This window comes from Xenopus laevis, chromosome 5L, assembly GCF_017654675.1.
Source record: "Xenopus laevis strain J_2021 chromosome 5L, Xenopus_laevis_v10.1, whole genome shotgun sequence".
Classification (NCBI taxonomy): Eukaryota; Metazoa; Chordata; class Amphibia; order Anura; family Pipidae; genus Xenopus; species Xenopus laevis.
The window spans coordinates 136,537,473-136,598,606 of NC_054379.1; the positions used below are offsets into that span (position 1 = coordinate 136,537,473).

Here is a 61,134-nt window from a genome sequence, read left to right on the forward strand (position 1 = left end):
TGTGTATTTTTCAGAGGTAAATTTTTTTATTAACTGCTAATTTAATACATTTTGCAATTTTAGTGCCAGAAGGAAAACAGAGAAGTGTTCTGATGTTGTTCTGTTTAGGAAAGAGACCAAAAGCCTCAGCAGAATTTCTACAACTGTGGAATAAATAATTTGAAGTGGCCCGTTTTGGGGTGTTAAAGCATTAAATACTGTATAAAATAAATAATATTTGTTTAACAGCATCCCATTGTTCTTAATTGGAATCAAACTCCTCAAATCAGGACAGATATAACTCTCTCACCAGAGTGATATTTTTTTAAACCTGAGTGAGGGAAAATGAATCACCCATCACCCAAGTCAAATCGAATTATTTTCAAGTTACAACGGCTGAAGTTTTCTTCTAGTACATTGCGCATATAAAAATGGATTCATTGTCAGCCTAATTAATTTCATTGTATCTGGCTTGATTCAGGATGACTGCAAGTCAATTAACTGAATCAATACAAGACGCCTAGTTCTTGCTACATAAATAACACCATGCTATGCGGTGCTTGTTATACTGTATATTCTTTACACTATCTGCCCAGTGAAGTGAAAGCTCCATCTGTTTCTCCCCTGAGGCCGTTAAATGAACCACCTTGTCTTGTACTAAAAGGGCATTCAGTTACCCATAGCTGCTGGAATAGCAGGATGTGATACAACCATTTACAAGGGTCATAAAATAGGACACATTTGCCATGATCCTTTGTTTCATGAACATTTGGCTCAGAAAAAGCCTTTGCTTTGATCACATACCCTGGACCATCTTTCAATATTATTGGCATCTTCATATGTGAAATGAACAGCACTAAATGTCATGCTCCACTGATATCACAAAGATCCTTAAACCTCTCCAGGACTATAGACGATACCTTTCTGCACAAGGAGCATGAGTGGATTACAAACCCTCCCGTCATGGAGATAAAATTATTTTTTATCCCTGCAGCCACTTGTTTCATTGTGGCTGTATTCGCTACTGCTGCTGTCTTGTTGACCATTTTATCCACTTTCAGCTTACGGAAAGAAACAAGGTTCATCCTCATGGGAAATGCGTTACTTTCCGACTTGTTATATCTTTTTGTAAACGCCACGGCTGGCATTTGCAATGTGTCCAATGTGAAGGTTTCTAAGGGAGCTTGTGCTATGATTCTCTTCTTTCTCTCTGTCACGTACAGTGGAGGAGTTCTCACCACCGCTCTGATGGTGGTCGACACCTATTTGGCTATTCTGTGGCCCTTGCGCTATTCATCGATATTGCCTCCTTCCAGAACTAAAAAATTAATTGTGTTTTTGTGGATCACATCTTTATTCTCCTCGGCTGTAATGTTTTTAGTCTTACACTTTACTCAGAAACCGGATACATGTCACCCTGATTCATGTTCATTGCCTTTAATATTTGTCATGACCCTACATGCAGAAGAAGCCATCCGTCTGTTCCATATTCTCTGCATTACTGCTTTTCTCTTGTGTTTCTCATTGATTATCTGCTGCTACGTGTTCCTCTGCTATAAAACCAGACAAAGTGGAGTATGGAAAAGCCTCTCTTCCAGAGCCAATATCACCTTCATGATGCATCATTTCATTTTGTTTTCTTACTACCTTCCACTTTTGCTTCTTCTGGCAGAATCTGTGCTCTATATTAATAAAATCATAGACTACAGAACAAGTTTGCTGGCAACATTTACAATCTGCGATGTTTTGATTGTCTTACCTAAATGCATCTCCCCATATCTCTATGGCTTTAGATACAGAGAAATATACAGATCGCTGCAATTGTTGCATACATTCAAGCTACACGTTCTAGTGCAGCCAAAGAATAGACTTGCTTTGAGCAGAGGCACATAACAGTAATGGAGGTTCTCCTTGATTGAGTATCATGGCATTACAGGCATCCAACATTACTGGGGAAAGAAATAAAACAATTCAAGATTCCTTTGCTGATGGATTGGTACTCCAAGTGGGCATATTACCGTAGCCCCACCATAAAGGGCACACTTAGCAGCTTCATGTTGTGTTCCCAACTATGAGAGAAGAGTTTGCTGCCCAAGGGAATATTATACCACTCGAGCCATTTGTCAGTTATCACTATATTTATCTGTGACACTGTTTTTACAAAAATGCGACAGTCCCTAGGAATTAGGGGTTCGTGGCCAATATGCAAACTGGTAGCACCTGAAAAATCGGATTTTTTTTTATCTTTTTAGATGGTCTAAAAATAAAATTGTATCAGAAGCAAAATTAAATAAAACAATATAATACTTGTGTTGATTTGGGTAGTGACATGGCAATCAACATGTAACTACAGAATCAAGATTTATAGGACTACAGTTAAAAAAAGTATCCCATGTGATTGTATAAACTTCTTTAAAAGTGTGAACATGTGTTTTTCTTAATTAAAAGTATGTTTGTTCTAGTTGTAATTTTTTTGTTAGCATGGGGCATTTCTACATATATACATAACCCAAATAGCCCTGACTGCTATTTAATTGCACTCCGTTTGTTTCCAGTCAGTGCCCCCTTCCTGAATTCAACTGATTTATTCAAGTAACTTTTAATTTGTGATTTTCATTTCAGAACTACGGAATCCTAAAAGTATTGATGGAATTCTAGCATGATATTACATTACATGATGTAACATATGGCTGGATGTAACATATGTGTTGTACATACTTTTTGCCTGTTTTAATAATAAACAAAAATCTATGGATTTTTCCAGTGAAACAACAGGCAAAAAAATATGTTCAGCACAAGCCCTATCCATTGCACCCATGTTGAATAAAGGGATATACTGTCTGTCCCTTTTCTTGTGTAAATGAAAATCTGACTGAAGTTTAACCTCACTTTTGCCAATTACCCCTTATATGAGGTATTATTGCAGCTGCATGAATGTCACTATTAAATAATTACAGGTATGGGGTCTGTTATCAGGAAACCCATTATCCAGACAGTTCTGAATTATTGGAAGGCTATCTCCTATAGACTCCACTCCACTCTCCTAATAAAGTCATTCAGTTTTTTAAAATATTTTTAAGGAAATAATTTATATTCTCTTTGTAATAAAACCAGTACCTTCTACTTGAATTCTTATTGGATGCAAAACAATCCTATTGTGTTTAATTCATGTTTAAATGATTCCTTAGTTGACTTAAAGTTTGGCAATCCAAATTATTGAAAGATGACCTATCTGGAAAACCCCAGGTCCCAGTAATTCTGTATAACAGGTCCCATTCTGTATATAAATTGCTGCTTATTTTGAGCAGAGTATCTGCATTTAAATGTGTTCTGAATATCTCTGGGTCAATTTTCCAAAATGTTTAGATAAAAACTAACTATTGAATATGAAAACTCATTATTACTGCCAATGAAATATGATTAAACTTTCCATTGTAGAGTTCTCACAATGTTTTGTGGCTCTACGTGCAAAAAGAATCTTTAGTTGTGTGTAAATGTATCATCGTGTGTACTAAATGTAACATTCCTAGTGCTCCCCATGCTGTGCTGTGTGTGCCATTTTGATGACGTGTCCCCAATTTTCCAGTTGATCTGGTCCGTTTAAAGTCATAAAAACAAATTCACTTTGGGGATGAGCTGCTTATGCTTTAAAAAACACTGTGTTAAGCACTTTATGCAGTTAAATAAGTATTTATTAAAACATGTTCCTCTAGAATTCATTAGTGTTCATTACAAATCACATGGATCTGGGGGTGGGGTGCACCAAGGTGGAAATGTTCCGCTGGTTGCAGAGCACAGTACCATGGGTGCCACAGATTTCTTGTCTGATGTCTGTTATTAGGTTCAAATTCAAATATTCAAATATATTTTATGTTCAAACTAATTTTAAAAGGCTTTTTTCCCCATGAAATGAAAAACGAATAAAAATGTTAACTGTTTATTAAAGAACAAGTTTTAGAGTTACACACAATGCTTTCCAATTTGTTTTCTCCAAGGGACTAATAGGGAATCTTTCTCATCCGCTGGTTGAAACCTCATACACAAATTTAAAACATGAAAAACTAGCGTACAGCTCAAGTGTGTTTTTCCCTTTGAAACAGACGTGGAAAGAATGACAGGAGGGGATTTCTTGTTTCTCAACAGAAATGTACAGCTCAAGTAAACATACATCGTTGGAGAGTTTATAGTGTGGTTAAAGGAGAAGGAAAGTCGTTTAGCACTTGGGGGGTGCCAAATGTTAGGCACCCCAAGTGATTGTATTTACTTACCTGAAACCCCAGGCCGGTGCTCCTATCAGCAGAAAACTGCACCGGCCCAGGGTTATTCCAGCGAGCACCACGGATCGATCCTCTTCTGGCTTCTTCTTTCTTCAAACGAAATAGCAGACTTTTTAGTTAAAGTTAATGCGCATGCACAGCCATGTGAAGACAGAAAATGCCGGTAGAGGATCGATCCGTGGTGCTCACTGGTATAACCCAGGGCCAGTGCCGTTTTCTGCTGATAAGAGCACCGGCCTGGGGTTTCAGGTAAGTAAATACATTCACTTGGGGGTGCCTAACATTTGGCACCCCTAAGTGCTAAACGACTTTCCTAATATCTGACACTGGTTTATGTGCTTAATACTTGAATTTTCTTTTACTGTGCAAAAAACAGCTTTTGGGTGAAGGATTACTTTAAAAGCTATGCTCTTACATCTGATGATATTAGATGAAGTTAGCCATTTATATTACAGAAAACAATTAGGGGTATATATTCAGGCATCTTTTACCTTCTACTACATCATCGAATAAATAATGAATGGATGATTCCCAGGGCTAATTGTTATTATATATATACATTCTTCTCCATCACTTTTTTTACTGAATTGTGGGGGGTCTCTCTTAAAGGAGAAGGAAAGGCTAAAATTAAGTAAGCTTTATCAGAAAGGCCTATATAAATACACCAGTAAACCCTCAAAGTAATGCTGCTCTGAGTCCTCTGTCAAAAGAAACACCACATTTCTTCGCTTTTATTGTGTACACATGCGCTTCTGTATCAGACTTCCTGTTTTCCGCTTAAACCTCCAGGGCACGGCCTTGAGCATGCTCAGTTTGCTCCTCTCCCCCTCCTCCCATCCCTGTTGTAATCTGAGCTCAGAGCTGTTAGTGAGCAGGGAGAGACTCAGGCAGAAAGTGATGTCACACCAAGCTTATATGGCAGCTTCTATCCTAAACAAACAGAGACAGTGTCTAGAGCTGTTTACTCAGGTATGGTAAAGCATTCTGCAGAATAAATATAGCGTTCTAGCTTGCACTATTGTGGCTATTTTATTTGCAATAAACTGTCTTGGAGCTTTCAGTTTTCTGAACTTCCCATAAAGAAAAAAAAGCATATTGTGTTTTATCAACTAGTAATACAGACACCCCCATCCAAAGTGCACTGGGGCACCTGCTGTAATGGTGAAACTGCCCACATTTAAGTTCCATTTGTTTCCAGGCTCAATGCTAGAACAGATGGCAGAGAATCGGTGAAGCATGGAGATTACAAACAGCTGTGGAAAGGGGGGTTTTTGTTTGTAGGTTTTTAAGTTTGCTGACAGTCATTAATATCGTGCTCAGGAAAACCTGCTTTGTGATATTTTTATGTTACTAAAACATCATATAAGACAAGGTGAAATTAAATAAGCTGCTTTACTTCACAGTATCAGAAAAAGTCTACTGGCATCTGCCAAGCTGCATGAACTACAACCAACAGAAGCAGCTTCATGGTAAAGATATGGGACCTGTTATCCAGATAAGGGATCTTTCCATCACACCTTAAGTCTGCTAAAAAATCATTTAAAATTTTAATAAACCCAATAGTATTGTGTTCCCACCAAAAAGGATTAATGATATCTTAGTTGGGATCAAGTACAGGGTACTGGTTTTTTTATAGAGCAAAAGAACATACGTTTAAAAATGTTCAATTATTTTATTAAAATGAAGTCAATGGCAGACAACCTTCCCGTAATTCAGAGCTCTCTGGATAACTGGTTTCTGAATAATGGATCCTATACCTGTATAAGATGTTATTCTTATTTATATGTGACTTGAACACATACACATGTAAGACCTTCTTCTTCTTCTTCAAGCTTTAGATGTTTAAATCTACATTTGCTGTATAGAAATAGGGTGACTCATTCTAAAAAGTGTACCCACAAGGCTACAGTTCACTATTGTTTATTGGGATTATAAATTGTAATATTTATTGTTTGATTGCTTCCTATAAAGATTGGTGCAAGTATTGCCTTATCCATGATGTCATGAGCCCTATCCCCCACAAGAAATGTTCGGCCAGGTGTTGTGTGACACATATAACCCAGGGTTTGGAACACTAGTATGCAAATCTGTAAACAACATCTCTTGTAAAATGACTGTCATGGTGGAAAGAAAATGTAATTTTAGTAAGTGTGGTCAGTACTGTGCATCAGTGCCTGGATTTCCCAGAAGTAAAAATCAAACTTGTTTAAGAAAAAAACAACTTCAAAAGACAATCATAAAATAATAGATGTTGTGTTCTGGTTACCTTATGTATCATTTATACCATCATTATTTACTGTGTTTAATATGTTTTGTGTTATAGGTTTAAAAGGAGGTTTTCTCTGTAACAGAAGGGTCTAAATGTGTCAAACTGTAGTCTTACAAGTCTGATTGCACCCTGGAGGCAATTCTTATTGCATGTCCATAAGCTGCTACAGGTATGGGACCTGTTATCAAGATTTGCCAGGACCTTGCCGGGAATCTTCATACCTGAAGTCTACTAGAAAATCATTTAAACATTAAATTAACCCCAAATGCTGGTTTTGCTTCCAATAAGGATTAATTATATCTTAGTTTGGATTAAGTAGAAGATATTGTTTTATTATTACAAAGAAAAAGGAAATCATTTTTAAAAATCTGGATTATTTTGTTAAATGGAGTTTATGTGAGACGGCCTTTACATATTCAGAACTTTCTGGATAACGGATCCCATACCTGGTAATTAGAGTGTTTGCTGCTGGTTTAAGCGTTTTATAAGACATTTGAGTTTTTTGTGTATAATGAGATAAAAACAGGTACTGTAAGTATATCTCCCTGCACATTGATTGCTCATAATTGCTCCAGAGTGTGTTACAGTGAGTCTGGCGACTGTCCTTATTGTCAGTAGGACATGTGGCCAGGGAATCGTAGGGACATTGGCATAAATGGCGACATGGTGCTCAAGAGATACTACCCCTGGTTGGTGCACTTTATTAGTGAATGGAAGCATAGGCCTAGGGTCAAAGGTAAGTTACTACATCCAATAACACATTGGCACGCCAAGTGAATTTGAGTTGTCTTATCCCTTAAGGAGTTTAAATACATGCCACTGATGGATTTGAATAGAAATAAAAAGGAAAATTAAAGCAGGACAGCAAAGATCACCCTAAACAAAAATCATATGTTAGAAACACAAGCAGTGAAGAATCTCTAAACATATGTCCAATGTGAAGCAACGGATTCAGTGGCATAACTATTCTGTGTCAGGGCCCCAGCAAAAAAATCCTCATAGCGGCCTGGAGGGATACTACCCAGCATCCCTTTAACCTGTTAGCCAGTCAACGACTAGAAAGGGGCCACATCGGACATAACTGTTTAGTTTGTTTGCTTTTGATCCTAACTGAACAGTTTTGTGCCATGTGGCCCCCCTTCACGTCGCTCACTGACTAACAGGTTAGAGAGATGTAAAGGAGGAAGTAGTGCTTTGGTTATCAGGGGTGATCCTGCCCAATTTGCCGCCCGAGGCAGCCTTTTTGAGCAATTGCACTCTCTGCACTAGAAGAGCCGAATTTCCGGGTTGAACACCGTTAATTCGGCTCTAAGTTACCAGGAGCGGTATTTTTGCCGCCTCTGGCAACCGGGGGGGCGCTGCCGCCTGAGCGAGTGCCTCAACTCGCCTGTTGGCTATTATGTTAGACTGGAACTATAATAGAAACATTTTTATTTTGCACAGCCTATCTATTTACCCAGTTTCATGGTTACACTAAATGACCCCTTTAAGGCTTTTATTATACATTTCATAACAAAAATTGGTACATGAACCCAGACAGCAGTAACTAAAGCAATTCCTGAGTTTATAAGTGTAGTAACCTGCTTGTGTTGACATTTTGGTTAAGGGCATTCCTGCTGTTTTGCCATTGCCTTATGATTCATATTCCTGTTCCCTTCTTCCTGTCTAGCTTCTGATGAAGTGGCGGGGAGCCACGGAACACGTTAAGCCGGCAGCCATGACCTGTAGTATGCTGCTGTAATGGTTTTTATATCTATTGAATAAATATTTAATATTTATCCTTTCACTGGTCTCCTTAGTGCTCCGCCATTTTTGCTTTTCACTTGGATGGAATTGACCGCATGGGATAGCGGTGAGACGTGCAGCACGCTGAGTCCAATGTTCGGTAAGTGCTCCCACTGAACCTTTTTTGCTGGACTTCTTCTTGTCTAAGCTGAGAGCAAATATGCGACAGGCCACACCTACCAGCCATGTTCTAATAAATGTACCAGAAGTTCCTGTGCTTGTCTGACTTTTTCACCTGAACTAACACAGCAGAATCATTTAACCCACTGCTATCCAATAAGTTTATTACAATAAGGCTCACCATGTAAGACATGTGGCCCTTATGCTTGAACCCCACACCTTCAGGAAAGGAAAACCAAAGTGTATAAAAACAGGGGAAGCCATTTGCAAGGATCCCATCAGGTCAATAAATACAGTTTAAAAAACAATGTATAAAACATCCTGTTTAATCATAGAGCTTTTTTAAGGGTGTTTTGTTAATTAAATATCATTTTGTTACTTTATTTATTGACCTGAGTATATTCTTGTCATTTACAAAACACTTTCCTGACTGTACATAGATGAAGGGGGTTATTTACTAAACCTCCAATTTTTCTGGTCGGGCTTTTTGGAGCAAAAACTCGAGATTTATTATACCCCGATGCTGCAAAAAGCCAGAATACGAAAATCCACCACTTCAGACCTGTCAAGGTCCTGTATAAGTCAATGGGAGAGGCATCTATCTCAATTTGAAGTTTTCGTGGTCTGTGCTGGGTAGGGTTGCCACCTGTCCTACAATCGGAATCCGGGCAGGGAGCGGTGCCCATGATGTCAGAGGCAGGTCTAGTGACGCGAAGGGCGGTTCAATGATGTAAAGGGGCGGGCCTGTGATGCGAAGGGGCAGGCCTGTGACGTGGCAGCCTGTGACTGGCCACCATGCCCGGGAAAGCAGGTAACAGGCTTGCCCAGTTTTCAGGTGTAGAAACCTGACTGTCCGGTTCAAAACCCTAGTGCTGGGTTTAGCCAGGAAATCTGACTTTTTTGGAGTTTTCAGGCAAAAACTTGAAAAAATTGAGCGATTCAGGAAAAAAACACCCAAAAAATGTAAGCGCTTTGGGTTTTCTCTCGATTTTACGTAGTTTTTCCCTGATCCACTAAAATAGAGTTTAAAATATCTTAAGCTAAAAAAGGGGACTTAACCTCCAAGACTTTATCCCTGAATAGCAAAATGTCATGAATAATCCAAACAATGTTTCTAAAAAGGCAATATTTATTCACAAACCATGCCCTGAGTATCAATTAAAAGCAAGTTTAAAAACAAAGATGCTGCGCATGGGAGGAGGGATCCCTCTCCTCAGATTAATGAACCACTCAGCCCGATTTAAATAAATCAGGTGGGAGGAACGTATGTAGTACGTACAAGAATGCAAATTATAAGGTGAAATTTATACTGCTATAAGTTACAAAACAGATCTGTCTATAAGGTGTATGACATGTCAACATTCAACTTATGCATGCATCTATACCACAGCACATATTATATCTGTGATTGATTAGCACACAGCTGGTTAAGCAGTATATAATGGTAATGGGTGGTAAAATAGGCAACAAAGCATAGATTATAAACACTGTCCAGAACTATATATGCATTAGAAATTGTCCCAATAATGCGGATGCCGGACCTCCTTCGGAGAGCAACGTCCCAAAGTGTCAGTCGGGGACACTATATGATAGTTATATGGTAAAAGTCAGCAGTGGGGTCTGTATATACATAGTAACAATCGATGGTATTAGGAATCCATATGTGAAAAGTCTAACGATATCCTTAGCGATTTAGCAATCGTAGTATTCCACAAAAGGTTTTTGTAGCAGTGATATGAATAACAGGCCTCATGGAATCTTACAATGGCACTGTCCTGCCCAATCCAAAATAGCTCATAAGTAAACATACAGACCATATTCCTGAAGTTTTGCCACTAAGCCGGCTTAGGGTAAATGAGTGAGTTCAATGTCCATGGTCCAGATGCTTTGTGACAACAAATCTTTGGAGAGTGGCCCCTTCTCCCAGAACGTTACATCAACCTCAACGACCGTTTCGCCGCCAAGCGCAGCTTTGTCCAGAGGCCGACTGTGAAGCAATGGACGAGTCTTAAGGGTGTCGCCCTGCGTGTGCATGTGACACCGCACGTCGTAAGCATAATATGCTCTGTTGAAATCCTTAAAGGGGTACAGGTCTTTTAATGTATGCACTTCTTTCATCAGCATCAAAATGCCTGTAATCAATCTGCAGGCCAAGTCCAATCTCAGCAATCGTCCGCACAATCAGACACAACTGTGTAAATACCAAATGCTAAACCCAATTAGCTATTGGATATCATAGTCACTACAAGATACAAAATATACAGTATGATCAAGGCATTCCTACGACATGTCTCACCCTTAGGGCATGGTTGAGAAATCTTTAGCAATAATTAGAGTATTAAGGTTAGTTTTAAACAAAATTATAATTGCTGCAATACCAGGACCAAACAGTCCTCAATAGAGTTTTTGCAGTTGGAATTCAGTAGTAAATATAAGGGCTAACAACAAATTATTACACATCAAACAGAATGGACCGAATTGCATTATTTACCCTATACCCAGAGTATAAAATTTTTTGCTCCCTGCACCGAGTATAACATAGAAAAAATGTTCAGTAGGAACGAAACATCAATCCCACTGAAACTAGTGTCCCAAGAGTCCCAATTCAGATTTGCTGCAAAAAGCCAGAATACGAAAATCCCCCACTTCAGACCTGTCAAGGTCCTGTATAAGTCAATGGGAGAGGCATCTATCTCAATTTGAAGTTTTCGTGGTCTGTGCTGGGTAGGGTTGCCACCTGTCCTACAATCAGAATCCGGGCAGGGAGCGGTACCCATGATGTCAGAGGCAGGGCTAGTGATGTAAAGGGGCAGGCCTGTGACGTGGCAGCCCTTGACTGGCCACCACGCCCGGGAAAGCAGGTAACAGGCTTGCCCAGTTTTCTGGTGTGGAAAACTTACTGTCCGGTTCAAAACCGGACAGGTTGCAACCCTAGTGCTGGGTTTAGTCCTAAAATCTGACTTTTTTGGGGTTTTCAGGCAAAAACTTGAAAAATTTGAGCGATTCGGGCAAAAAAAACACCCAAAAAATTTGAGCGATTTGGGGTTTCTCTCGATTTTTACGTAGTTTTTCCCTGATCCACTAAAATAGAGTTTATTATTAATAAATAAGCTAAAATCAAAGACATGGGAGTTTGGTCATTTTTTTAAAATAAAATACAAGATAAATTCGGATTTTAGTAAATAACCTCCGAAAACTGCTGAAAAATATACTTTTTTCATGTTTAAAAACTGAGCTCTGTGGTCCATCAGTTTGTTATATATATAGTGCAGTTAGTGACTTTTTGGCTGTACTTCGCCCATCTACACCAGGGCTGCAACAGAAGCCATTGTTGCATTCATTTCTGCCATGGGCCAAGATTGACTCAGCACTATATCAGTGGTGGCATACCAGGTAAGTGCTGAATTTCAATTTTTTGAACTGAAAATGTAAATCTGTATGGCCTTTTAGATACACAGTGAATATGACAGTGATTGGATCATTTAGTAGGTTGTCACTATATATATAGTGCTGGGCCTAACAGTGTGAGAGAGCCCAAAGCAAGCACCACCATGCCCCCACATAAACACTGCTCGTCACCTAAGCTCCCAGCACTCATCACCTTGACTCAGCACCCCAACCTCACTTGGCACTGCTGATAGAAAAAAATCCCTCTGTGATTTGCACACCAAGGGGCAGATTTATCAAGGGTCAAATTTCTAGGGTTAATAAACCCTCGAATTCGACCCTCAAAGTAAAATCCTTCGAATATCAAATTTGAAGGATTTAGCGCAAATGCTTTGATCGAACGATCGAATAAAATTGTTCGAATCAAACAATTTGAACGATTTTAAGCGATCGATCAAAGGATTTTTATTCAATCAAAAAAAGCTTAGAAAAGTGCTGGGGAAGGTCCCCATAGGCTAACATTGCAGCTCGGTAAGTTTAAAGTGGCGAAGTATGAAGTCAAAGTATTTTTTAAAGAGACAGTACTTTGACTATCGAATGGTCGAATAGTCGAACGATTTTTACTTCGAATCATTCGAATCATTCGATTCGATTGAATTCGATCGAATTTGACCCATTCGATGGTCGAAGTACCCAAAAAAATACTTTGAAATTCAAATTATTTTTCATTCGAATTCTTCACTCGAGCTTAGTAAATCTGCCCCTAAATGTTGCCAGATTGTGGTATGAGTTGCAGACATTTGAAGGGGATGGCAGGCAGAAGAGGCATGTGCCCATCTGGCTCCCTGCAGCCGCCCGTCCACTGCAAGTGCCCTGACTGTATACCCTGCAACAACAGTACTAGAACTGTTGCAGACAGATTTTTTCTTTTTGCAGAGTACAGAATTAATACACATGAATAATATATATGATACAGCAGATGAAACGTTGGCATTTCTTCCCATTATACTCTTGTTCAGCGCAATGCATCCTGGATTATTATTAACTACAATACTGGATGAAAAGATTTGATTATTTAGCCAGGTTAATAAATTTTTTGCTGCTTTGGGGCATAATAAATCTCTTAAAAAAATGTTTTCTCTAAAAATTATTTTTTTTAATGAAAATTTTTAGAGAAAACAAAACTCGACCTTTAATGAATAGACCTCTATATGTCACCAGCTTCCATAACCCATGGAGTAGCTCTGAATCTATGGACACTTAGGGGCAGATTTACTAAGGGTCGAATATCGAGGGTTAATTAACCCTCGATATTCGACTAGGAACTAAAATCGTTCGACTTCGAATATCGAAGTCGAACGATTTAGCGCTAATACTTCGATCGAACGATTCGAAGGATTTTAATACAACGATCGAACGAATATCGTTCGATCAAAAAAACATAGGCAAGCCTATGGGGACCTTCCCCATAGGCTAACATTGAGTTCGGTAGCTTTTAGCTGCCGAACTAGGGGGTCGAAGTTTTTCTTAAAGAGACAGTACTTCGATTATCGAACGATCGAATAGTCGAACGATTTTTAGTTCGAATCGTTCGATTCGTAGTCGAAGTCGTAGTCGAAGGTCGAACTAGCCCATTCGATGGTCGAAGTAGCCAAAAAAACACTTCGAAATTCGAAGTTTTTTTTATTCGAATCCTTCACTCGAGCTTTGTAAATGTGCCCCTTAAAGGGGTTGTTCACATTAAAATTCAATTTTAATATGATGTAGAGACTGATATTCTGAGACAATTTGCAACTGATTTTCATTTGATTTAATTATTTGTGGTTTTTGAGTTATTAAGCTTTTTATTCAGCAATTTGCAGTTTCAGCAGTCTGGTTGCTAGGGTCCAAATTACCCTAGCAACCATGCTTTTTTGTATAAGAGACTGGAATATGAATAGGAGAGGGCTTGAACAGAAAGATGAGTAATAAAAAATAGCAATAACAAAAAATTTGTAGCATTGCAGAGCATTTATTTTAGGGTTATTTCAAAGCTGGAAAGAAGAAGGCAAATAATTCAAAAACTATAAAAAAGTAAAAATGAAGGAGAATTGAAAAGTTGCTTAGAATTGGCATTTCTATAACATACTAAAAGTAAACTTGAAATCAGTATAAGCTTCCATACTGACCTCTTAAGGTGCATTATTTCAAGAGTAGAGCAGGGCAGAGAAAAGAAAGGGACATATAGACATTGCTTTTAATATCCATTATAGTGCTCAAGAATATATAACTAGAGCAAAGCAAAAAACAAATTAACTGGCATTTTATTTAAAAATGTCATATAATAAATGCAATTACCATTGCAAAGTACAGTGTTAAACTGCCCATTTAAGGCTCATCATCAGTTACATAACTCGGAGCTGTGGCAGCTAACCCTCTTCCTAGAAAACCAGTGTCTGAGTGTGGCCGATATATCTCTGTATCTGAGTCCATACAGAACAGGTGCCAAGGCTCTGGGCATCATCATGATCACTGCATTGTTGGCAGCAGACATCCACAGGCGAGCAGTAATGCCAAATTCACTGTCTTTAAAAACCATGATTTCGGCAGCAAGGATAAATGCAGGTACAATATACAAACCAAGCAAAATAGAATGCGTCAGCAATGTCACTCTGGCCCGGGAAAACCGCCTCACCCAAATTCCAGACTCTTTTGTCATTTTATATAACCTTATGTATAGATAGGTAATCATAACTGTACAGATTAGTAGAAAAAACAAGGCAAACGCACAAACGACAGTAACTAGGTTATTTCTCTTGACATTAGGACCATAATACAGCATAAGACACATGTTTTGTTTTTCCAGGGGGTGCATGTCAAATGCTTCAGTGGCCAAAAAAACACACAAAGGGTATAATATCGAAAAAATCCAAATGGCCAACAGCACTTTCCTTGTTCTTGGCAATGACAGCAGAGAGTAGTAACGAAGAGGAAAGCAAATGGCTATGTACGTGTCTATCACCATCACAGTGAAGGTTAGAACACAATTGCAATAGGCTGCAAATGTGAAGGCAATCATTGTGAAACAGATAATCTTATGGAGATACCAGCGAATGGCATTGCACGTGGATATGATTGTATTGAATAACAGAAAGATGAGGTCTGAGACCATCACGTTGGCAAGAAGAATGTATCTTGTCTCTTTCCTTAGTTTTTCCTTCTTTATAATGGCCACTAGAATTAGTGGGTTGGCCAACAAGGTGAAAACACTGAATATTGCAGATGGGATTAAGAATATCCAAAGTTCTGAGGAGGATGGGGGAACACACTGAAGCATTTCACCCATAAAATCATTGTCTGAGGTTTTGTTGAAAGGTGAACCTGGGAACCAACGGTGCCAATCTATTGAGCAATTCACATACCAATCAGGCATATTCATTTCACTTCTTCAACATTTCATTCCGAGGGAATGCTGAATATAGAAGACAAAATGGGTTCTTCGTCAGATCTTCAATCTGTACATGCTTCTGTGAAAAGCCTTAAATTGTGAAAGATAAAAAATGATACCACCATTAGCAGAAAGACAGAGAGAAAAGAAAAGAGTACATATTTTTATAATTAAATCAGAGGTCCCCAACCTTTTTTACCCATGGGCCAGATTCAAATGTAAAAAGAGTTGGAGAGCAACACAAGCATGAAAAAGTCCTTTGGGGTGCCAAATAAGGGCTGTGATTGGTTATTTGGTAGCCCCTATGTGGACTGGCAGCCTTAGGAGGTTCTACTTGGCACTATACTTAGTTTTTATGCAAATAAAATGTGCTTCCAAGCCTGGAATTCAAAAATAAGCACCTGATTTGAGGACACTGAGAGCAACAACCAAGGGGTTGGAGAGCAACATGTTGCACATGAGCTACTGGTTGGGGATCACTGCTCTAGATTGTAGGTCCCCAACCTTTTATACCCTTGAGCCACATTCAAATGTAAAAAGAGTTGGGGAGCATCACAGCATGTAAAATGTCCCTGGGTATGCCAAATAAGGACTGTGATTGGCTATTTGGTTGTCTTTATGTGGACTGTCAGCCTACAAGAGGTTCTGTTTGGCAGTACACCTGGGTTTGATACAACTAAAACTTGCCTCCAAGCCTGGAATTCGAAAATGAGCAGCTTCTTTGAGGCCACTGGAAGCAACATCCAATGGATTGGTGAGCAACATATTGCTAGCAAGCCACTGGTTGGGGATCACTGTCCTTGAAAGATGGCAAGCAGGGCTTACTTTGAGCACCAGAAGATTTTGGTGAGGTTTTAACGGAAAAAAGGTTTTTTTCCTCTTGATAATTTTTTGTCAATTGCAGTTTTATTATAAGGAATAAAAAAACAGTTTGATGCCTAAAATCTCACAAGCTTTTTATATTTTAAATAAAAACGTGGCCAACAGGAAATAAAATCATAGGGGAAAACTTTGCTGAGACAAAATATCAAAATGTAATCATAAATAGGTCCCCAAATGTCAGTGAGCGATAAATAGGCGTCATGAATAGCAGTATTAAAGCTACAGTATACAACACTGTATACTGTATATACAACAATGTATTATCCATTGACTCTTTCTTTTTCAAGAAATCAGTGGCAACACTTATCAAAATATATTGGTCCGCAAGCCTTAAATATTTCACCAGAGAAAATAAACAAGTTTAGAGTTCTGTTTGGTTAACCACTGGAGAACAACAATTATACTGTTAGCAGCATCTATCTACACAAATACTGTCTAATAAAAATGTTTGCTTGGGTACAGCACTAGGGACTAGGGTACAATTGGTGCTTTCTAACTGCTGAAAAATGTCCTTTTTTATATGCAACATAAACGACATACAAATATATATTCAGGAGGAGAAATAACTTGACCACACTTTCTGTAAAACTCCATTGCTTTTATAGAGGAGGAACCTTTATCTAGATAGCGTCTATTATAAAACAGTTCAGTTACAGTGAACACAACTTATATTTAATTAGTACTAGAAACATAATTTGGTCTTCTGAGCGGGAAGAAGGATTTTGCTATAGGATTAAGCCTAAGCTCTGATAAGAAACATACACAAAAAGCATAATCATTACACCGTATTGCTCCTTATTAATATAAGTGGTGGTGTAATACAGTGCTGAGCTTTGCTCCTTTTTATCTGAGATTCTTCTGTTGCTCACACAAAGGATTATCCTGACATATTCTTAAATAGCTGCTATGTTCAATAAGCATGAGCTCTACTGTCAGACTCAAGGGTGGCCGCAAAAATATAATTATTTTACAAAGATATAAACAAATGAAACAAAAATTCATTTTAGGATTTGGATCATCAATAAAATGCCTTTTATTCTTGTTTTAAAATTTCTTATAAAGTATATTTAACCTATAGGAAATTGATTTCTGTGCATGATGTGATAAAAATAGAAGCCACATTATTTTTAAAATGGAGTTTTATACTTACGACAACACTGTCCAAAGTATCAATTTCTCCAAACCATCCATAAAATAGGAATCAAGTCTTTGCCTTAATCCTTTGAAAAAGATATTCTTGCCATGGAGCATGGGACTTAATTGCAACCAGTGTCCCCCCCTTCTGTTTTTCAATATGTAATGAATTGGTTATCAGTAGATAATGCTTTGTTGACTCTTTCAGCTGACTAATACATTTATAGCCATCCATGCAGTACCAGAGGGACATTTTCCTTGGTTATTTCACTTGTGATTCACCATATCTTTCATCTGCTACTTGCACTGAGTGTTCTTAATTGTATGGTGTTTCATCTGAAAAATAATTAGCAATGCGTACGTGGGGAAAGGAGAGGCAACTGCCTTCTAGAAATGCTGGTCGCTACTTGGAATAAACTCATAAAGATAGTTAACAGTGTGATTGAATGGCCATGTTGCTTCCATTCAGTCGTCAAATTCCATGCCTTAGTTAGATGGAAGATGGCCATGGAGACAGGACTCCCCGCCTTGGTTTAATTCCATGTTGATGAATTTAAAGCTTCTGTGTGGGTTTGCAGCTTTGGCTTTCCATGTTTTACCTTCATGAACATCCATCTGCAGTTGATTCTGCTGCTGTGCTTCTGTCAATCTCAACAGTTGGATCTGCTGGATACCGTATGGAACAATATACACTAACCAGCAACTCTCAAGAGCAGGTGTGCCTGTCCACTTGCAAGTAATTGGTGTTGCTATAAGCTTTATGGACAAGGGGCCAGGCCAACATATGGTTATAGACTGGAACATCAATGTATATATATGTGTGTGTGTGTGTGTGTGTGTGTCATAACTATGAAAACATTTACATGATCTTGACTTCCTTGGTAGAACACTACTGATTACAATTAATATGGAAATGGTGTCAGCTTTATCTTAGCAAAACCCATAGTCAATAACTCTCCGTGAGTCATATCTATACATTGATAATGAAAACACAAAAGGTTACTGTATTCACTAACAGCAAATATGCAGATCTGTACAATATACATAAGAACACATTAAAGATATGGGATTGGTTATCCGGAAACCCGTTATCCAATTACGTGAAGGTCATCTCCTGTAGACTCCATTGTAATCAAATATTTCAGAATTTTAAATCATATTCCCTTTTTCTCTCTAATAACAAAAAGGTATTTTGTACTTGATCCTAATTAAGATATAATTAATCCTTATTGGAGGAAAAACAATTCTATTGGGTTTATTTAAGGTTTTAATGATTTTTAGTACACTTAGGGGCAGATTTATTAAAGGTCGAGTTGTATTTAATTGAGTTTTCAAGGGTATTTTTCAGTCCAAACTCGAATTTTTCTGGGTTAAAAAAAAAAACTTAAATTTTTCGAGTTTCTGTGAAAAACCATGATTTTTCAAGTTTTATTATACCGGAAGCTGGAAATAGCTTGAATCCAAAAATACTCCAGCTAAAACCTGTCGAGGTCATGTAGAAGTCAATGGCAGAGGTCCCTTGAACCATTGGATGATGTTAATAGCAATTTGAGTTCTTTCCCCAAGGAAAACTCAATCAATTCAAGTTTTTGGGTTGTTTACCTTGAATTCACTGATTCGAGATTTTTCAAAACAAGTTTTTTTATTAGATCAGAAAAAAATTGAGCTATGAGTTCATTCGAGGTATAAAAAAAATCACAAAGCTCTAAAATTTGACCTTAAATAAATAACCCCCTTAATGTATGGAGATCATAATGGAAAGACCCCGTAGCCGGAAAAGCCCAGGTCCCGAGCATTCTCGATAACTCCTGTTTATCCATTAAGTTCTGAAACTATTGCATTATGACTGTTTCTTGTAATCAGAGGTGGAATCTCTGCCCTTATGGTACCTTTAATGGCTACATAGTAGCTAAAGTTGGCCAAACATAACAGATAGTTTGGAGAGTTTACAAATCAATGGATCTTTACCAAAGTTATTAACCTATGTACTGGCCATATCAGGCTTATAGTTGCTTAGAATGTGTCATTCACAACAAACACAAATACTGTAGATATCACATATTATAAAAGAAATCAGAAATCACACACTTTATTGTACAAAACATAAATCCATTGATTTAAGAAAATGTACAGTAATTAAAAACACAGTCATCAGTTTGCTGCTAGACAAAAAAATGGATAAGCAGACTTTTTAAATTACAAAGATAATATTAAATAACAAATGCATAAGAATTAGCGATGAGCAAATCTGCTGAAAAAACTTGCAAAACCACAGCAACATTCGCAGTCAGTGGGCTTTTTTCATGCAAAATATGAACTGAAATGCAATTCCATGCCAGGCCTGTTCTTCCAGCATCAATGGTTTCTGTTAATCCACAGGACAGGTATAGCTGCACAAAATTAGGTCCATACAAAATTGTTTAGCAGAGAAAATACTTGACTAGACTGCACAGAACCCTGACATCAACCCAAATGAACATCCATTGGATGAGCTGGATTGCTGATGTGAGTCAGACCTGATTACCCAAACTCGTATATATATATATATATGAATAAAAGCATAAAAGCAAATCCCACAATGTCCAACCACTTAGTAGAAAGCCTTTCCAGAAGACTAGAGGGTAAAGGTTGTTTTAGCAGCATAAAGAGGACCAACTTCATTTTAATACTTTGGGTTTTGGAATGAGATGTTAGACAGGCAGTTGTTCACATACTTTGGGCATTCTTGAAGAAAAGGAAGAAATAGGATCAGATACATCTCTCATTTTGCAACTCACACAACAGAAAAGGGTTTAAATTAGCATGAAAGCCAAAATTGGATACTGTGTGGATCAGGCTGTGTATGGCCCTTACTGCAGACCTTTACTGATGTGGTCTGGCTCAGCTTACAGTCACAACCTTCCTTGTGACCTCCCACAGCAGTCAGCAGCCCTATTGTTCTATAAATATTTTGTAAGAGTTCAGTGGGGAGAATTACCTAAAGGCCGAGGAGGTGTTGTGCATCATTTTTTTGTGTGGTTGGTCGAATGGGTCTGCAACTGAAATACTCCCTATCAGGGACCATTCAGGTCAGACAGAAACAGCTCCTGGAATTACCCTACGAATATGAGTGTAAGACTTTCTTATTGTTACACTGCTATGGTGTGAGACACCTCTCGGAAGAACGCACTCTTCAGTCAGTTTTTCAGTCTCTGCATTCCAGCACAACACAGTTGCGATGACCTCGTTCTTTTCATCTCGACCCCCGGTAATGAATATTTTATTGCAGCATGCAGCTATCCCACAGCTTGCCCTTTCATGGGTAAACTTTGTTACTAAGCACCAGGTATCATCAAGAGGGCTATACGAGTACAACGCTTTCATGGCTCCACCTGAAAGACACAAAACAATTAAAGGCATTATCGGAACTGTTCCAAAACCCTGTTCAAAACTAGTATTCGGTTAAATTGCAATGTAGAAACAATACCATATAGATTTTGGCCACTGCTAAGCTTACATAACAATGCATATTGGCATGCTTTACAACGCATCGTTATAGTGAAAAAGCTCCTATACATTATGTTTAATTGCAATATGTTTTGAATAAAACATCTTTCACAAATGCCAGACAATTCAAGTGTAGTATGAAAATATTAGAACCCTCCTAGGGTTGAGTTTGTGACCTTTGCAGCAAAGGGCTCCCACAAGTCTACCATTACAATTTTGGAATTGGTGCATCATGGAGATCTAAACAGGAAACACCCTCTAGATGTAGCAGGTTTGTGGAGAGAATATAAAAATATTGCTTTTTTTTTAGGCAGATGAAAGAAGAGTATTTATTCTTAAGTATTTACATTTTTGGTAAAGGTCCTTTATCTAGTGTTATACTCCAAGGCAGGCATGTCCAAAGTAAGGCCCGGGGGCCAAATGCGGCCCGTTCTCAAATTTACACCGGCCCTCAGCCTCCATCATAAAATTAATAATAATGCGGCCCACCAGCACAGTGCAATCAGGAATCACCTAGCTGTAGCAGTTATATTTGGGCACATTAGTAAAATGATCTGCCACTTGGGGGCAAATTCACTAAGCGCCAAAGCGCCTAACGCTAGCGTCAATTCGCTAGCGTTGGTCATTTTCGTTACTTCGCAAATTCACTAACGAACGCTATCGTAAATTCGCTAGTGTTACTTCGCACCCTTACGCCTGGCGAATTTGCGCAACGGACGTAACTACGCAAATTCACTAACGCGTGCATTGTACTGAACGCTACCTTTTACGCTAGACTTCCTTCGCCACCTCAGACCAGGCGAAGCGCAATAGAGTAGATAGGGATTGCTTAAAAAAAGTTCACATTTTTTCTAAGTCCCAAAAAACGCTGGCGTTTTTTCTATATTATGGGTGATAGGCTGTAAAAGATCGAAAAAAATTTTGGGGCTCCCCTCCTTCCCCCCTACATTTCCTAACTCATGGCAACTTAACTATACAGTGGGCACATGTGTAGGGCAAAATAAAAATTTTATTTGATGTTTTGAAGGTTTCCCAGGCATTTGTAGTGATTGTACGTATTCCTCCATTGAAATTTGAATTTGGCGCCATATGCAAATTAACCTTCGCTAGCGTAACTTCGCTTCACTTAGCAAATCAATGCCAGCTCAACTTCGCAAACCTTACGCTACCCCTGAGCGCAACTTCGGATTTTAGTGAATTTGCGGAGCGCTGGCGAAACTACGCCTGGCGAAGTGTGGCGAAGTGCGGCGAAGTTACGCCTGGCGCAACTACGAATCTTAGTGAATTTGCCCCTTGGTCTATACTGCTGCCTGTGTGCTGAAGGTGTTAGCAATAGACACGTACTGCCACATACTGACGCGCCACTTCACATACTTCTTTAGGGCTGAAGGTGTCAATAGACGTACTGACGTGCCAGTACAGTAAACTAAAGAAGTATGTGAGAGCAGCACATCACTATATGCCAGTACGTGTCTATTACTAACACCTTCAGCACACAGGCAGCAGTATAGACCAAGTGGCAGATCATTTCACTAATGTGCCCAAATGTTACTGCTACGGTTCAAAGAATGTCAGGCTGAATGATCGGCCCCCACATTTTCACCTCACCAAATCTGGCCCTCGTTGCAAAAAGTTTGGACACCTCTGCTCCAAGGCATGTTTAGTGCAGTCATCCTCAAACACTGGCTCATAAGCAACATGTTGCTCACCAAACACTAAGATTTTGCTCCTAGTGGACTAAAAGCAGGTGCTTATTTTTAAATACCTGGGGGAGCAGGGAGGGGGGTCTATGTAGGGTAGGGGTTTTAATAATTCTCCTTTAAATAAATTTAACCAAAGGCAATGGAATTATATGGAGTGAACCAGTAAAGAACAATGCACATACCAACAACATAGATATGATCATGAAAGCTCACAGCGTTGATGCATTTGGCTTCTACAGGCATTGGTGATTTCAAGCACCATTTATTGGTCTCTGGATCATAGCACTGAGTTTTATCTGTAGCCAGCTTGCCATTTGGCCCACCACCAATAACATATAGCTTCTTCTTGTAGCATGCGGCTGCAAATGAACTTACACTGATGAGCAATGGAGCTACCTGCACAGAACAGAACATAAACACCATATTTCATTCTTATTTATCTTCCATCTTCTATTTACAGATCATCTTCAGAAGAACAGTGTATTACATCAACAGCTAAATTGCTACATATACTGTTTTACAACATACAGATTGTTAGGATCAGGAAGCAATGACACAGCTAGTTTAGACTTATCACTAATGGTCTTCGAGTATTTGTTATAAACTATATTTTTGGTAATATTTCTGGTGTAGGTGATACAGTATATTTCAGTGGACCAAATCAGTCCAGTGTCGGACTGGCCCACTGGGATACCAGGATAAGTCCCGGTGGGCCCAGGTGTCAGTGGGCCCTCATGCTGTTTAACATTTGGCCTATTTCATGGTCATTCCCTATTTCAATCAGAACAAAGTAGCGAAATAGATGGAATAATAGATTATAGTATGAAAAGAAAAGAGACTAGGAGAATAGAGGTTGAGTGAGATGAGGAAGAATAATAGCTGTGAGAGTGGGCCCCTGGTCTAAGATTACTTGGTGGGCCCCTGGTCAAAGGTTTTTGGGTGGGCCTCTGGTGTCCCAGTCCAACACTGCATGGTTCACAAAACCTAACAGACCTATAAATTCTTCTCCATTTTATCGATCCCAGTTGGACTGGGATGCTAGGGGCCCAAGAGAAATCCTTAGACCACAAACCCACTCTCCAAACTTCTTTCCCTCCTCTTTTCACTGACTTTCTTTGTTCTCTAAATAACTTCTCCTTACATACTATCATTTATCCTTCCCTCCATTTCTTCTCATACAGAAGTGGGGAATGGTCATGGTCTAGGCAAACAAGACAAATTGTTGTGTGAGTCGTGCGCCTACTGATAACTGGGTCCCCCAGAATATTCCTAGTTTCTTGGTAGGTCACTCTGACACTGAATTTAACCACCAGCTTGTTCAGTAATAATACTCAGCTCAAACTAGAAAATACACTTTATGCTAAGGTTTGTATTTTCATTGTGTCCCTACTGTATTTATCCAGCCACACACTATTAAACCAATGAAAACATGGCTTTCTTGTAGTTCATGTCTAAATGGAACCTACCAAATGGCTGGATAGAGCAGCATATTGGCTCTCCATGACATTGCCATATTGAAATGTTAATGACTTTTTTACATCAGGGCAACACAAGGGAATATTACAGTTTGTTTGCAGTATCCCAGCAATGAGATGAACAGGTAGAGATACTGAGGCCCTCAGAAGACAGCAATATATCTAAACCACTCAGGTAGAAAAAACAAACACCACTATTGATAATGAAAAGCCTTTAAATGTTCAGATATACCAATAACATTTTAATCATTTTTTTTTATACTCATGATGTCCTGTATCCAACATACAAGAAAGGTGGGCAATGCCATGAATAATACCCACACTTCAAATCACAGTGGGAACAATATCCACTAAGTTTTCTTAAAAGGGATATGTTTATCTGATAGTTAACCGGTTCTAATAATCTCCTTTTGTGCAACTGTATTTGTTTAAAAGCAGCTTTTAATGGAGACTTCTTGTGAATGAAAACATTAGTGAGGTTTTATTATTTCTGCTTTGGGATAAATGGAAAAACTAATAACTATTTGTTTAAGTCAAAAGTAGAAGGCTACCACATTTATCATTCAGGATATAAATAGTTATATAAATATAATATATATATATTATATAAATAATATCTATAAATAAAAGTGTCTATATTTAAATCACATACACCATGAATAACCTGAAATACACATTGTTATAATAGTTTCTATATATTTACCTCTGTCCATCCATTATGAAATGGGTCATAAACTTCAACGCTGTAAATTCTCTGACTGCCATCAAATCCTCCGATGGCATATACTTTTCCACAAAGTGCAGACATCTTATGCCTCCATCTGCCCACATTTAAATATTCTATTTGTATCCATTTGTTAATGGAAGAATTATATTTCCAGACTTCCTGCTGGGTATCTTTACCTCCTGAAATGAATAAACATTACATTACAAGTTCTATTTTTACAAAAAGATGCATTTTCTTCTTTGCCTGTGCTTTGTCAAAATGTCAAGCTTAAAGCCATTCTTAAGAGTAACACTGACAAAGTCTAATGTTAAGGGCCGATTTACCAACAATCAAATCTCTAAACAATTTGTGGTTTTCCTATTTTTTTAAAAAAAAAACAAAAAACTCTAACATTGGGGTATAATAAATATCGAAAAAAAAAATTTCCTCTAAAAATTCAGTTTTCTAGTGAAAAAAAACTTGAGTATTTAGAGGTATTAGTATTTTTTTTAAATTGCTTACCCTTTGTACTTTTTTTAATTCAGATCCTTAATAAATATCATGACATTCATGGTTTTAGAGAAAGTGGGGCTCATTTATCAACAATGAGCAAATTTGCCCATGGGCAGTATCCCATAGGAACCAATTAGGGATTGGCTTTTTCAAGACAGCTGGAGATAGAACAAAGAATGTAACAATTTGATTGGTTGTCATGAATTACTGCTCATGGGCAAATTTGCTCAGAGATGATAAAAGACCCAGTGAGTTTGGTGAGTTTAGAGAGTTTTAAAAACCTCTAAAACCACTAAAATTCGACCTTTGATAAATAGACCTCCACCACTGCAAAAATGCACGGTAAACTCCATTTACGAAATTATTTTTGTGCTAAGTAGTGATGGGCGAATTTATTCGGCAGGCGCGATTCGTCGCCAGTGAATAAATTCGCTAACGGACGTGAAAATTCACTGGCGTCAAGAATGACGCAGTTTCGCGAGTTTTTCACCGTTTCTTGAATTACGCAGGAAATTCGCAAATTTTTCGCCCATCACTAGTGCTAAGTAAGCACTAAAGGATTTTTTTGTTAGAAGAGCTGTAAATAATAAGTTGTAGAAGAGTGGTAAATAATGAGTGGTTGCTGCTAGGAGAATGTGAATATATACATACCTGATATATATACCTCATTTTTAAAGGTGATGCATGCAAATTCAACCCATTTTTTATTCTCACTTTCATTTTCATGGTCAGAAACCGGTAACTTAGCAACTTCAAGGCGACTTCTTCTCAGAGGATCGAGACAGGTCACCTCGGTGACAAATTTCTCATCTTTTGTGCATCCCCCGATGATCATGAAAACTTCTGATTGGAACTCGTGGATGCGCGGTTTTGTCCTTTCGTTAATGACCTAAATGATAATATTTTGTGACCGTCAGCTTATTGTATGCACAGCTACTGCCTGACGTTTCAAAACAAAATGTATTTAAAAGGATTGTTCACTTTTAAATTAACTACTTTTATTATGATGTAGAGAGTGATATTCTGAGACAATTTGCAATTGGTTTAAAAAAAAAATATTTTTGGTTTTTGAGTTATTTAGCTTTTTACTCAGCAGCTCTGCAGATTGCTATTTCAGCAATCTGGTTGCTAGGGTTCAAATTACCCTAGCAATCATGCATTGATATGAATAAGAGACTGGGATATGAATAGGAGAGGGCGGGAATAGAAAGATGAATAATAAAAAGTAGCAATAACGATACATTACAAAACATACGCTTTTTAGATGGGGTCAGTAACCCCCATTTGAAAACAGGAAAAAGTCCAAAAAAGAAGGCAAATAATTAAAAAACTAGAATTAGCCATTCTATAACATACTAAAAGTTAACTTAAAGGTGAATCATCCCTTTAATAACTTTTTTTTTAATGGAAATTCAGCTCTGCTAGTGCAGCTAGCGCAATAATGCTCACTGCACTAGCGATGCGGCCCCCTTGACCCACTCCAACGCTAGAAGTTAGAAGTGCGGAGCGGGAGGGGGCGGCATCGAGCTGCTGCATCGGGCTGTTGCCTCAGGCGGCAGCAGCCCCTCCCTGAAATAGTTGGATTTTTGGGCTAATTTCAATGCAGACCACAGAAACTTCTAAATAAAATAGGGACCTCTCCCATTGACATACATATACAACCTCGGCAGGTCTGAGAGGGCAGATTTTTGGATTTGGACTTTTTGCAGCATCAGACTTTGATAAATGCAGAAAAATGTGATCTTAAAAAAAAAGAAAAGAAATTTTGAGTCTAAAAAGCCAGACTGGACTTTAGTAAATAACCCCCTATACTGTATGTATAGATATAGATATAAATTGTAGACGAGTTGTGTGGTCTGTAACAGGTTTCAGTAATCACTTAATTTAGTTTTTCCTATATTAGGGAGAGATGGCAACCCACAGATCTCCTTAACTTGTGATCAGTCCTGGAAAACAAGCACAGCCTCACAACCCACCCCTCATTCAAAACCACAAAGACGTTGTTACTAACCACTAGGAACATGTGTTCCAACAGAAAATTAAAGTAAAGGCAAGAAAAACAAAAGAGTGTGAACATTATAATTATGCTATAGAGCCCCAACCTTTTTTACCCACGAGCCACATTCAAATATAAAAAGAGTTGGGGAGTAACACTAACATGAAAAAAGTCCCTGGGGTACCAAATAAGGGCTGTGATTAGCTATTTGGTAGCCGCTATGTGGATTGGCAGCCTACAGGAGGCTCTGATTGGCAGCTCACCTGGTTTTAATGCAACCAAAACCATTCTCCAAACCAGGAATTCAAAAATAAGCACCTGCTTTGAGCAGTTGATGAGCAACATGTTGGTTGAGAGTCACTGGTTGTTGATCACTGCTAAAGAGTTTTCCCAGCTGATTAATATAAGGGTTCTGGTTTTTTTTGGGTGAAGCTTCATTAAAACGTTATTGCAGATGTAAGGGCCAATGGCAGTCATCCCTATCTGGGCTCAAGGCCAATGTCCTTTTTGCATTTTTGGAAAGTGGGACTCATTGTAAGTGCAATTAACAACTTTCAACATGCAGATGACAGCAAAGCATATAATGCCTGTGTTTGCACTAGTTCTAGTGACCCACATTCAGCTGTTTACTTTGGTGACCAGTAAATGCTGCATGATGATTGTTTGCTGCAACTTACTACTCCTGGTGCAAACTTTGCAACTTTTATTATATGTATTACAGCATATTTGATCCATTAAAAACAACAGTATTTATACTTGGCCTGTAAGGAGCACAGACAGTGGGATGTATAAAAAAAAAATAATAAATCTTGTGACTTTATCTGATCAAATTTTACATTACATTACATTAGTGTCCCACAAAATCACATGATGTTGCCTGATAAGATACTTTGGGTCAGATACAGTCTGCCCCACAAAGTCTAACACAAATTTTCCATGTAGTTCAGCCCTAAATTGCTTGCATGTTAGCATATTGGCAGGCATTAGTATACATGGGCGTGGGATCAGTTTTAATAGGAAAATGATTTACCCTGCGGTTTTGCAGCATTTATACATTAACTTCATACATTTATTTGTGAGCACATATACAAGCCAGCAGATGTACAGATTCAGTTATCTGAAAGAGGAAGATACGGCAGTCTAGACATCTGAAGATCATTCATATGCCCAGTGCTCAGTTACAAATGAGGAAGTCTGGTTTGTGCCAAGGAATCCGGAAGCAGCACCACTTGCTGCAAAAGAAGTGGTTTACAATGTGCTGCACAGCAATTCAAGTACAGTTAGTTCTTTGCTGATAGCTGGCTGCCATCAACAAAAGGGCTCATGTATGTCCACAGGAGAAAAAACTTTCATTAATGGTTCTATAAAAAAAAGTGCATCTAGCTCTTCTGTATTGGTGCTGTGCCACATCATCCTGGGGAACCCTGGAGTTAACTGCACCTTCTAAACAGCCAGTAGCTCCAGGGTACCCTTCATGTTCAGTGAACCCTTCATGTTCAGTGTACCCTTCATACAGACATCATTTGCATGCACCAAGCGGACATCTACACCATTGTGCCCAATTTGCTACAAAATGCATGCAAACTTGTGTTAAATTTGCTGAATCAGACAAAATAGTGGTAGTCGCAGTGCAATTGCACCATTCGCATCGTCCCCTTGCGACTGAAACGACACTGGAACGCTGCATTGTGGAAAATAATTGCACTTTGCTCACTGCACTTGCAGACATAAATGAGCCCCATGTGTTATTGAGACTGATATTACCTCCTACTCGAAATATGTAAATAGAACTGCTATTTGCTTCTAAATGTTCTAAACCCTTAAAACACCTGCATATAACAGAAGCATGTAATGGTAATGCAGTCTGCAGGGCTAAGGAAACTAAATGAAAAGAGCAAGCTTCAGTTCATCAGCTGAATTAAAGGCTAACCTTTGTACAAAATGTGGCTCACTTGCCAGTGCAAGTCCAGGTTCAAAGCACAAAATACGACTAAAGATGGTCATGCACGATAAACTCTTAACCCGATAAACCCACCAAAGGCAGGGTGATATCGGGTTAATCTGATCATTCGGATTACAACTAAATGGGCGCAAACAGGATGCAGACCACATTAACTAGCCAATGCGGTCCTCGATGGCCAAAAATATCTAACTGCGGATTGATCTTTGGTCTGATATAAGACCCGTTAGAATGCTCCCTACATGAGCAGATAAGCCAGCTTTAATATGCCCATGTATGGCCACCCTTACAAAAGGTACTTGTTCCCCATACAGGTCCAATTTTAGCACCAATCTATGGCAACACTAAGCAGCCCCTCTGGCATGTGCTGCAGTATCCTGATTGCTATTCCAGGCCTGTTTGGTTTTAATTTTTTTTGGTTTTAAAATTCTGAATTCTTCATTTACTTATCAACATTATCTATAAGTAATATGACTAATTGGACTAGGAATAAATATCTGTAATTTTAGGGGCATATTTATCATAGGCCAAGTTGTGTTTTCTCAAAAAATTCAAGTTATTCAAGAGTAGTTTCAGTAAAAACTCAAATTTTTCAGGTTAAGAACTTTATTATGCCCAGAAGCTACAAATAGCTTGAATCCAAAAATACTCTAACTAAAACCTATCAAGGTCATATAGAAGTCAATGGCAGAGGTCTCTTCAACCATTTGAAGATGTCTTTAGCCTTCATCATTTTAGGGTTTTTCTCTGTGGTTTGAGCTATTCTAATTTTTTTCACCGATAACTCGAACAAATTGAGTATTCAAGTTTCCCCCTATTGCATTGATTCGATTTTTACATTCTAGTATTTTCATTAATAAGCAAATATTTGAGTTTTTTTCGAGGTTGAAAAAAACTCACAAACCTCACAAACTCGACCTTTGATAAATAATGTAATAATGTGTGTAAGGCCGTTCCATCATCTTGATCCTTGACATTAGATGCCAATATATTCACAGATTTACCTGCCAGCCAGGCATGTTTGGCCATTCTTCCCATTCCTCTGTTCCTGTATGGGCATTTTAGAATGCATTTTAGCTAAACATCTGCCTAAACTTGTACTCACCTCATTGCCAGCTATGTAATAAATCCGTGCTTCCTGCATTAAAGGAAATACATCAGGGCACTGTCTAATGAGTTCATTGGCTTCAACATTACCAACAAGATACCAAGGATCCAGCAAGGGTAGACGGACACATTCCAATATTCTTGGCAACAGTTCAAGTCTCTCTGACTTCTTATATTCTACCCAGTTTATAACAGTTTCAAACACTTGGGATTCTTCTGTAACAAATAGATCATCACTCTTCAGCATATGAGAAAGTATTTCAAAAGGAAGTTCCAAAAAATCCTCTTGGTTCAATACTTGGGAGAAATTTTGAATAATGTAGTTCTGAACCTGCACCTTTAGAGATTCCAGTGAGTGAGTGTCTGCAAGTCTCAAAATTCCAACACAGTTTTTAGGATGGAGGGCTTCAGTAAGGAAACTGGAACAGGCGTCCACCATACGCAGAAACTAAAAGAGAGAAAGATATTGTTACAGAGGTACCTGACCCTTGCTGTTCCCTTTACTTATGGTCCTGCATTAATGTATCACTGGAACTATGTAGCCTCCCTCCTTCCAAACATTTGCAATGCACCTTCTATAATGTTAATCAAATATATTCAAGGAACTAAAGGAATTGATTCTTGATAGAGGAGAGCTGACCCATCACCTCATTAGAGTGGTACATACAGTCAGAACAATCAGTGATGTCAGTTCCAAATTTTTAAAAATGTTTAAACTTATGTGGAAGTTGCCTAGAAAAACATTTGATTTTGCATTATGAGAACTGTACAAGTTGGGTTTACTACCCTCTTACACTTATAGTAAACATAAAACATGTAATATTTATTTCAGTATGTTGATCGCTTGTGCAACCCAATTGCTATTTTTTTAGAAGCAGGTCAGATTTGTTGTCAAAGCTGTATTTTTTGCCTTTGGAGGAGCTACAGCTGTTCCCACCCACACCCACCTCCCCTGCTAAATGCTTGTGCCGGAAGACTTTTTAATGGGTAGTGGGCCTGGCAGGATCTTGTTAAGTCACCATTACAAACCAAGTCCAAGCCCTTTATGTCCTCACACTTTTTAACAGTGGATAACTGAAAACAATCTAAATGAATTGAAAATGAAATGCATCAGAATTAACTCCCAATACAGGGTTAACAGTAAACCACTTAACAGTTTTGTCTGGGGCTTTTGTCTAGTTTCTGTATTGTGGAGCACCATGTTAAAATCTCTTTTTTATTCCTAGCATGACAAACATTCTGATATTATTGTTTGTTTCACGATCTAAAACTAACCATTCAATCATAACTTGTAGGGAAAATAAAACATGTGGGGGAATGTAATTAAAGTCGCAAAGAGAAAAACAATTTGCACCAATAAGAATAAAAATCCACATCTCGCAATGTAATATTGCTCCTTAAACTGTTATTGCATTGGGAATTTTAATTGCACACTCTTGAAGTGCTTGAAGGTGTCGTAATCTTTTGGAGCAAACATAACGACTGCGCATTGGCGCAAACTGTAAAATTCGCAAGCGGTGTTCCACTGTCGGAAGTGGACGCTAAACAGTTTCCGGGTTCGCAAAAGCTATATTAAATTCTCGCAAAGCAACATTTGTTTATGCAAAGGCATAACTTTTCGCATTGCGACTTTTATTACATTTTCCCGATGATGTTCAGGCCATTAATTGGCAGACTGCAATTGTACAAAAGTTATGTCCCGAAAATAGTAGTGATAGTCACCCACAGCAATACATGCAACGATATAAGCGTTAACCTACAGAAATTTTCCAACTCATCTGATTGACTAAACAACCGATCCCATGGAACGAAAATTGTTTTCCCTGGTCACTATGGCAGCACTCACACCTCTGGGTTATTCCCCGCCCTCGCTCTCAATAGGACAGAAACAATTAAGTTAATTAACCATGATTATATCTACACCCCCTTACCCTCAATCAGTGTCTTTTTTCTGTCCTCGCTTTTTAGAGAAGCCCTTTTTGTGGGTTGTATTTTTCTTTTGTGGCTCACGAGGACCCAGATTTGGGACCATATCCTGGGAAGTTTGCCTCTCTTCCTGGTTGGGCTATGCAGAGTGTTTCCTCCCAGAGGAGACCGGCTAGCCGATACCCCGTTATTAGGCAGCCCGGGGTTCATTAGGAGGTTCTTATACCTGTGTCTGAAGACCAGGTCTTTGGGGCGGCACTGTATTGAAGGAGGATTTCTTTCGGTAGTTACAGCGTGGCGCAGGTTAAACGTCCTGCGTTCCACTTTGGACTCATGTGCGCAGGTTCGCATGTGAGGGGCGGAACAGGAAGCGATCGCATCGCAGGAGTTTGCGTTCCACTGAGGACGCATGTGCGCATGTGCGCATGTGCGCGAAGCAGGAAGTTAGGCGTATTGGTGGATTTGCGTTCCACAGCTAATAAGAAGCAGCCGGTGACGTCACTGGCGGAGAGTGTTTGGCGAAAACGCTAATTCAGGCAGAAGGATTCTAACTTTACAGCTTCGGTTCAGACTGCAGCTTTGTGAGAGAGCGAATTTTTTTCAGGTAATGCTGTTCTTTGTTTGGGCAGTGTTTATTTGGCGTTACTGTGTAGTAAATGAATATCTTTGTTCTTAGAGATGACATCTCTACGTGATGTGCCTAGTAGCCCAGAAAATGCTGCCAATGATAATAGGAGGTGAGCCACTATTAGGTAAGTTTTGTCGGTTCTAAAAGAGTGCATATTTTCTAACTTTGGGATTACATGTTATTTTCAGTGTGCCAATCCCAAGGAAAGCGGTCTCTAAAGAGAAGCACAGGATATGTGTGGCATGTGATAATCAAGCCCTTAAGCATTCAAAGTTATGTGACAGATGCACCAGAAGATTGGCAGGCGACGCTGCTGCAGATACAGCAGAAGTGATGAAGTGGATCAGAGAGGCCGTAACGGAAGGAGTAAACTTAGCCACTAGAAAGGTCAGAGAGGAGATGGTTTATTCATCACATGGGCCGTCCACAAGTTATTCCCATAGTGGATGTCAATCACCTGTGGATTCTGAGGAGGAAGATGTTATAGAGGAAATAGAAGGTTCATCTTTTCAGTTCACGTTAGTGGAACCGTTAATAAGGGCAGTGAGAGAACAGTTGGAGCTTCCAGAGAAACCAGAACAACAAGTATCATCCTCAAACCCTTTTAAATTCTTGAAGAGAGAGAAATCAACTTTTCCCTTGCATAAGGTAATAAAGGAGATTGTGGTTAAGGAGTGGAGTAAGACCGATACAAAGTTTCCTATCCCTCCAAAGCTCCAGAAGCTTTATCCTTTCTCGGCAGAGGAAGAAGTAATCTGGGATAAACCACCTAAGGTGGATGCGGCAGTTTCAAGGTTATCGAGAAAGACCCTATTACCTGTAGAGGATGTGATATCTTTTCTAAATCCCATGGATAGAAAGATGGAAGCATCTTTAAAGAAGACATATTTGGCTTTAGGAGCTACTTGTAGACCAGCTATAGCTTTGACGTCGGTATCAAGAGCAATGCAGATGTGGATACAGAATTTGGAGACAGCTTTAAAGGAAGGAGTGGATAGAAGAGATATTATTGAAGCTCTAGCGGAATTGAAATTATCAACTGATTTCATATCTGAGGCTTCAGTGGACCTGGTCAGATCCTCCTCTAGGGCAATGGCCTTATCAGTGGCGGCAAGAAGAGCTTTGTGGTTAAGAGCTTGGAGTGCAGACAAAGCTTCAAAGATGAATCTATGTAATTTGCCCTTTGAAGGTGAGATGTTATTTGGGGCAAAACTAGATGAGATAATTAAAAAGGTTACTGGCGGAAAGAGTGTCTTTTTGCCACAAGAAAAGAAGCCTTTTAGATCATCAGGCTTTGGATTTGGGAGATCTTCCTTTCGAGACAAGGACACTAAGATGGAACAGAGGCAGACGAAACCATCTAGAGGAGGAGGACAATCATCCTATTGGAGAGGAGGACAATACTCTCTCTTTAAAAATCAGAGAGGTAGAGGGATGGAACCAAAGGCATCTAGAAAATTTTGAAGGTTTGGCAGTCCAAACTTCAAAGATACCCAGAAGATTGATACATTTTGCAGAAGTTTGGGCAAGGTCTATAACAGATCAATGGGTATTACAGACCATCAGTCGGGGATACTACCTGGAGTTCAGTACTACTCCGATTCACAATCAATTTATAATGTCAAAGATTCCCAAGATGAGGGAACAAAGGGAAATATTAAGCAGGTATGTGCAGCAGTTGTTGCAAGACGGAGCTATCCAGCCAGTTCCTCGGCAGTTTCAAGGACAAGGGATTTATTCAGCACTATTCATGCTACGCAAGAAGACAGGAGACTTTCGACCAGTGTTGGATCTAAGACCAATAAATGGATTCTTGAAGGTGGAGAGATTCAAGATGGAGTAAATTTTTTCGATCATAAAGGAGATCCGAAGAGGGGATTGGCTCCTATCTTTAGATTTGAAAGATGCCTATTTCCATATTCCGATAGCTGCTTCTCATCACAGGTTCCTAAGATTTGCGATAGATCAGGACAGGCATTACCAATTTGTGTGCCTCCCATTTGGACTGGCAACATCGCCTCGAGTCTTTTCGAAGATCCTTCAGTCTCTTATAGCGGAAATCAGAAGGAAGGGAATTCACATATTTCATTATCTAGACGATATTCTAATGAAATCACAGGATCCCGACAGTCTACTGCGAGAAAGAGACTATGTTATTCATTTTCTGCAGGATCATGGTTGGGTTTTCAATGTGCAGAAAAGTCAACTAGTTCCCACGCAGGATCTAGTGTATCTCGGTGCCAGGTTTCGTACAAGGCAAGGGGTTGTAGTCTTGCCAGAAGAAAAGAAGGAAAAGATAGAGCGTACACTAAAAGATCTAATAAAAAGAAAGTCGTGTTCAGCCAGAGAGATAAGCAGTGCATTGGGCCTTTTAATCTCAACATTTCCGATGCTGAAATGGGCGAGGTGGCATGTAAGGCCCCTACAAAGGATGTTTTTAAGTCAATGGGATCCAAGATTTCAAGATTGGAATCAGAGAATATGGATTCACGCTCAAGTAATGAAAGAGATGAAGTGGTGGTTAAGAAGAGAAAATTTGGCAAGAGGGCAAGTGTTGACGGAAATCACTTGGAAAGTTCTGACCACAGATTCCAGCCCTTTTGGGTGGGGAGCACACATAGACAATGTGTATTTCCAAGGTCGATGGTCAGAGGAGGAACAGATACTGCCAGCAAACATATTGGAGTTGAGGGCTGTGTGGAAAGCAATTCAGAAGTGCGAATGCTTAGTAAGAGGAACGTCATTGATGATAAGGATGGACAATGTGGCGGCAGTTGCTTATATAAGGAGACAAGGAGGTACTCGGAGCCACAGCCTCATGACAGAGCTGTACCCCATCATGTGTTGGGCGGAAGAGAATTTGAAGGAGATTTCAGCTCTACATCTACCAGGGAAGATGAATGTGGTAGCGGATTTCCTCAGCCGTTCAGTAGTAGACAAACACGAGTGGGGACTACATCCGGAGATATTTACTCAGATCGTGAGGAGATGGGGAAGGCCAAAGGTAGATTTAATGGCCAGCCCAGCCAATCAGAAGGTAGACAAATTCTTCTCGAGGTACCGGTGTCCTCAAGCAGTAGCAGTGGATGCTTTCCATCAGTCCTGGAGCAGAGGTCTCCTATACATCTTTCCTCCCATACCTCTAATTCCTCGAATACTGAGGAAGATCAGAACGGACAAGGCGGATGTGATAGCCATCATTCCGGACTGGCCGAGAAGGCCATGGTACCCATTATTGAGGTCACTGATGATAGAGGAACCTCTTCAACTTCCTCAGAGAGAAGACTTATTGGTGCAGGGACCGGTCAAACATCCATGTCCACAAAGGTTATGCCTGAGGGCTTGGAGATTGAAAGGAGTAGATTGAGTAGGGAAGGATTTCCAGACTCAGTAGTGGAGACTATGATGTCAGCTAGAAAATTGTCAACAAACAGAACTTATAACAGAGTTTGGCAGATATTTTCACTTTGGCTTTCCTCAAGAGAAGTAAATGTGGAACAAGTTACGATTGCTCAGATCTTAGAATTTCTTCAATTAGGGTTTGAGAAGGGACTAAGTCTCAGAACACTAAAGTTACAAGTTTCCGCTATATCAGCACTAACAGGAAGGCAATGGGCTAAGGAGGAGAACATAATAAAATTTATGTCAGGAGTTATGCATTTAAGGCCTCCAAAGAGGGTCTTTTCTGCTACATGGGATTTACCGTTAGTGTTGCAGGCTCTTACTAGAAGGCCTTTTGAACCCATACAGGAGATATCGGATATCAATCTTACGGTAAAGACTCTTTTTCTTACAGCAATAACGTCCTCAAAAAGAGTAAGTGATTTGCAGGCCTTTTCAACTGAACCTCCATTTACAGTCATTCAGCCACATCAGGTGATTTTGAGGCCGGTTCCGGAATATCTACCTAAGGTAGTATCTACTTTTCATATAAATCAGGAATCAATATTACCTGCATTTTTTCCAGAGCCTACTTCAGAACAGGAAAGAGTGTGGAACACTCTGGATCTGGTGAGGTGCATATCAGAGTATCTGAAGAGGTCAAAGAGATGGAGAAAAACTAAGAGACTATTTGTAGTCCCTGAAGGTAACAGAAGGGGACAGGCAGCTTCGGTGGTTACACTGAGCAGATGGATAGTAAAATGCATTCACATGGCTTACCAATCGACGGGGTGTCAGATTCCAAAAGGGATAAAGGCACACTCCACTAGAGCGCTGAGTGCTTCTTGGGCGTTGCAGGCAGAAGCAACATTGGAGCAGATTTGCAAATCTGCATCTTGGTCTTCAGCGAAGACTTTTTTGAGACATTATCATGTTAATTTGTTTTCCTCAAGTGAGGCTTTAGTTGGCAAGAAAGTGTTGGAAGCAGTAAAGACTGCAAAATAAATACTGCCTGTCTAGAGGTTGTGTAGTTTGTCTTTATTTCCCACCCTGTCTTATTGCTTGGGTACAGACCCAGAGGTGTGAGTGCTGCCATAGTGACCAGGGAAAACAAAAAATTTATTCCATACTTACCGTAATTTTTGTTTCCTGGTTACTATGGGCAGCACTCACACCAAACCCTCCCAAAGGTTAAGAGCTCGGACTTACAAGACACTGATTGAGGGTAAGGGGGTGTAGATATAATCATGGTTAATTAACTTAATTGTTTCTGTCCTATTGAGAGCGAGGGCGGGGAATAACCCAGAGGTGTGAGTGCTGCCCATAGTAACCAGGAAACAAAAATTACGGTAAGTATGGAATAAATTTTTTGTTGTTCCAACAATCTGTGGGTGTTCAGACCAGAGATGGTCTGAAAACCGTACAAAACTTTATTTCGTATGATTATATCTGTCAGTCTGTGGTTTGCTTTAAACTTTAATTCAGCCCAATAAAATAGTTTATCCACTGACTACCCAGGTAGTGAGCCATTCTGCGCATTTGGCATATGGACCAATTTAAGGTTTAGTAAACATATACATGTAAAACCACAATCAGTTATTTTCTGCTGCTTTTCCGGAGTGTTATGTGTTAGATACGATCTTTCACAAAGCCAGAGTACTACCGTGCCCTTTTTCTAAACCAACTTTGTTTCCTCATCATAACAGGCAGGCCCTGTTCCCACAAGACAGATGAAAGAAAAAATACTTTGCATAACAGAGAAACTAGAGGTCATTTGTAATAACTTCCATAGAATGGCACAATTCTAACTGCTCTGCTTCTGGTGCTCTTAGCAGTACTAATCCACTCAGTGTGTGCACCCTTTCTTTATCCAATGGCTTTTAGCTAGGGGGCCTCAAGGTTTTCATACAAAAGATACAACTTCAGAGATACAAATCCTCAGTGGAAGATCTTCAGCCTTTTACTTTCCAGTTCATGGCTGCAACTTCCATCAAGATTGCTCAGCAACAGCGGTGAATTTGGTGACCATCGCTCATATTAGAGGAGACCAAAGCAAAATCCATGTTACAGAGTAGCAGTTCATTATAGTGTGTGTGTTTTTTATAGGTTTCCTACATAACAACTGAAGAATGCCCATCATACTGAAGAATTATAAATGGAATATTCCTGTCCTACCAAATCTGCAACATTTGGGAAAGCACTCTTTTCTTCATTCAAATGTATATGGGGGTTATTATTTCCTAATCTGCCCACACTACATATTTTACCATATGTATGTCCATAAATACAAATTCCACTGGTTGGAAAGCTTGAAACGATAAAAACAACTTTATAGAATACATAATACCATTTTAAGTTACTTTAAATGTATTTAAAAACAAATGGCATTAGGGGCTTATGTTAAGAAATAATTATATATCAGATTTCAATTCACTATGGATATAGTGAATTGAAATATCACAGTTGGATATTTATCTAACAAGTCACTAATCAGAATTATGGAATCCTTCCATTGTTTTTTATACATCATAGTCAGATACTTTGCTTCCATAATGAATCAGTGAAAATGTAGTTTTGTGATCTACTCTAGACCTCAAACCTTGTCAAATAAGAGACTATTTTCTAGCTGAGTGATTTTTTCCATAATTTGGATCACTATTATGGATTTATACAGTTTTGTTTTTATTATGTTCAAGGTACTATTTTATTATTACAGAAAAATTTAAATCATCAAAAAGGAAGAATAATGTGCTTAAAATGAGCTCTATGGGAGCTTTCTGCATATTGGGTTTCTGGACAATGAATTCTATACTTTATATAGTATAATCAAGTAGTTAGTTTCCATAGCAATGAAGTTAAAGTGGCGGTTTACCTTTAAGTTAATGTTTAGTATGTTATAGAATGGAGAGTTCTAAGCAACTTATAACAAATATATAATTATATATATTTATTTTTTAATGTATTTATATGTTTAGGATCCATTATCTGGAATCCCATTATCCAGAAAGATCCGAATTACGAAAAGGCCGTCTCCCATAGACTCCATTTTATCCAAATAATCCAAATATTTAAAAATGATTTCCTTTTTCTCTGTAATAATAAAACAGTAGCTTGTACTTGATCCCAACTAAGATATTATTAATCCTTATTGGAGGCAAAACCAGCCTATTGGGTTTATTTAAGGTTTACACGATTTTCTAGTAGACCTCAGTTATGAAGATCCAAATTATGGAAAAATATATTATCTGGAAAACCCAAGGTCCCAAGCATTCTGGATAACCATACCAGTATTATATATATTTATAGGTTTTTAATTATTTGCCATCTTTTTCTGATTCTTTCCAGCTTTCAAATGGGGGGCTTAAAAAACAAATGCTCTGTAAGACAAAAAAATGTATTGTAATTGCTACTTTTTATTACTAATTTCTATTCAGTCCTTCTCCTAATTATATCCCAGTCTCCTATTCAAATAAATGCATGGTTGCTATGGTAATTTGGACCTTAGCAACCAAATTGCTGAAATTGCAAACTGAAGAGCAGTAAATAACTCAAAAAGCACAAATAATAAAAAATGTAAACCAATTGCAAATTGTCTCAGAATATCACTCGCTACATCACAATATGGGGGTTATTTATCAAAGGTCGAGTTTTTTTATCCCGAAAAATGTGAGTTTTTATTGAAACTACCCTTGAAAAACTAAAATTTTTCAGGTGGACAACCCCTTTAATAGCCTCCAGAGAGATACAGTATATACAATTTACATGCAGTTACGTAGCTGTATATACAGTACAACTTCTGTCAGGCTGGTGAACATGTGAACTGTGAGATAAATTTCCATAGTTGGAAATCAGCAGGTAAACATTACTAGTAGACCAGCACATGGGCCTGATCGTTCTGGCAATAGCTGCAATAACTTTCATAATACAAAATCCACCAACAAATTGCGTTTTTATTACAAACCTGGAAAAGGCTGGCAGCTTCTAAGATTTTCTGCACGTTAAATTTTGTAATCACCACTTTGCTTGTGTATGTGTAATCCAAGATAATCTGCATGGTCTCTGGATCAACTCCTTGAATTATAATTTTCTCTTCATATTTTTCTTTTAGGTCATTACAGAACATGGCCCTGGGAGACATGCATTATGAATGAATAAATAATTTATTGTGCATCACAAGCTATAAAATTGATCCATTATAAAGCAACTAGCAATTTTAGGTGCCATGTTTAAGGGGGTTATTTATCAAAGTCAGAATTTATCTCAATATTTTCTACTACAAACTCCGATCAAATCCGCTCTGGGTTTTTCCGCTTATTTATTAATACATTTTCCAGAAATGTTTGCGGTAAAAAATACGATTACGAATACGATTGAGAATACGATTTTCACAATTTGTTTCGGATTTTTTCATCCAATTTTCATGAATTTCAAGATTTTTTCGGAATTTTCACCCGAACACTCCGAAAACTTTGGGGTATTGCATGAAACCCAGCGCACATCAACAAATCATTGGGAGTTCTCCTTCTCCCATTGATTTATATGCAACCTCGACAGGTCTGAGATGCCAGATTTTCAGATTCTGACTTTTCCATCCACAGGGTTTGATAAATTCCGAAAAAATTTGTGATTTTTTAAAAGAATGATTTAGTAAAAAAAAATTTCATGATTTTTGCATTCGGATTTTAGTAAATAACCCTCCTAAGTGTCTATATTTTTATGTATATAGAACTAGTAAAGGATTGTTTTGCCACCAACGTGGATTCATGCAGCTTGGGATCAAGTACAAGGTACAGGTATGGGATCTGTTATCCAGAATGCTCAGGACCAGGAGTTTTCCAGATCATGGACCTTTTTGTAAACTGGATCACCATACCGTCTACTAAACCGTAAAATTAAAAATTAATTAAACCCAATAGGGTTGTTTTGCCTGTAATAAATATTAGTTATATTTTAGGATCAAGTACAAGGTACTGTTTCATTATTACAAAGAAAAAGAAAATGAGTTTTTAAAATTTGAATTATTTGATTAAAATGAAGTCTATGGGAGATGACTTTCCTGTAATTTGGAGCTTTCTGGATAATGGATAAGCAATCCCATACTGCTTGTATATACAATGCTGTACATTTCATATGAACAATGTATATTAATACTGTATATATATATTTATAGAGAGAGAGAGAGGGAGAGAGAGAGAGAGAGAGAGAGAGAAAGAGAGAGAGAATTTTAACAAATTCTTAAAAGCAATAATTCCTTTTTATAAGTAGTGTATATCTTCTTTGTTCTGTACCAAAAATGAAAAAATAAAAGGAAGATAAACCCTACCAAAATACTGTATTTTTAACCATTAATTTGTGCAGGCAATTAACCTTGTGTGTAACAATAGATATACTTGTATATATTTTATTTTTCATAGCGTATGTATCAATTAAAAGAGGTATAAGAGTATAATTTGCTTCTGTTGGCCGGAAGTCTTCCCACTTGCTAGCGCTAGCAGTTACTGACCCTCCTTGAGTTTATCTCAACAAAACAAGGCTGGGGAAGCAAAGCAGTTGAAGCTTCTATCACTCATATAGGGTTATCAGTCCCCTTGTATTGTGTGGTTCCGCCCTGCTTTACCTGCCTATCTCCACAGATCAAATAGCAGCTGCATTAGAAAGGAAGTGTTCCTATGCTTTGTATAAATGAACTAGAAGATAAAACCTTATTCGCCTTTCAGAGTTCTTTAGAGCAAAAGCAATGTTTAGTGAAAGGTGCAACAATTGTAAAATGTATCCTAGTAACACTGAATTAATATTTTGTAACAGCACTTTCTAGATACTGGGTGCAAAGGTAAACACGTTTACTGAGAAAATATACCACAAGAAGAGGTCGTTGTTGACCTTTAACAGACAGACCTGTTATCCAGAATGCTTGGGACCTGGGGTGGATAAGGGATGGATAAGGGGTTTTCTTGTCATTTGGACCTTTAGGCAGTAAATCTTTTAAAAATCATTGAAACATTAAATAAACCCAATGGGATTGTGTTACCTCCAATAAGTATTAATTATAACTTAGTTGGGATGATGTATAATGCCTTATATATACAATGTCTCATTTGTATAGAGAAAAGTAAATCATTTTTTAAAAATGTGAATTATTAGGTTAAAATGGAGTCTATGGGATATGGCTTTCCCATAGTTCGTAGCTTTTTGGATAACGAGTTTCCGAACAACGGGTCCAGATGCTCAGAAAATGTAGCATATTTATATTTAGACATTTAATAAGCGCCTGCCTTATCGTTTGCTTTAGAAAATTACGGCAAAAATATAAATATAAATATATATATATATTTATATGGCTGCATAAATTTGGTAAATATTGTCTATTTATAAAAGTTATATTTTGAAAATAGAAAGTTTCTGATTTTACCCTGATACGTTGCCATACTCAGTGACCATGGAATCATTTACCTACGTATAAAAGAATTTATTTTAGAACACATAATAGATAAGAAATTATGTCGACTTAGGCTAGGCAAAAATCCATCATCTTCAGTGGGAGATGAATATGCTCCAGTGACCCCCTCCCCCTAACCTCAGAACCCTTTTCTACTCCCCACAACACATTTCTGCAATACAATGGGTCATGGGGCTGTTTGTCCTAATCTTTTCCTGTCTTTCAGACGTTTGCAAGGAAAAGTCAATATTAGAGAATGCTTGGTGGTTATGGTACACATAGGGGATAATTAATGGCATCATTTGAGGCATAAATCCTCTGCATGTGCTACAACTTTCTCTCCTGTTTACAAAGTTGGCATTTGCCTATGCAATGAATCAGGGTGCTTTATTAATACATAGGAATTCACAAGGCAAATTATGACAAACTGTAATGCAATTTTGCAGCCTTTAGTTCCATGGTGGTTTTTGAATACAGTCTTGACTGAGACAAATATGTAGATATGTAGCCAAATTGGTACAGTGTGTTAGATAACCAGAATATTAACTACTGGTGAACAGCCAGCTATTGTGCCTATTAAACTTGTGATAAAATACTGGATAAGCCTGAAACGTGTTAGGTTATAGATATGGGGTCAGTATAGATTTTAATATGTCTGTAATAAAGATTTTTTTTTCTTAGACTTTGCGTAGTGCAAGAGTATTTTTGATGTAATTAGTTCCTATTTTTGGTCACTAGGATAACTCATTGCACAAATGAAGTTAATATTTTTTGACAGAGTGGGTGTCTATGCAGTTAGTATTTATTGGTAAATAGAACTTGTGACAGCATAGTTTGGGCTCCCATTCTGCTGTGTAAAAAAACTATAACACTCCACTCTATTTTTGAAAATATTGGACTGGAAATTACACAAGTATCCAACTGAGACATAATTTAGCCACTTTGGCTACAATAGTTGCACTATTAGATGTTGCCTAGGGCTGTTTTCTGCAGTCCGACTAAATAATTGTAGACTCACACAGCGGTCATATACTGTTTTCTTCCTTCAAAATTTGGCAGTAAAAATGGCAGTAAAATATCAGCCTCTGTAGAGACTGGAGAGGTTTTTCAGGTTCAGTTAGCTGTCTCAGTCTGATCTTCATCTTAACTGCAGCTCCACAGTCGCCAGGATAATCCAGGCTCAGTAGTATGTAGTGTGGTCTGTACTACAGGCTATATAATAATTTTAATTGCAGAAATGTAGCTGTGAGTTTTCATTAAGAATGACCAATTTGCATATTTGAGGGAAATAGTGTGTTTGCTAGCAGATATACCGCAATTCCAATGTACATATTAATTATATCTGCAATTCATTATCTCGAAACACTTTATCCAGAAAACTCCAAATAGCCACCATTTTAAACAAATAATTCAGATTTTTAAAACTGACTTTCTTTTTCTCTGTAATAATAAAACAGTACCTTGTACTTGATCCCAACTAAGATATAATTTGTTCTTACTGGTGGTAAAACAATCCTATTTGGCTTATTTAGGGGCAGATTTATCAAGGGTCGAATTGAAAAATCAAAATTTTAAATTTGAATTTCGAGGCAATTTTAGTGTACTTCAAATAGGGAATAGTCCAAATTCAATTCAAATTTTAAAAAAATTCAAATATCGAAATGTATCATGTACTGTCTCTTTAAAAAATCGACTCAGACTATTCGCCATCTAACACCTGCCGAATTGCTGTTATAGCCTATGGGGGTCGTCCTAGAACCCATTTGGAGTCATCTGATGGACTTTGAAAAATCAAAGTTTTTTTAAAAAAATACTTTGAATTGAATTAGATCGAATACAATCCAAATTCGATTTGAACGATCAGATACAGCCTAGTCACTTGAAGTTAAATTTTTTTAATTTTTTTAATAAGTTTCGGTTGGTCTTTTTTTATTTGAATTTCGAGTTTAAAAAAACTCCCATCACCTCGAAATTCGACCCTTGCTAAATCTGCCACCTTAATGTTTAAATGTTTTTTTTAGTAGAATTAAGGTAAAGTGATCCAAATTACAGAAAGATCCCCAAGCATTCCAGGTGATAGATCCTATACCTGCACCAAAGTTTTTCCATATAACTATAACTACCTATTCATAGCAAACATGTAGACATGCACTAATCAGCAGCAATAGAAATGTTGTGTCCTGCTATGATTCATACCAAATCACGGTTTGTACAGATAAAATCTCTCCTCTCCATCTGCTGCCATATTGGCAAAATGGGTGCCAATAAAATTTGGGCCTGTAAATCTTTTTCAATAATCCCAACAGCTGCAGTGATCTTAGAATATAACCTAAGATATAACCCATGATTAGTTTATAGTGTGAGATGAATGATTTTAAGGCCCACCCAAAGACCTTAGACCAGGGGTCTACTCTCAGTACTTTTATTCTTCCTCTCCTCATTCAACCTCTATTTTCTTTACATACTATAATCTATTATTCTATCTATTTAGCTTCTTTGTTCTCATAGAAATAGGGAATGGCCATGAAATAGGCCAAATATTTAGCAGCATGAGGACCCACTGACAACTGGGTCCACCGGGAGTTTTCCTGGTATCCCAGTGGGCAGTCACTGGGTGGGATATACAGGTACAGGACCTATTACAGGTCCTGTGGTTTTCTGGATAAGGGGTCTTTCCATAAATTTGATCTCCATGCATTATATCTCATAAAAATCATTTAAATGTTAATTAAACCCAATATGATTGTTTTTCCAATAAAAAAGGAAATCAATGTTAAATATTTTAATTGTTTGGTGAAAATGGAGCTCCATAATTCGGAGCTTTCTGGATAACAGGTTTTCTAATAACCAATCCCATATCTGTATTTAGAGAACACTGTCCTTTTAAATTTCTCACAAATCTCACAGCAGCATTTTTTTGTCCAGTAGTCATTTTTAGAAACCTGTTCTGTAATAACAATGCATTGTTTGAAAGTGTGGGCCCAGCCGTCTCTTACCTGAAATAATTGCTTGCCGCCGCCAGAACCACCCTGTGACATGGGAACACCTTGTCACCAACGCACAGGGCAACATCTGTCAGGGAGTTTTCAAGCCTTAGGTTTTCTAGCCCACTCTGTAGAGCCAAAGTAAATCCGGGGTCATCAAATTTTCTGTTTTCGCCACTGGAGTTCTCAACGAGCTGGCCCAGTTCTTTGGGGCACTCGCTGTTCAATGAAATAATAAAGTCGTCTGAGCTTTTCTCCACCGACTCTCCCATGGCTCCTAGTTGTAAGCAGTGTTGTGTTGTAATGATGATTCTAACTCTGCTCTTCAGATGCCGTTAGGTCACACTTAACAAGTAAGGCGGATTTCCTGTCCAAGGCTGAAAAAGTTATCTGCAACTATCACACTCAAAACAGGAAACCTTGCACTTTCTTAGTCGACAGACTACAGTTTTCAGTTCCATTTGTAACCTGAATGAGCACCAGGGGTTCCTTATCTTGCAGAATTCAATATTATTATTTGTTGCACACTTAATTTATTTATTTGCACGACACCTGTAAAGTGCAAAGTGCTTCCAAGAAACAATAAGCAGAATTTGGAACCACATAAACCTAACGCAATGTTTGATTTAGAGAATTATAAGAATAGTACATGTGAGTGCAATTGAAGTGGATTCATTAAAGAGAGAATGGCTTCCCTGATCTTACAACCTTAGTGGAGTCTGGAAAAACTACATTGGGGGGCAGATTTATCAAGCGTCGAATAGTAAATGAATCCCCCTATTCTAATGTAAATTCGAATGTAAGATTTATCACATCTTGACTATGGAAACAGTCCTAATTCGAATATTTGCCACCTAAAACCTGTCAAGTTCATGTACAGTCAATGAATGTTGAGCCATTTGGAGATGTTAATAGCCTTCCAGACATTCAAGTTTTTTTTTTGTGAGAAAAGCTTGATTCGTATGAATCGAATACAAATCGAATACGATTCGAATTTTCGGGTCGGAACCATTTGATCGAATATTAGACATTCAAATTTTAACCTCCTAGTCGAATTGTGAGAATATTCAAATTGAAAATAAAATCACATAGATTCAAAATTCAACCTTTCATAAATGGGCCTCCCCAACTAGTTTATCAAAAGTGAACTATAGAGTTCTCCACAATATACTGTAAGTATCTCTCCACAATTTACCATAAGTAACCCTTTCATAAATAAGCCCCTAAAATCTTGTAAAAGTGAACAGAGAGTTGAGAACTTTCCCTCTGATGAACAGTGGCGTGCTCCATTTCCACCCTTTGATAAATATGTTTGTACAGGTTAGACAGTAAGAAGTTAATTAAAAATGTAAAAGTCATGAAAGGCATTGAAGTCAATGCGCGTTTTTTTTGTGGTGACTCTTTCCATTTTGCTGCAAGTTTTTTCAGCTCACAATACATTGGAGACTATGGCTGTTTTTGTCGCAGCCCTATTAGACCTTAATTTACTGCTTGCTCATGGACAACTATGCTACCAGCAACTAAATGTGTTTTTTTTATTTTAATTTTGAAATCTGACATAGGGCTAGGCCAGTTTCCCAGGTGCCCCTAGTCATGAGACTTGTAATAAACTTCAGTCACACTTTACTGCTGCACTGCAAGTTGCATACCTGTCCAGTTTTTCGCGGGACAGTCATGGATTGTTACTGAAATGCCCTGAGTTTCTCTTTGATCTCCTGCACTAAACAGCCAAAAAAAATACGGTGTTTCTAAAACTTAATTAAAGAAGAGGCTTTTGGCAGAGAGCCCAGAATATGTGGCAGCTGCACTTATATACACTTGTGATAATTTAAAGATACAATTTAAACTATTTAAGATCAGCAGGTCTCTTGGGAGAACTGTGATTTGCAGCTTAAAGGGCAATTGACCTTCATTATCAAAACTGTAATAACGCATAAAACCTGACCCTAAAACCCCCAAAAATGTTTTCAAACTTTCCATAGCCTGCAAAATTTTGTAAAATGAAAGTGGTATTTAGGTGGTGTTGCCATAAAATAGGCATGGTCAAAACATTTTCTTTTTCAAATCTTTTTGTTTCTTTTTCTATTTTCCAAATGTTGGGAGATATGAAGTTGTAATGATATTACCCTGGACTGTATTTAGGTCCAACGCTGCCCTAGGCACCGGATCTAAACAGGCCCCTAAGTGATGTCAATCAACCTGCACGTGTGATGTCACTTCCGCGAACCAGCCCGGCCTCATACCCCTCACACTCCAGCTCTTTCACCAGATTTCCTATGGAAATCCGTGGAAGAGGCTGGGTGATTTTTTTTATCTAAAAAATAAACTTTTAGGCCCCCAAAACTTGCCACCCTAGGCACAGGCCCTCAGGTGCCTTAATATAAATATGCCCCTGATATTACCCCTCCAGCAGCCTATCAACAAAACAATGGGAAGGTAACAATATAACAGCTCCCTGACACAAGATAACAGCTCCCTGGCACCTGCATTACTAGGTGTAGATATGTGAATAGTACGTAATAGTAAAAATCCAAGTCCCACTGCTACTCCTCCAGTTACACTGTGTAGGAGAAACAATAGCTGAATGGAGTTCTATTGTGAATTGCTGGCAGTGGCGTAACTAGATATTACTGGGCCCCACAGCAAATTATTTTTCAGGCCCCCAAATGTCTAGAGGTTGACCTGTTTTACCAATATTTATTGAAATTGTATATGAATTAGGGCCTCATGGGGCCTCTATACCTTCTGGGCCCACCTGCAGCCGCAGGGTCTGCTTCCTCTGTAGTTACGCCCCTGATTGCTGGCTCTTTCTGAAAGCACAGGACCTGGCTCAATAACCTGAGATGGCTGCCTACACACCAATATTACAGCTAATAAAAAATACACTTGTCGGTCCAGTAATAAAATTCTATATTGTAGAGTAAATTACTTGTAATGTAAACAGTGTGATTTAGAAATAAAAACTACACCATAAAAAATATGTCAATCAAAGCTGCAGACGGAAGCGGATCTGCTTCTTTCAGCCTGCAAAAAAAATGCAGACAGAAAGCAGCAGCCTAAGGGATGAAAAACATTTAAACTATATTCTATATCTCACTATACAATCCTCACTTTTAATGAAGTGCCACTAAGGTGCCAGGGTTTACGTTTTTTTAGCCATACGTTTTATTTAGGTCTAGTTACAATTCTATGACTGTCTTTGTTTATAAAATGTTTCATATTTTCATTACAAGCAACGTAACATTAGAATATTGTTTCAATCTGCGTCAGCATTTTCTCTGTAATGTTCTTTAAACTCGCGGGTTAACTGTCTTCCAGTCTTTGTACAAGGAAATTAGCTATTTAAGTGCCCCATTGTTCTTGGTCTATTTCTGGCAACTATTATTTTTTCTCATGAATGTTAGACTCCAGGCCGTTGTTAAATTCAAACATAAAACTTTTTAATAGTATGTTTCTGAAAGTTAATATGTTATATACAAAATCCATCTTTGCTGCAAAGTGAGATACGTGTGAGCAGCAGATTATATCCAAAGGGCATTTTAATAGGGAGGATTTTATAGGATTTTATAAAGATTTTATTGGTGCATACCCAAAATGCCACTGATCTCCTAGATTAATTGAACCCCTGCTATACTGATGTTACTACCGGGCAGTCCAATAGAATACTCTAATATAAAAGGGGCTTTTAGGTTGATGCTACATCATTTAAACCACTGCCTGGTTGTTATGGTAATTTGGGCCCTATCAACTAGATGACTGTTGAAATTCCCTTTAAGAACATTTCCTAAATGATTAAAATAATTGGTTTCATGCCACAGACACAGATAGAAGGGCCCCTTGCACCATGCTGCCACTACCACAAAGACACACGTGATAATCTGAGGAAGTCAGACTATTACATGTTATTTCCAGATTTTCATTGTTCACAATCATTAACAGAGGATAGCATTATGAAGGAGATCTAGGCTGTGGAGTGAGGGAAGAGGATGGTCCTTAATCCTTTTTGCTTGAACAGTTGGTGAGGGAAAAGGTGCAGAAGTGTCAATATACTCTCAGCTTTGTCTCAAAGATACCTTGTTTTAAAAGAGAACTAAAGTTTAACTAAAGAAGTAGGCTAAAAATATTGTATATTATGTGTTGGGTTTCTTTACCAGCCCAAGGCAACCACAGCCCTTTAGAAGTAAAGATCTGTGTCTCCAAAGATGCCCCAGTAGCTCCCCATCTTCTTTTCTGCTGATTCACCCACATGCTCTGTGCTGCTGTCACTTACTGAGCTTAGGGACCCACTCACAATATACAGTACACATAGAATATAAGTGTCACAATATCATTCTGATTAGTAATTAATACAGATAATTATTACATGGCAGCCCAAAAAAACAGTACAATTAGCATCGGAATTTAATAATCAGCCCTGTAGCATCATCTTATATTACAGACCAACCTCATTTTCTGCTGGATAATTTGTGACAACCCCTAAGCTTAGCTTCCCAACAGCTGCTCAGAGCCCACTGAGCATGTGAGTGTCACAGACACTTTCCAAGATGGTGACCCCCTGTGACAAGTTTGAAGTGCTGGATCATTGCTGCTATTGACAAGCTGAAACTTTAGGCTGGTGCAATAAGTTCAGTATATAAAATATTGCATTTTTACCCACATTCATTTTTAGGGTTTAGTTCTCCTTTAAAATTAGTAAAACAGTAACGGGCGGTCTTGGACTACCACTGCCCTAAAGATCTTGCCCAAAAAATTGTGCATAGGTAGAAGATGTAGCACCTGATAACAGGGAGCGGATCAAAGATTCCATATCTGCAGCATTTCTACAGTCTATGTGCAACAGTGAAGAACAACTGAGATAACCAATGAGTTCCAGAGCTTCATGAACACCAGAGAATGCTGTACTGAACTGCAGAACTATTTACTGATAGATAAATAAGTATTACATGAAGATTTACACAGTGAAATGATTATTGGGGCAGCACTATACCCCAGGGACTATAAGAAGTGCCTGGTTCTGCTGAGTGTTTTGAGGGCAAATCCACAGCAAATTTGGACATTTGGACATGCATTTTACTGTTCCCTCATTGCTGGACCTAGTATTACACACAAGTGCTAAGGGTTCAGGGATTAGGATTGGCGGCTTTAGGATTAATGGTTTTTTTTGTGGCACTGGGTTGGTTGTGCCAGTTAACAGGCAGTGCACCAAAAGTTTGACCCATCTGCTAAACTAGCGACAATATGCCTTTTTAAAAATGGGTTAAACTAGCATAAATGTATTAGGAGTGCTATTTTAGAAACAGTTATGGCTTCAATAAATCTTTAAATTCATTTATTAACTGTAATGATGTGGCTCATTTCCTAAAGCTTATTCATTGTGACGCATATTGTGCTGATAAGGCTGCAGCAAATCTTTTTTTTCCTCAAGTCTTCTCATCTTGGGCTAATAATAGCCCAATACTGGTGACATCAGAGTGGCTCTATTACCATGGTACAGGATCCGTTATCCGGAAACCAGGTATCCAGAAGGCTATGAATTATGAGAAGGCCATCTCCCACAGACTCCATTTTAAGTCACATTTTTAAAAATGGCTTTCTTTCTCTTTCCTCTGTAATAATAAAACAGTACCTTGTACTTGATCCTAACTAAGATATAAATAAAGGGATTGTTCTCCTTGAAATAAATTTTTAGTATGATATAGAGAGTGATATTATGAGACAATTTGCAGTTGGTTTTCATTTTTTAGTATTTGTGGTTTTTGTGGTTATTTAGCTTTTTATTCAGCAGCTCTCCAGTTTGCAACTTTAGCAAATGTTCTAAATTCCCCTAGCAACCATGCATTGACTTAAATGAGATACTGGAATAGGAGAGGCCTGGTGAGAAAGCTGAGTAATAAATAGTAGCAATAACAATAAATGTGTCGCCTTACAGAGCATTTGTTTTAAGATAGGGTCAGTGACCCCCATTTGAAAGCTGGAAAGTCAGAAGAAACTATAAAAAATAAAGACCAATTGAAAAGTTGCTGGGAATTAGCCATTCTATAGCATACTAAAAGTTGACTTAAAGGTGAACCACCCCCTTTCAATGTTATTGGAGGCATCACAATCCTTTTGGGTTTATTTAATGTTTTAAAAGATATTTTGGTATATTTAGGGGCAAATTTACTTAAGGTCGAATATCGAGGGTTAATTAACCCTCGATATTCGACTGTCGAAGTTAAATCCTTCGACTTCAAATATCGAAGTCGAAGGATTTAGCGCTATTCGTTCGATCGAATGGTCGAATAGTCGAACGTTTTATAGTTCGAATCGTTCGACTATTCGACCATTCGATAGTCAAAGTACTGTCTCTTTAAGAAAAAACTTTGACCCCCTAGTTCGCCACCTAAAAGCTACCGAACTCAATGTTAGCCTATGGGAAAGGTCCCCATAGGCTTTCTAAGCTTTTTTGGGTCGAACAAAAATTGTTCGATCGATGGATTAAAATCCTTCGAATCAAACGAATCGAATTTTTCGTTCGATCATTCAATCGAGGGAATAGCGCTAAATCCTTCGGCTTCGATATTCGAAGTCGAAGGATTTAACTTCGACAGTCGAATATCGAGGGTTAATTAACCCTCGATATTCGACCTTAAGTACGTTTGATTCAAAGTTTTTTCCCCTCTATTCCTTCACTCGAGCTAAGTAAATGGGCCCCTTAAAGTACAGATATCCAAATTACAGAAAACTCCTTACCCGGGAAACCCCAGGTTTTGAGCTTTCTGGATAACAGGTCCCATATCTGCACCTGCAATTGAGTACAGTGCATCTTGTAACTTGAGAGGCCTCTATTTCCAGAAATGTAAATTTATTTTGTTCCTTTATGACTCCCTGCCCTCCTATCCAGCCGATTATACCCCTGGCCCACCTGGTTAATCCCCTGATCCCCTGGAGCTTCATGCAGTACTATCCCTGGTCCTTTGTCACAGCTTTAGGGAAAAAAGCCTTCTGTTTCACTAACCCATCTAACTAGGAAATGTAATAAAAGTTGCTAAAGAAATAATGCACACAATGCAAACATTTTTCTATGTGTAATTTTAATCTAGCTTTGGGGCCCCGTCCACTATCAGCACTAGCATACTTGAGTATATTAGAGCTTACACTAATGTACAGTGTACTGCATGTAATGAAATATCCTACAGAAAAAGTGGCTATTTTATTTGCAATTAAAATTCACAATGTGATGTCTGACTAATGAAGAATGTTACACTGCAAAATGCTAATTGCTATTTCTTATTTCTGCAATTTTTTTTCCTTTTTTACTACATTAAAGCTTTATTGTACTGCTCACACATGTATTGTAAATGCTCTTGCTAGGTTATAGATCAGGTTTTTTCATTAGCTAAAAAAATGTCAAACAAAAGTGTAGATAATTTCAGTGTGTGTTTCACCCTCTAGTGGCAGAAGGAGCAAGCTGCAGGATGAATTCCATTGAAACAACCCTTCAATTAGAACCTCTCTGAGGCCTATTTTAAATATATACTCTATACTATTATACCAGTTATTTTTATCATTGCAGCTAATGAACAGCTTCATTGCCCTCATAGCAAAGTGTCCCTTTGCCTTCTCTGGATTCTCTGAAAACTAGCTAGCTCATTTACCAACAATTTGCACATGGGCAGTAAATCATAACAGCCAATCGGGGATTCTTTTTTGACTGATTGACATGGGTTATTGGCCAGATGCAAATTTACTCAGCATTGATAAATAAACTGTGTGTTGATAGGTTGAGCTCTTCTGTGCCCATGCTAATTGCTGACTGCAAAGATTGTAACTGCAGATTAAGTTGCTTTACTCATTATCTGGTGGTTGAAAGATAAAGGGACATATTTATAAAGCTGTGAAAAATACTTTTAAAATAGCATAATTACTGGCGGATTGGAGGTCAAACTTACTGCATTTTCCTTCCTCGTTGCTGACATCATTGACCATTCCTGCCCCCTCTGATATTGTATATAACATGTTCCCTATAAAATATAATATGTGTTTGAGTTTAGTTGGATGAGGGTTGGGAGGAGAGAGGTAGGTCAGGAATTTCTTGACCCACAAATCACTAACACAAACATAAGCGTAAGGCATATCCCCAACAAACGAATTATCAGCGTATCCCCAATCCTTGCAATAGTAGGCACTCCTTCCAAAGGTCACACCTTATAGACCTCAAATAACATCAAACGAAGAATAGTGAAAGGAAGCCATAGACTGCAGAGCTCTGCTGCGTTAGTGCTTTATTGTACACACAACATGTTTCGAGTCACACGGACTTGAGAAAGGGTCCGTGTGACTCGAAACATGTTGTGTGTACAATAAAGCACTAACGCAGCAGAGCTCTGCAGTCTATGGCTTCATTTCACTATTCTTCTTTTAAGTGTAAGGCATATGTTTGTCTGAACGTAGGGGGTTATTTACTAAAATTCAATTTATCTCATAATTAAAATAAAGAAAGCAGTATAATAATCTATAATAAATCTCGAAAATTTCGTAGTTTTTTTTCATGAAAAATTTGAGTTTTTGCCCCAAATAGCCCAACCAGATAAATTTGTGGTTTAGTAAATAACCCCCTAGGTGAGAGACCTGAGGGCAGATTCACGAAAGTGCGAAGTGGCCAACGCTAGCGACAATTTGCCAGAAATCTCATCCGCAGGGACATCTCCAATTAACTAACAGGAGTAGAGGACAATTCACTAGCGAACGAGACTGTCACTAGCGTTTGTTCGCCCCCATCACCAGGCAACTTTTTGCTCTGGCGAACAGTCGTTACTCCGTAAATTTTGCTGAATGTTACCTCTTTCGCCAGAGTTTACTTCGCCACCTCAGACCAGGCGAACTGATAAAACAAAGCTACATCTTCCTCAATCTTATGTCAGTGACATCATATACTGTATGCCGGAAGGAAATGCATTAAAGTTGTAAAAAAACGCTGGCGACTTTTCTCTTTTTAAAGCAGGATTGCCTTCAAAAGTCCAAACTATTAAAGATTTATGTGTGAACAATTTTTTAAAACTAATTTGAGGGGCATGCCACATTTGTTTAAGGGTGGGCTCATGTGTAGGGCATTAGAGGATCTCTTTTGTCTTTATTTTGGCTCATTGAACATGTGTTTGAAAAAGTGGCCACTTCAAGCATTTGCACCAACGTCACTATTAAAGACGTCTATATGAGTTTTAGGTACCTGCCCTATTTAGGGTTGTCGCCCAGCCGGTATTTAACTGGCCCAGCCGGAAAAAAGGGTCTCAAGGCCGGTGCCAGTAATAAAAAAATATCGTCAATTGCCGATAAAATTCTGAGGGGAGGAATCGCCACTTAGTTTTTTTTTTGTTTTTTTTTATTTTTTATTAACAGATTTTAACAGTACAGTTATCACAGTGCCAAAAACAGCTTTAGACGGATCGCAACATTATGGGCAAGTCTAGGAGGCTTATCCTTCCAAATAAATGTTGAACATATTTTTTGCAGAGACTTAAGGAAGCCCTTGGGAGGATCAACCGGCAAAATTTGGAACAAATACACAGCAAGGGGCAAAATCAGCATTTTAACTGCATGAACCCGGCCTAACAATGAAATAGGAATGTTTTTCCATTTTTGCAATAATGATTTAACTCTAGAAATCAAAGGTAAATAGTTAGCATCTGCAACTTGATGGTATTGAGACATAGATTTAATCCCTAAGTAATCTAAATGCGGTTGGGCCCAGATAAAGTCGAAGTTAATTTGTAGTAGCTTGAGTAGCGGTGGGGGGAGATTAATATTAAGTGCTTTAGATTTGGCAGAATTGACCTGTAAGCCCGAAATTTTGCCAAACTTCCCAAGTAGATTATATAAATTTGGTAAGGACGTCATAGGTCTTGTTAAGGTGAGTATCAGATCATCCGCAAACAAAGTACATTTATATTCTTGGGTCCCAATAGTAATGCCGGATATATCCAAAGAGGCCATAATTAAAGCCGCAAGTGGTTCTATAGCCAATAAAAACAGGGTAGGGGACAGCGGACACCCTTGACGTGTGCCCCTGTGAATACGGAATGGATGTGAGAGAAGGCCCAAGGTTCGAATTTGAGCAGTTGGAGTGTTATAGAGAGCAAAAATATAATTCTAAAAGGTATCTGGGAAACCCATATAACGCAAAATATAAAACAAATAATCCCAATCAACCGAATCAAACGCCTTTTCAAGGTCCAAAGATAGGACCATTGAGGAGGCGCCTGATTGGGAAGCAGACCAGATAACATTAAACAACTTTCGGACATTGTCGTATGTATGTTTACCCGGAACAAAGCCAGACTGATCAATGTCAATCAGTGATGAAATAAACTTGTTTAAACGTAAAACTAAAATCTTCGCCAAGATTTTCACATCTAAATTAAGTATGGTGATTGGTCGGAAATTGCTACACTGAGTGGTATCCTTACCCGGCTTAGGCAGTAAGGCTATATAAGCTGATAAAGCTTCAGGTGAAAGCTGTTGCCCATTAGCAAGGTTGACAAATGATGCAAGTAATTGAGGAGCTAATATAGACTTGAATTTCTTGTAATATGCCCCCGTGAGTCCATCAGGACCAGGAGCTTTGGCTGGCTTCAAAACTTTAATAGCATCAAGAACTTCTTGAAGGGTTATAGGGTCAGATAACGTTTTTTGTTGGTCAGATGTTAATTTAGGAAGCGCTATAGAGGCCAGCAAAGAGTCCGCCTGGCGAGAAGAAAATTGGGTCTTTTTAGAGTATAACTCCCGATAAAATTTAGTAAACTCAGATAGAATAGTGCAAGGGTTGGCAGTAAGTATATTATTAGCAACCCTAAGTTTGGTGTAGGGATTTTTCAAAAATGTATTATTCAGTTTCCGTGCCAATAAGGCATCAGCCTTGTTCCCTTTGTGGTAATACATTTGACCTGACCATCTAAGTGACCACTCTGCTCTCTGTTGAACTAAAGCGTGCAAAGATTCTCTCAGTTTAGTGATCTCAGCATAGTTAATAAGTGTCGGATTAGTTTTGTGGATGATTTCCGCAGATTCCAGTTGTTTGGTCAGGGTATCAAGAGCTTTCAATCTGGCTTTTTTTTTCCTGGATGCAGCCTGAATAAGAAGCCCTCAAACATAAGCCTTATGGGCATCCCAGGTAACCTGCGCAGTAACATCAGGTGTGCAATTCAGTGAAAAGTATTCAGTGAGATGAAAGGAGATCTGATCAGACAGCTGGGAATCAAGCAACAGAGAATTATTCAGTTTCCATTGAAATTGTCTTAAGCTATGAAAAGGGAGTTGGAGCCGAGTGATCACCATAGAGTGGTCTGACCAAACAGAAGAGTGAATAGTTTTTACCCACATTACCCTCTCTCCAGGCATCTATCAATGAGTGGTCCAGTGCATATTGTGATAACTTACGGGAGCAGCCTCTAGACACAGACTGAGCGGACCTATGGGAGAACATTCTATCCCAGTATGCATTAATAACCACATTAAAATCCCCTCCAATAATTACCAAACCCTTACGATGCATGTCCAAAGTCTGAAAAAAAGATTGAAAAAACAAATCATGTCTTTCATTGGGGGCATATAGTGAAGCGAGAGTTATTTCCTGATCCTGAAGAAGTCCCGTAACAATGATGTAACGACCCTCTGCATCTCTCACTTCAGATAGCAAATTAAAGTTGAGATTCTTATGCAAACATATCGCAACTCCACATGTTTTAGTGTCAGCATTACTCAAAAAAACAGTAGGATAAAGGTAATGTAAATGCTTAGGCAGTGAAGTATGGGAAAAATGAGTCTCCTGCAAAAACAGAATATCTGCATGTTTAGACTTATAATCTCGAAATGCTATGGAACGCTTAGTAGGGATGTTAAAACCTTTCACATTGTGAGTGAGAAGTGTCAATGTCATGGTAGAGATAACAAAGGTAAATGCAAATATACGCTTATCCACATGTGTATTGCAGGTAGGACAACAGGATATAACCAAATACCCCTAAATCCATAGGTAGTCAGCCAAAGGGCGAGGGATCGGCATGGCAAGATGGAGAAAGGAGAAACAAAAAATATACTCAAATCCAAAAAAGAAAAAAGAAAAGGGAAAAAAAAAAAGAAAAACAGCAAACAGTAACATCAGAGAAAAATAAACCTGTTGGTTGAGATAGGTCAGAACTTGGGTGGTTGTAAGACCATGGACCAAAAAGGACATCCAATGGAAACCTTGTGGGGGGAGATTCCACCAGCTGAACCATAGGTAAAGAGAATGGTATTCACGGCCTTCACGGGATCCTAGGCGATGCTTGTCTAGCGGATGTCTGCCAGATCGGAGACGGTGGCAAATGATGTCGAGAAGGAGAAGCGGTGCTATTAGCAGAAAGTGGTCGAGGCAACATCATATCAGCAATCTGAAGTCGTGTCAATAACTCTCGACCATCCTCAAGGGATGAGCATGAGTATGGTTTTCCTTTCCAGGAAAATAGAAGCTTAAATGGAAAGGCCCAACAATAGCGAACATTGCGGGCAACCAGTTCCGTTGTAACCGGCTTCAGCTGACGTCTCCGTTGAATAGTAGATGGAGAGAGATCGGTATAAAGTTGGTAGCCAAAGCCTTTGTAAGAAAGCACATTGGCCCCTCTAGCTGCCGCCATGATGGCCTCCTTAGTAGAGAAGTAGTGGAGCCGTGCTATGATATCTTTGGGCGGGCTCCCCTCAGCTCGTTGGCCCAGGGCCCTATGGACCCTGTCCAGCTCCAATCTCTCAAGCGGAATATTGGGGACCAAGAGCGAAAAGAGAGCAGGGATATCCACATGAAGATCCTTGATATCGTCAGGGAGTCAGCGAATCCGAATGTTATTTCGGCGGGAACGATTTTCCACGTCTTCAACCTTATCCTGCAAATCTGTAAGTTGTGCGGTTAGTGAGGAGATTAGGTTATGGTGAGAAGTGGAAGTACCAATCAAGTCATCCACCTTAGATTCCAGCAAATCTGTGCGCTGACCCAACTCCTGTATCTCAGCGGAAAGGTGGGAAGTAATTTTGTGCGCAGTTAAGTTCCCGTTGAAGCAATTCTTTAAATTTTCCAATCAATATAGTGTCCCCAGAGTATTTAGGCAAAGATGGCATTTGTCGGAGAGTACCTGGTTGTGAGGCGTCTTGGGAGTCCTCAGAAGGCGAGTCCAGGCTGTTGTGAGGAGACTGCGACAGTTGGGATGGTGGTGAAGCAGTAGGCCCCGCCGCCATCTTGGACTCCGCGTCCGAAACTTCAGCGTTAGCGAAATAGTCTGTAACGGCGCTTTGCGTAGATTTCTTCTTCGCTTTACCGGATCTCGTCATCTTCCCCAGCAATATCGTGAAGTTTAGGAGTAGTGAAGGCAGTAAAAGCTTGCTTAAGGAAAGCTTTTAGGTTCAGCAGGGCCGGAGCCAACAAGAAACACGTCTGCTCAGGTCAGCATCGTGCCACCCCCCACCCGTGAACTCCGCCACTTAGTTTTGAGCAGCTTCCTCCTCCCTCCCTGCTCTTACATGACGTGGAAGGTGTTGTAGCAATTCTGGATAGCGAGCTGTGGGCTGTGTTTAGGGTTGTCACTGCCGGCTCTGCCCCTTTTTGCATCACGGTCCGCCCCTTTAGTACCCACCCCCACCACTGGTCGGTAATTTTTTTAAAAGGTGGCAACCCTAGCCCTATTCAAACCCGCTAACTCTGTGCTGAAGTGCCAGTGGGGAATTAATATTATAAGGGCAAAACACAGCAAAAGCACTGAGAAACCTGGCACAATGGGGAGAGCAGAATACTGAATCTGCATTCTTCGGGTTTATTGAATGTATGATTATCTGGTATGACAACTTGAAAACAATAATATGATAGCCTATTTATAAACATATCCAAGTTGAACTAGGCCAGCGGAACACTAGGATGAAAAAAACCTGGTGGGCCACCTGGCCCTTGTGGACCTCGCCCCACTTTTGCGGTTGCCCCCCGACATTCCTCCTGGCCTCTGGTTGCGGCCGCGAGCAGGAAAAAAGGTAGGTGGGGGGGGGGGGAAGGCGGTTGTTGATGGGACAGGGGGGCCTAAGGTGTCTAACGTGTCTTCGCTGCTGGGCGAAGTCTGACCCTGACGATGGTTCAGGGTTTGGCACCAAACCCAAGTTTCTACTGGCGAGCTTATACATACTGTATGTTTTGGGGGTCTTTTGTTTATATTATGCAGCATAATACACTGCAAGTCTCCTGAATGGACCCATGTTTGCTTTGTTTATATATACTCCCAAAATGCCCCAAGGAACAGGTAGTCACTATTATTAAACTCAATTATAATGGGTCCTTTACTATGACCCCAGATGGAAGTGCAGGGCAGAGCAGCACCAGGTAGCCCTGTCTTTACCCCTGCCTGTCGCAATAATGATCAATTTAATAAGCAGTTAGTAGGCAGGATGGGGGTCTCCCATATGTCTCCCCACCTGCCCATCATGAATACAGTGCTGACAAATGTATTTTGTAGAGCAGAGATCCACGGAAATCCACAGGGTAGGAGACAAAAGAAATCAAAAAAAATCAAGAAAGGAATAAAACTGGGTTCTACTTTATTTTTTTATTGTTTCCTGTAAACAATAGTTGTTGCTCCACAAATTTTGGAATTCAGTTTAATGATCACCTGCCAAGGTTATTAATCAGTTCCTCAGTAACCTCCAATGGCATTGCCAAGAAATAACACCTTAAGGCTTGGTTATATATAAATATATTTAGAATACATGGTGGGCCCCTTTGACCCAAACACCTCAGATTTAACCCAGCAGCCATGATTTTTTATATTCCTATGATGAACCTGCCCCTGGTGATGTCATGGATCACATGGGTGGGTTGGGCTCTGCTTTATAAGAGATTACACTAATTCACGCTGGGTCGGAAAAAGGTGGGTCAAATACCGGTGGTCAGTCAGTTGGCCGGCAGCAGCAGTCTTGATGGATCCTAAGAACCAAGACCAATATCGCGTCCACAGTAACATAGTTCTTGTACAAGAAAAGCAAATACTGGATGTCAGAAAATACTAATTTTAAGTCTGTGAGACATGGTTTAATCATAAGTGCCAGAACATAGGTTACAGGTTTATGAGCTGTTAGCAGCAGATGTTTTGCAGAAGATCCCTTGACAGATTGATTCCTAGCCACAGAAACTCTTACCCCATCATCAAACCATTTTGATTTATTTATGAATATTTTTCAAAACAACTTTTCTTGTATCTCTACTTCCTTGGCCAAAATCCTCTGAAAAATGTTATACTTAGGGACTTCTTTATAAGATTTTGTTTTATGCAAATATCTCCAGACCTAAAGTGTTTACACACTCCACAGGCAATAATAAATACTTTAGTGATATTGTTGATATATTCATATCATGGATACTGTTCATCATCACTTGTATTAAAGAAGGGAAAAAATATTAAGGGGTACTACTGCAAAAATGAAGATTTTATATAAGCGCCCGTAGACTTAAATAAGAAACTTTTTACACGTATGCGAATGCTCGTGACCTAAGGTTTTCCGGATAAAATTATTTAAACATTAAACAAACCA

General features: G+C 38.7%; 2 protein-coding genes across 2 annotated transcripts; one reads left to right on the forward strand and one right to left on the reverse strand.

Moving 5' to 3' along the window:
- Window positions 1–635: 635 nt before the first annotated feature.
- LOC121393559 (probable G-protein coupled receptor 148) lies at window positions 636–1,872 on the forward strand. Its single transcript, XM_041562383.1, has one exon. The coding sequence runs from the start codon at window positions 826–828 to the stop codon at window positions 1,870–1,872; it is 1,047 nt and encodes a 348-aa protein (XP_041418317.1). The 5' UTR covers window positions 636–825.
- Window positions 1,873–19,321: 17,449 nt separating this feature from the next.
- klhl6.L (kelch like family member 6 L homeolog) lies at window positions 19,322–45,925 on the reverse strand. Its single transcript, XM_018263902.2, has 7 exons — window positions 45,574–45,925; window positions 40,103–40,268; window positions 30,205–30,654; window positions 25,795–26,032; window positions 24,628–24,830; window positions 22,632–22,845; window positions 19,322–20,631 (listed from the first exon to the last, which is right to left on the reverse strand). Exons 1-7 carry the CDS (start codon window positions 45,831–45,833, stop codon window positions 20,330–20,332), a joined length of 1,833 nt encoding a protein of 610 aa, XP_018119391.1. The 5' UTR covers window positions 45,834–45,925; the 3' UTR covers window positions 19,322–20,329.
- Between the last annotated feature and the right edge of the window lie 15,209 nt (window positions 45,926–61,134).

What these genes read in the sequence shown, in the direction of transcription:
- LOC121393559 (XM_041562383.1), top strand. Translation starts at nt 826, where the DNA reads ATGAACAGCACTAAATGTCATGCTCCACTGATATCACAAAGATCCTTA.
- klhl6.L (XM_018263902.2), bottom strand. Translation starts at nt 45,833, where the DNA reads ATGGGAGAGTCGGTGGAGAAAAGCTCAGACGACTTTATTATTTCATTG. An exon ending in AAGCTGCCAGCCTTTTCCAG is followed by an intron (nt 30,655 to 40,102) that starts GTTTGTAATAAA and finishes TCTCTCTTTTAG; the next exon opens with TTTCTGCGTATGGTGGACGC. An exon ending in AAATGAGGTATATATATCAG is followed by an intron (nt 24,831 to 25,794) that starts GTATGTATATAT and finishes TATTCATTTCAG; the next exon opens with GAGGTAAAGATACCCAGCAG.